General features: G+C 43.2%; 2 protein-coding genes across 2 annotated transcripts in view; both read left to right on the top strand.

The window, feature by feature from the left end:
- The first annotated feature begins 19,108 nt into the window (after nucleotides 1-19,108).
- On the top strand, nucleotides 19,109-44,801 carry LOC123992339 (transcription factor Dp-2-like). The gene is made up of 5 exons (XM_046293493.1): nucleotides 19,109-19,134; nucleotides 41,753-41,871; nucleotides 42,881-42,942; nucleotides 43,737-43,805; nucleotides 44,556-44,801. The coding sequence occupies exons 1-5, from the start codon at nucleotides 19,109-19,111 to the stop codon at nucleotides 44,799-44,801; spliced, it is 522 nt and encodes a 173-aa protein (XP_046149449.1).
- An 11,669-nt stretch (nucleotides 44,802-56,470) lies between these two features.
- Nucleotides 56,471-72,089, top strand: part of LOC123993183 (sodium/potassium-transporting ATPase subunit beta-3-like) — a 49,450-nt gene continuing 33,831 nt past the window's right edge. Inside the window, exon 1 of the mRNA XM_046295055.1 lies at nucleotides 56,471-56,798. Within this exon, the coding sequence (XP_046151011.1) occupies nucleotides 56,678-56,798 (121 nt within the window). The 5' untranslated portion in view covers nucleotides 56,471-56,677. The remainder of the gene's footprint in view (nucleotides 56,799-72,089) is intronic.

Here is a 72,089-nt window from a genome sequence, read left to right as displayed (position 1 = left end):
TACAAGGTAAGCTTCAATTTGGTATGTGTTGGAGCAATAGCTACATGGGGGGTATCAAATGAATCCTTAGGTTGGTAGGAACAAATCTAGCCTATTGTTATCTGATGATGTATGACTTAAGGCCAATCAAAAATATAAAGTTGCCTGCATTACGCACTTCAGGCATCCATTACACAGGGGATTGGCTACCTTGACAGTCTTGTTGGCAATGATAAACTTTCCAGGGATATGCAATTGACCTGGGTGGGACAAAGCAAGGCCTATAACCTTTTATGCATAATGCAAACTATTGCTAACTGGTTTAGAGATTGGAAACGTCCCGTGACCACACCTAACACCACTTATTAAAACAAGTTTTTAGGTCAGGTTTTTGCTTGTCAGAATCATGTAATTACACGTTAATAGCTGTTACTTTTGGGTATATGTATTTAGGCAGAAAACTTAACCTCTTAAATGTAATGGGAAAATCTAGTTAACGGTCTAAAATGCACTAAATGCCCTGCAGTTGTTCATTTGGTTTGTTAACTTTGTAGCTACTAAATCAAATACATTTTTATTGGTCGCGTACACACAGTATTTTGCAGTTGTTATAGCAGGTTCCTAGCTCCAAAAGTGGAGTTTGTACCACAATCTGAACGTATCTGCTTTGCTAAGCCTCTGATTGAGAATAATCTTCTCAGGGCGTTTATGAAACAGGAAGCACTTAGTGATTCAATTACTTCAATGTGTACAGCTCTTGTGCACATGCACATCACCACCCACCTTATGCTAATGACGTGTCTTCCTCTGTTGCGGGTGAGACCACCTCCCATGGGCCGAAAAAAACATCCACGCCTACGTGAAAGGTGTTGCAACCTGTAGCCGCTCAGCTGGCAGTTCTGCCATATGCTGGTGTTCTGTCTTCCCATGGACCTTCTTGCACGTGACACACTTGAAGAGATACATCTCTTAGCTCCACCCAACCAGAGTCCATCTGCTCGGATGGCAACCTCTGTGCAATATTTTCCTTGATGCTTCACGGCCTCATGGTGGTGACGCACAAGCAAGGTTGCCATGTGGTGACGATCTGCAATGATTGGGTTGCAATCATTTGTCCCTAATTTAGATTGTCCGATTAGGCCTCCAACTATGAGCAGTCCGTCACTGTCACAGACAGACTGCAGACTTCGTAGACTGCTGTCGGTAGGAAAACTGGTTTCTTCTGCATGCTCTCTTGTGCAGGCTGAGAGAAGGTCAGAGCTATGTGGATTAAGCGTGCCCTTATGAGACTGTTCTTGGAGAAACGCTTAAAGCGTTTGGAGCTTAACAGATTCTTGGAGACTTGAGTGACATGAGTAGAGTAGTGGAAATTTCCTGTATTTACCAAATCATGAGAGCAAACCACACACAAGTCAGAGTTATCATAAAGTCCATCTTTAATTATATGAGCTCCATCACAACCATGTGACTCTCAGATCAATTCAGTGTTCAGTTCTCTGAGAGTCCTTACAAAACAGTTCTTAGTATCATTTATAGCCAAGACACACCCATCTCAACTCACATGACGAATAACAGATCTTAGGGAACATTACAAAGAAAGACTTTACTTGAGAGAGGAGTATCCCATAGCCAGACAGCATTAGCTATAAATTATCATTCAGCTTTGTCTCCTAAAGTATGTTCTTATCTCGCTCTTGGTACCACTCAGGACCATAAAACAAAACCTCGCCAACAGGCATATATCAAATACACCCCTCCTGGACAAGATCACAGAGACAAAGTGACTGGCACACAGACATTGTGAAGCCAAAAGATAATTGGTTCCCCCTCAATCATCCCTTAACGTGGTTTAAAAGATACAGTGCCTTGCGAAAGCATTCGGCCCCCTAGAACTTTGCGACCTTATGCCACATTTCAGGCTTCAAACATAAAGATATAAAACTGTATTTTTTTGTGAAGAATCAACAACAAGTGGGACACAATCATGAAGTGGAACGACATTTATTGGATATTTCAAACTTTTTTAACAAATCAAAAACTGAAAGATTGGCGCCCCCTAGCCTAGAGAGGCTAGACTACGCTGTAGGGGGAGATTATCAGTGAAGAGGTTTAGAGCCTTAATTTCCTTGGCCCGGTCGTCGGGGGAAACGCATCCATCACCATAGGACTGTTGGAGGCAATTTTGTGTAGTCTGAGGTTGGATAGCGCAATCATTTCTTGTACTCGACTGACGACACTGATGGCCTCTGTTTCGATAGTGAATGATTCCAGTGCGTCATCGACATAGAACTCATGTTGAACTAACCTTCTCACATCATGGCCAAAGTCATCATTTTCTTCCTTGGCAGCCCTCCTTAGGCTGTTTATGGTGAAGGCAGGTGATGGGCTATTGCCGAAGACGTGGACATGCGTTCTGTAGTCCACAATGTCACTGCTGAGGTCATTGTTGCGGTACCACAGGAGGCGGAGAAAGTCTCTGTGATCCTCTCTTGCCAGGAAGCAGTGGAACATGTGCTGGATTTCAGCAGTGATGGCCACAGGTTCTTTCCTGAACCTCATGAGTACCCCCAGCAGGCTGTTGTTGAGATCAGGGCGGGTGGGGAGTATATCATTGAGGGAGATTCCTTCAAATGGTGCACTTGAGTCAAACACCACACAGATTTGGTCTGGCTTTTTAGGGCTAGACTCCAAACGAAGGGAGGTACCAGCATTCTTGACCTTCCTGAAGTCATGGTGCTACCTCTGCATGGTCATTGATTAGTATTTTCTGCATGAACTCTAGGAAGTGCTCCTTCATCTGAGGCCACTTTGCTAGAGTACGACGGAGTGAGGTGAGACGACTGTAAGCGTCCCTATTGTCAGGCATTTCGTCTGGGAGTCTGGAAGGGCAAGGGTGCGACACAGCTGTTAGAGCTGTCTTGGCAGACCTTGTTGTCCATGATCTGAAGGAATATCGTGTCGTAGATCAAAGGTGCAAGTTTGTGATCGCTAGTGTCACACACCGGCTCAAAGTTCGTTTTGTGGTGGATAATTACGCACTGTAACCCGCTGGCAAGGAAATAAACCACCCAGCACACTGGCAGATTCTCCCAAGCCATTGTCAGCCATGGATGTGCCCCTGAGACAACTGCTCAATCCACAGACACCACACAAAAATAACAACCAAAATAACCATGCCCAATGTATTCCAAAATTAAACAAACACACTAAGCCTAACAGGGGGGAAAGGCTATAGCTCTCGGTAGCAAGTTTTACTACCCTATCCAAATCTCCCACTGAAGTACACAGCCAATTGTACTCACCTCCTCAGACTGATGTCCCAACAGCGAGTTGAGCAAGAGTGTCCAGGCTGGGCAGGGGCCTGGAAACTAACCAATGTACTCTCTCCAACGCAGCACACAACTATCCACCGCAGTGGCAAGTTTACCAAACAAAGGCAACCAATACTGGGCCTACCAAACTCAAAAACTGTAACAAAAGCTGCAAACAAAGCACCTACAGAATTTAACATTAACTCCAAGTTCTCTCCCAAACACAACAAACATACTCCCAAATGACACTAGTATTAGTCCTTCATAATGCAACAAAGCGCTACACGCCAAAATGTCTAGGAACCAACCTTATTATCCCAGACGAGCCCCTACTTGTCACGAACCGGCTCAAAGTTCGTAACAAAAGTGAGACAACGTGGAGACAAGAAATAAATAAATATATTTATTAAATAAAGTAAACTAAATACAATTAACAATGGTGTGTGTAATCAGTAGTGTAAGTGAGTGTTTGCATGCATAAATGTGCCCAAGCAAACAAAATACCACAAAAATCTATAAAGGTGTCTGCATGGACAGTGTCTCCTCCATGAATGGGCAAATGGTGTATTTATCCTGGGACACACCCGGACCCTCCCGGCTCCGCCCACTAATAAGGAAAACAAGAGCAAAGAGAAAGAATACGGCAGACAGAGTGGGAGGGTTGTCACATTAGTGGTGCGACAGACGATTGACTGACCCAGGCTCTGTCTGGTAAATTGTCAGTGAGTTGTCTTGCAGGTTTGGCTCGTTGAGGATCTGCTGCTGTGCTCCGTAACTGAGCTTCTCTTTCACCCTAACCTGACTATTGCATGTGCTGAGGGAGGTTGGACGACCATTTTCCAAGATGTCTTGAACCAGCTCACCTGAGATGGTTTGGGGCACCTCTGAGACACACGTCCCCAATGACAACTCAACCTAGGTCTATCTTCTGGGCGAATGGAGCATCGTCTGGACCGTTTATTTGGTTCCTGACTTTATGTACTCTCAAGACGTCTCTGCCTAAGAGGAGAAGTATGTCTGGTTCAGGATCCAGAGGTGGGATCTCGATTACGATGAGTCTTAGGTGACTGTGGTGGTGAGCTGCATTTGGAGTGGGAATTTCTGAGCAGTTGTTAGGGACTTGGTTACATTCGATGAGTGTGGAAAGGCAGAGACTCATTTTTTCATCGACTGACTCCACAACGTAACCACGGGCCATCCTACCGGCTGTCTCTGAGTCAAAATCAAATCAAATTTTATTTGTCACATACACATGGTTAGCAGATGTTAATGCGAGTGTAGCGAAATGCTTGTACTTCTAGTTCCGACAATGCAGTGATAACCAACAAGTAATCTAACTAACAATTCCAAAACTACTGTCTTATACACAGTGTAAGGGGATAAGGAATATGTACATAAGGATATATGAATGAGTGATGGTACAGAGCAGCATACAGTAGATGTTATCGAGTACAGTATATACATATGAGATGAGTGTGTAGACAAAGTAAACAAAGTGGCTAGTGATACATGTATTACATAAGGATGCAGTCGATGATGTAGAGTACAGTATATACATATGCATATGAGATGAATAATGTAGGGTAAGTAACATTATATAAGGTAGCATTGTTTAAAGTGGCTAGTGATATATTTACATCATTTCCCATCAATTCCCATTATTAAAATGGCTGGAGTTGGGTCAGTGTCAATGACAGTGTGTTGGCAGCAGCCACTCAATGTTAGTGGTGGCTGTTTAACAGTCTGATGGCCTTGAGATAGAAGCTGTTTTTCAGTCTCTCGGTCCCAGCTTTGATGCACCTGTACTGACCTCGCCTTCTGGATGATAGCGGGGTGAACAGGCAGTGGTTCGGGTGGTTGATGTCCTTGATGATCTTTATGGCCTTCCTGTAACAACGGGTGGTGTAGGTGTCCTGGAGGGCAGGTAGTTTGCCCCCAGTGATGCGTTGTGCAGTCCTCACTACACTCTGGAGAGCCTTCCGGTTGAGGGCGGAGCAGTTGCCGTACCAGGCGGTGATACAGCCCGCCAGGATGCTCTCGATTGTGCATCTGTAGAAGTTTGTGAGTGCTTTTGGTGACAAGCCGAATTTCCTCCGCCTCCTGAGGTTGAATAGGCGCTGCTGCGCCTTCTTCACGACGCTGTCAGTGTGAGTGGACCAATTCAGTTTGTCTGTGATGTGTATGCCGAGGAACTTAAAACTAGCTACCCTCTCCACTACTGTTCCATCGATGTGGATAGGAGGGAGTTCCCTCTGCTGTTTCCTGAAGTCCACAATCATCTCCTTAGTTTTGTTGACGTTGAGTGTGAGGTTATTTTCCTGACACCACACTCCGAGGGCCCTCACCTCCTCCCTGTAGGCCGTCTCGTCGTTGTTGGTAATCAAGCCTACCACTGTTGTGTCGTCCGCAAACTTGATGATTGAGTTGGAGGCGTGCGTGGCCACGCAGTCGTGGGTGAACAGGGAGTACAGGAGAGGGCTCAGAACGCACCCTTGTGGGGCCCCCGTGTTGAGGATCAGCGGGGAGGAGATGTTGTTGCCTACCCTCACCACCTGGGGGCGGCCCGTCAGGAAGTCCAGTACCCAGTTGCACAGGGCGGGGTCGAGGCCCAGGGTCTCGAGCTTGATGACGAGCTTGGAGGGTACTATGGTGTTGAATGCCGAGCTGTAGTCGATGAACAGCATTCTCACATAGGTATTCCTTTTGTCCAGGTGGGTTAGGGCAGTGTGCAGTGTGGTTGAGATTGCATCGTCTGTGGACCTATTTGGGCGGTAAGCAAATTGGAGTGGGTCTAGGGTGTCAGGTAGGGTGGAGGTGATATGAACCTTGAATAGTCTCTCAAAGCACTTCATGATGACGGAAGTGAGTGCTACGGGCGGTAGTCGTTTAGCTCAGTTACCTTAGCTTTCTTGGGAACAGGAACAATGGTGGCCCTCTTGAAGCATGTGGGAACAGCAGACTGGTATAGGGATTGATTGAATATGTCCGTAAACACACCGGCCAGCTGGTCTGCGCATGCTCTGAGGGCGCGGCTGGGGATGCCGTCTGGGCCAGCAGTCTTGCGAGGGTTAACACGTTTAAATGTCTTACTCACCTCGGCTGCAGTGAAGGAGAGACCGCATGTTTTCGTTGCAGGCAGTGTCAGGGGCACTGTATTGTCCTCAAAGCGGGCAAAAAAGTTATTTAGTCTGCCTGGGAGCAAGACATCCTGGTCCGTGACTGGGCTGGGTTCCTTCTTGTCGTCCGTGATTGACTGTAGACCCTGCCACATGCCTCGTGTCTGAGCCATTGAATTGAGATTCCACTTTGTCTCTGTACTGACGCTTAGCTTGTTTATTAGCCTTGCGGAGGGAATAGCGGTATTGTTTATATTCGGACATGTTACCAGACACCTTGCCCTGATTAAAAGCAGTGGTTCGCGCTTTCAGTTTCATGCGAATGCTGCCATCAATCCACGGTTTCTGGTTTGGGAATGTTTTTATCGTTGCTATGGGAACGACATCTTCGACGCACGTTCTAATGAACTCGCAAATCAAATCAGCGTATTCGTCAATATTTCCATCTGACGCAATACGAAACATGTCCCAGTCCACGTGATGGAAGCAGTCTTGGAGTGTAGAGTCAGCTTGTTCTGACCAGCGTTGGACAGACCTCAGCGTGGGAGCCTCTTGTTTTAATTTCTGCCTGTAGGCAGGGATCAGCAAAATGGAGTCGTGGTCAGCTTTTCCGAAAGGGGGGCGGGGCAGGGCCTTATATGCGTCGCGGAAGTTAGAGTAACAATGATCCAAGGTTTTACCACCCCTGGTTGCTCAATCGATATGCTGATAAAATTTAGGGAGTCTTGTTTTCAGATTAGCTTTGTTAAAATCCGCAGCTACAATGAATGCAGCCTCCGGATAAATGGTTTCCAGTTTGCAAAGAGTTAAATAAAGTTCGTTCAGAGCCATCGATGTGTCTGCTTGGGGGGGGATATATACGGCTGTGATTATAATCGAAGAGAATTCTCTTGGAAGATAATGCGGTCTACATTTGATTGTGAGGAATTATAAATCAGGTGAACAGAAGGATTTGAGTTCCTGTATGTTTCCTTCATCACACCATGTCCCGTTAGTCATGAGGCATACGCCCCCGCCACTCTTCTTACCAGAGAGATGTATGTTTCTGTCGGCGCGATGCGTGGAGAAACCCGTTGGCTGCACCGCCCTGGATAGCGTCTTCCCAGTAAGCCATGTTTCCGTAAAGCAGAGAACGTTGCAGTCTCTGATGTCCCTCTGGAATGCCACCCTTGCTCGGATTTCATCAAACTTGTTGTCGAGAGACTGGACATTGGCAAGAAGAATGCTGGGAAGTGGTGCGCGATGTGCCCGTCTCCGGAGTCTGACCAGAACACCGTAGCGTTTCCCTCTTTTTCGGAGTCGTTCCCTTGGGTCGCTGCATGCGATCCATTCCGTTGTCCTGTTTGTAAGGCAGAACACAGGATCCGCGTCGCGGAAAACATATTCTTGGTCGTACTGATGGTGAGTTGACGCTGATCTTATATTCAGTAGTTCTTCTCGACTGTATGTAATGAAACCTAAGATGACCTGGGGTACTAATGTAAGAAATAATGTCATAAGGTGAATGCACCAATTTGTAAGTCGCTCTGGATAAGAGCGTCTGCTAAATGACTTAAATGTAAATGTAAATAACACGTAAAAAAAACAATAAACTGCATAGTTTCCTAGGAACGCGAAGCGAGGCGGCCATCTCAGTCGGCGTCCAACACATGACTTGAGTGTGTATGGTGATGAATTACCTTTGACCTTGAAGATGTCGAAGAACTCTGATCTTGTTAGAGACCGATTGCTTTGTTCATCCAGTATAGCGCACATCCTTTTGGATTAGTCACGTCGTCCATCGAGGGAACACAAAACAAGGCATATCTTGGAGCATGCTCTCGCGCTCATTCCTTCTCCACATACCTCGTGCACTTAGAAATTATCTCCTGATTAGCTGGTCCTTCTTCCTCCCCACCATGCTCTGAAGAGGAAGGGGATGAGCTTAACTTCCATGGAGCTGGGCTGGGATGGAGTGCCAGCTGCTTTCGCATCCGTTGCATTTCATCATTACCTTACAGTTCTTGGGAAGATGGTTTGTGGAATAGCAGCACCAAAAACACAGTTCTCTTTTGAGGAACTGTTTGTGGTCTTCCAGGGACTTCTCTCTGAAACCTCGACACTTCTTTAATGGATGAGGCTTGTTGTAGATGGGGCAGTGCTTATTCAAATCCACTGATTTCTTCTGATCCCTGTGTTCTCAGTTGAAGACACTTGTGTTTTGTGGACAGATAGTCTTCCCATGTCTGTCTTGCTTTTCTCTTCTGATGGGTGCCACCTGAGAGGAGAAGTTGAAGCTGGGGTCTGTCCTGACTTTGGCTTCTCTACGGATGAAGTTGGCAAACACCCAGAATGGAGGGAAGGTGAAGTTGTTTTCTTAGCTTGAATTTTGACCTGTATGATCTTCTCCTTGCTCTGATGTGGTATTACGGAAGGAGGTTTTCCAAGCCCAATAGTACTAGTGACCAACTGGCTGCGGACAAGGTTCCTGGGTAGGTGGTGGGGGTTACGCCATGGTCACCTTGAGTAGAGGCTCTGCAGGGGTTTCCATGGGAACAAGTAGGAAACTGCTGTTGACTTTCTTCTTTTATCCCGCCATTCCTCTGGTTGTTGGTCTTACTCGGGCTGGCGAGGGTCGTATGGCCTGGTGTAGGTTGTTCGTCTGTGTGTGTTTGGTTGGTGGCACAGTGAATGTTACCTGATGTAACTGTGTCGGCAGAGTCACATGGTTCTTCATCCCTAACTCTATGGAAGTGCTGACTTGAACTAAGGCTAGCGTGGTCTATCACATAGTCCAAGATGCGCTGAAGGCGTTTCTGACGTGGGACTGGGGGTGAGAACCTGCCGGCCAAACCAAGATCTACTTTGTGTAGAGCGGCCTCCATTATTTCTGCCTCAGCTAGAGCAGCATCTTTCTCTTTTTCTTCCTGCAGGGCATCCAAGGTAGCTTCGAGGTGGGCCTTCTCAACCTTAATGCCTATCTCTCTCTTCGCATAAGCTGCTCTGGCTTGGGCTGCTTCTGCTTTGGCTCTCGCTTTGGCGATGACTATACTAGCCCTTGAACTGGCTGACGACCTCGAACTGACTGATTTGTAAGAGCGAGAACTTGACTGTGCATCAAATGTTCCATGTTTCTCTTTAATGTTTTCATCCTGCTGCGTAACATTTTCCTTACTACTTTCTGCCATGAAGATGTGAGGTAAGTGTGGCACGTAGGGTGAAGACTTAAGAATGGCAATGTCGTGATGGCTTGCTCTGTGCCGAGATGACAGCCCATTAACTCTTTAATTAATCCTTGTTGATCCAGGTTTCTCTCTTATGGGTAGCTGTGCCTGTCTTTTCACTATACTGGACTCGCTAAATGTACAGTAGCCCATATCCAGCTATCCAGTTACCTAAACACTCATTCAAATAACTCTGTGGGAAGCAGGGTGCCATTTTGGAAGTTTACTTGAATCATAGTGTGAAACTGCAACAAACACAAAAGCACATGTTTTCAGTTCCAGTAGTATAGAGCACAGAATGTCTTCCACAATAATTGCATTAAATGTATAAAATAGAGCCAAATATAAAATAAAGTTACTAGAACGCAACTGTATGCTGGATATTGCTCAGCTAGGTATCCCTAGGGAGAAATAGCATTGAAGCTAATGCAAAGTAGCTAACAGCTAACTCAATTATTCATCTTTTACAGAAACATTAAAATTATGTGATTAACATTTATCTTGTGTTAATAAACAAATGTACTTACAGACATTGCATCATACAAAGCTTATAAAGTAGTATGTTGAAGGATTGTAACAACTCTGTCAAACTTGCACATCTTACACATTGCTTCACTTCTGAAACTGTCACATGACACAAGCAGGTAAATTCTAGACTGCTGAACTTAAACTGCCACTAGGGGGCGCTAAACAACTAACAGGTCCAGAAGAAATAGACTGACGAGTTTCAGAAGAAAGTTCTTTGTTTCTGTCCATTTTGAGCCTGTAATCAAACCCACAAATGCTGATGCTCCAGATACTCAACGAGTCTAAAGAAGACACGTTTTACTGCTTCTTTAAATCAGCAGTTTTCAGCCGTGCTAACATAATTGCAAAAGGGTTTTGTAATGATCAAATAGCTTTTTAAAATGACAAACTTGGATTAGTTTACACCACGTGCCATTGGAACACAGGAGTGATGGTTGCTGATAATGGGCCTCTGTACACCTATGATGATATTCCATTAAAAAATCAGAGTTTCCAGCTACAATAGTCATTTACACCATTAACAATGTCTACACTGTATTTCTGATCAATTTTATGTTATTTTAATGGACAAAAAATGTGCAGTCTACATCAGGCTATTGAGTTGCAGGCACACCTTAACTTCTGCTTTTAGTGGTTCAACCTGATTTACTATACAATCGCAGGCAAGCAGGTGTGTCTCACTTACACCAGGGGCCACATGGTGGCAGCCTAACAAAAGGCTGTGCACTGTGGGGTTGTGAAATATTCTGCATATAGGCCTGAAGTTCTGCATATCAGGCAAGTAGTTGAGTACTATATTGGAAGTAGTGTGGCATTTGAAACACAGCTTTTGTGTTTCAGTGAGTGATTCACTCAGACACGCACACACTCTCCAGGGTTGAGGGGGATGGGGGAAACGTCCAATAAGAATGCTGAATGAAAAATGTAAGACAATTTGCAACAAAAAGCTAAAATAAACATTTATTTTTGGACGTCTAGGTGGTCCCTCCCCCTCCCGGTTTTGGTCCATTTTGGTGCATTTTGTACACTCATGGTTATTAACACAAGTCAGGCTTACTGGTTGTTCAGATAGTCAGAACAAATAAAATTGTATTCATCACATGCTTCATTAACAACAGGTGTAGACTAACAGTGAAATTCTTACTTATGGGCCATTCGCAACAATACAGAGAAAGATAATAGAAAAGTAATCACACGTAATAATAAATACAGAATGAGTAATGAAAGATTGGCTATATACACACGGGGTACCAGTACCGAGTCGATATGCAGGGGTATGAGGTAATTGAGGTAGATATGTACATATATCTAGGACTAAAGTGACTAGGCAACAGGATAGATAATGAACTGTAGCAACAGCGTGTGTGATATGTCTACTATTTAGCAGCCTTATGGCTTGGGTGTATTTTATGTTTTACTTAACTAGGCAAGTCAGTTAAGTACAAATTCTTATTTTACAGTTAAGAACAAATTCTAGACCGGCCAAACCAGGACGATGCTGGGACAATCGTGCACCGCCCTATGGGGCTGTTCAGGCTCCTGTTGGTTCCAGACTTGATGCATCAGTACCGCTTGCTATGCGGTAGCAGAGCGAACAGTCTATGACTTTGATGGCTGGAGTTGTTAGGGCCTTCCTCTGTCAGCGGCTGGTATAGAGGTCCTGGATGGTAGGGAGCTCGGTCCCAGTGATGTAATGGGCTGTGCCCACTACCCTGTGTAGCGCCTTGAGTTCGCATGCCAAGCAGTTGCCATATCAAGCGGTGATGCAGCGAGTAAAGAGGCTCTCAATGGTGCAACTTTTTGAGGACTTGAGGGCCGATGCCAAATCTTTTCAGCCTCCTGAGGGGGAAGAGGCGTTGTCGTGCCCTCTTCACGACTGTGTTGTGAATCATGGTAGATCCTTAGGGATGAGGACACAGAGGTAATTGAAATCTCGACCTGCTCAAATACAGCCCTGTCAATGTTAATGGGGGTGTGCTTGGCCCTCCATTTCCTGTAGTCCACAATCAGCTCCGTTATCTCGCTGACGTTGAGAGAGAGGTTGTTGTCCTAGCAACACACTACAAGGTCTCTGACCAGTGTTTTATTCGAGACCGATTCAAGACCAGAGAAAATTGAGTCTGAGTCAAGACCAAGACCGGGAGGGGGGACAAGCGGTCAGAGACAGAGTCAAGACCGAGACCAGAAAAATGCAAGTCCAATTCAAGATCATGATTTTAATTTAGTCAAATCACCACTATAATAAGAGTTCAAAATGTCCAGTATTTCTGTGATCATATTTCAGAACATATAGATTCTTTAGACATTCAGAATAGTGGAAAAATGCATGTTGAGGGAAAATAGAGGCACGATCATTACTACAAATTATTACTAACCCAAACACAGTGGGGAACAATGGGTCTTCTACACCTTCAAAAAATGCCTAAGGATTTATATAATAATGTGTCACGCGGGACTAGGTGTGTGTGCATGAATCAGACGCAGAGAGAGATAGTAACGGAGTAAAGTGCTTTACTATTGCACACCAAACTGATAAGCCCAACACAATACAGGACACTATACCAGACAACCCAAAACCACAGGGTGTCCAGTATAGAAAATAAAATTACACCACGACCTAATATCTATACACGTAACAAAAGACAATCCCGCACAAAACAAGGGCGGGTCAAACTACTACATATGGGGAAGCTAATTAAACCAAAATACACACAGGTGAAACTAATAAGACAAAACCAACAGACAAACGAAAAAGGGATCGGTAGTGGACGGTGACGACGACCGCCGAGCACCGCCCGAACAGGCAGGGGAATGCAACATTGGCGGAAGTCATGACATAATGATAACTATATTATTATTTTAAATGATGTTCTGATTGAATCTATTCCGTTTTTTTTGGAAAGGAAAGGGTTAACACTGGTCTCTGGGGAAATAAATCTAGCTAGCTAAATCAGCCATTGGCTAGGCCATCAGAAGCTAGATAAAGGCATCTACTATTCAACTGTATTAGGGCAACATTTTGGAGTGACAGTGGAATCACACTATGATTTAATGTGGGTGGGAAACGTATGGAAATTTCTGCCTTCTTGAAGGCCAACAGGTCACTGCGCAATTGCGAGCAGTAGTTTTCCCACGTCTAGCTAGCTAGCTTTTGTTGCTAGTTTGCAGCGGCTGCAGCAGGTGTTGTCAAAGAGGGTGTTGTTGCTAATTTGTTACCGTCTCCCTTTTCAAGAATAACTTTCAACAAGAAGTTAAGTTTCAAATGATCATCATCTGGTGAGTGGAACATTTTTTTATTTATTGCAGCTCGCTTGCTGCTGTTAGCCATCTCTATGAAAATAACTTGTGTAAAAAATTGTTGCATTTAAAGTGGAACTGACAGCATTTTAGCAACATGACAACTTAAAATCTGTACCTTTTGTGACTAGGGGGCAGTATTTTCATTTTTGAAAAAAAAACGTTGCCGTAGTAAACGGGATATTTTGTCAGGACAAGATTCTAGAATATGCATATAATTGACAGCTTAGAAACACTTGGAAACACTAAAGTTTCCAAAACTGTAAAAATATTGTCCGTGAGTATAACAGAACTGATGTTGGAGGCGAAAGCCTGAGAAAAATCCAATCCGGAAGTACCTCATGTTTTGAAAGCGCTGCGTTCCAATGTGTCCCTATTGAGCAGTGAATGGGCTATCAACCAGATTACTCTTTCTACATATTTCCGAAGGTGTCTACAGCATTGTGACGTAGTTTTACGCATTTATGTTGAAGAATACACGTAGGCGGCTACATTGCGCAAGTGGTCACCTGATGCTCCCAGAGAGATTCTCGCGTAAAATACAGAGGTAGCCATTACTCCAATCGGTCCTACTGAAAAACGAATTGTCCTGATGGATATATTATCGAATGGATATTTGAAAAACACATTGAGGATGGATTATAAACAACGTTTGCCATGTTTCTGTCGATATTATGGAGCTAATTTGGAATATTTTTCACCGTTTCCGTGACTGCAATTTCCAGGCGATTTCTCAACCAAACGTGAAGAACAAACGGAGCTATTTCGCCTAGAAAAATAATACTTTTGGAAAAAAGGAACATTTGCTATCTAACTGGGAGTCTCGTGAGTGAATACATCCGAAGCTCATCAAAGGTAAACAATTTAATTTAATTGCTTTTTTGATTTCCGTGACCAGGTTACCTGCTGCTAGCTGGACAAAATGCAATGCTAGGCTATCGATAAACTGCTTGTCTAGCTTTGGCTGTAAAGCATATTTTGAAAATCTGAGATGACAGGGTGATTAACAAAGGGCTAAGCTGTGTGTAGGAATATTTTCTAGTAATATTTATGTCCGTTGCGTTATGCTAATTAGTGTCAGATGATGACAACGGTTCCGTTCACAGGATGGGGTGTCACTAGAGGTTAATGTACACCCCCAGGAAGAATATGACACAAAAAATAACACATCTGAAAAGCAACCACTTAGATATGGTCATTTTCACATTTTCATAAATTCATAGAATCATCATTCACATTGAGCCGTAATGTGTATTTACAGGTAGTTGCAACAGCTGACTTTACATCATTAGTGCACATTCGCTGAAAAGCTAGTTGCTTTTACAACTGAATGGATTTCTGCAAATATGTAAACACCACAGGAGTCCTCATACATTTGGGAACTTTACAGTCCTATTGATAAAACAACCATGAAAAGGTAGGCTCTCTTTCCCTCAGTTATGCACATCAACAACAAGTAATGCTAGCCAGAGCCTGCTGAGCTAAAATCTAATGAATTATGATTTTTTTGAAAAGAACATTTTAAACCCTCAAACTTTTTTAGCTAGTTGGCCGTCAAAATTGCAATGATAAACAATGGGGAACTGTAGCCTCCACGTCCTTCTGTAGCTTGCCTGCCAATGCATACTTGTCCCAACCAAGCACCCATGCTAACTGGATAAAGTTGGCTAGCTTGCTAGCTAGCTACTTCCAGACATAAATGAAAGAACACCTCACTCTGACCATTTTACTCAACATAGCAGAGCTGGTTAATTAAACTGTTTTAAAATGATCTAGAACGTTCTTGACTAACTTGCTTCTTTTTTTTTAAACCTACGTTTACTGACACCAATCATATTCAGTGGGTGTTGCGTGTTCATAAATTACTCAGTTCTGCACTCTGGCACACTCAGACGAGAGTGCTCTGAAATCGGAGTAGATGGCCAGAGTGAATTTGAAAACGTAAGAGATGCCAACTGTGTAGCAGTCGTTCAAGTTCTTGCTATCTAACCAAATGACACATGGATCTGTAGCTGTGTAGTCAGTCACTCACCCGCTCCTCCAATGACATGACGTTTTCTTAGCAGCTAGCTAATCTAGCTAATGTTAGGCTTTGTGTTTTTAGCTTGCTACATAAATAGATATGCTAGCCTATTAGCCCTTCTTTGTTACCTCCCTGACCAAGGCCCTTCTCCACCGATTGCTCAGTTTGGCTAGACGGCCAGGTCAAGGAAGAGTCTTGGTGATTCCAAACTTCTTCTATTTAAGAATGATGTACTCTTGGGGACATTCAATGCTGCAGAATTTTTTTGGTACCCTTCCCCAGATCTGTGGCTCGACACAATCCTGTTTCGGCGCTCTATGGACAATTGCTTCAACCTCATGGCTTGTTTTTTTTTCTCTGACATGCACTGTCAACTGTTGGACCTTATATAGACGGGGCTGTGCCTTTTCAAATCATGTCCAACAGATTGAATTTACCACAGGTGGACTCCAATCAAGTTGTAGAAACATCTCAAGGATGATGAATGGAAACAGGATGCACCTGAGCTCAGTTTCGAGTCTGAATAAGTTAAGTAAATAAGTTATTTATTTTTCATTTTTAATACATTTGCACACACAAAAAAGTTTTTTAATTTGTCATTATGGGGTATTGTGTGTAGATGGATTAAAAGTAATTTAATCTATTTTTGAATAAGACTGTGATGTAACAAAATGTGTAAAAAGTAAAGGGGTGCTGACCTGTTGCACCATCGACAATTACTGTGATTATTACTATTTGACCCTGCTGGTCATCTATGAACATTTGAACATCTTGGCCATGTTCTGTTATAATCTCCACCCGGCACAGCCAGAAGAGGACTGGCCACCCCTCATAGCCTGGTCCCTCTCTAGGTTTCTTCCTAGGTTCTGGCCTTTCTAGGGGCTTTTTCCTAGCCACCGTGTTTCTGCAACTGCATTGCTTGCTGTTTGGAGTTTTAGGCAGTGTTTCTGTACAGCACTTTGAAATAACAGCTGATGTAAGAAGGGCTTTATGAATAAATTGTATTATATTTGGTCAACACACACCAACATGGCTGTGAAGTTGGCATGACAATGCCTCTCTTCCATCACTCCGATGTGGGCAGTACTGGAGCATCATGGCTAAAACTAACACTGGCCATTAGCTTCTGCCCCCCCCTCCACACACACACACACATTCCAATGGACATTTACTGTATATATATCATCACAGTTGTAATTATGTACAGTGCCTTCAGAAAGTATTCATGCCCCTTGACTTGTTCCACATTTTGTTGTTAGACTGAATAAAAAATCAAATAAAAATGTTTCTCACCCGTCTGCACACTACCCCATAATGACAAAAATAAAAACATGTTTTTAGAAGTTTTTGCAAATTTACTGTAAATTCATTACAGGTATCTCATTTATGTAAGTATTCACACCCCTCAGTCAATACTTTTTGAAGCACCTTTGGCAACTATTACAGCTGTGGGTCTTTCTGGGTAAGCCTCTAAGATAGTGGTCACCGACTGGTCAATTGTCTAGGCTTATCTAGTTGATCAGCAAACATTTCTGTAGAAAAGAATTATGCGGTGCAACTCGAGTTTTGCCATCAGTGGGTGGACGGTGTCCCCTCACTCTGGTCAATCTTGCCGGGGGAAAGGAGAGAGCAGGGACGGGCCCTATGCTTCTATCTCCCTCCCTCCGCTGAGACTAACCATCACATGCAGGTACCAACAGTCCAGTAAAATAAAAAATGTAAGCCTATACAACATTACTGAAAACAGTAGGAATGACGTTTGCACAGTACACCTAATATGTTTATCACAGCATATTGGCTTGGCTATATGCTTGGCCTTCCAATATTGTTCTTCTCAGATCATATTATACTTCAACTCCAGCTTTGATAAAATAGATCCAGCACAGCTGAGCTAAATTGAAATATTGATATTTTTAAGTTATAAAAATAAATAATTATATATATATACAGTGGGTCAAAAAAGTACAGGCCTCTCTCATCTTTTTAAGTGGGAGAACTTGCACAATTGGTGGCTGACTAAATAGTTTTTTGCCCCACTGTGTGTATATATGTGTGTGTATGTATATATATATATATATATATATATATATATATATATATATATATATATATATATATATATATATATATATATATATATATATATATATATATATATATATATCCGAGTGGTTGATCTCTGCTTGCTTTTTGACTGTGAAAGTGATCTTGACCACTGCTCTAAGAGCTTCCCACACTTGGATTGTGCAACATTTGTCCATTATTCATAAAACAAATCTTCAAGCTCTGTCAAATTGGTTGTTGATCATGGCTAGACAACCATTTCCTGATCTTGCCATAGATTTAACAAAACTAACTCAACCACATTCACTGTTTTCTTGGTAAGCAACTCCAGTGTAGATTTGGCCTTGTGTTTTAGGTTATTGTCCTGCTGAAAGGTGACTTAATCTCCCAGGTTCTGGTGGAATGCAGACTTAAGCACAGGCAAAATCCTATAGGAAAACCTGGTTAACTCCATTCCATACATTTTTTTATCCTGAAAAACTCCCTAGTCATTAACAATTACAACATACTCATGACATGATGCACTCACTACTATACTTGAAAATATGAAGAGTGGTTCTCAGTAATGTGTTGTATTGGATTTGCTCCCAACAATGCTTTGTATTCAGGAGAAAAAATGTATTGCTTTGCCATATTTTTTGCAGTATTACTTTAGTGCCTTGTTGCAAACAGGATGCACATTTTGGAATATTTGTATTCTGTACAGGCTTCCTTCTTTTGACTCTGTCATTAAGCTTAGTATTGTGGAATACCTACAATGTTGTTGTTCCTTCATCAGTTTTCTTCTATGACAGCCAATAAACTCTATCTATTTTAAAGTCACCATTGGCCTCATGGTGAAATCCCTGAGCAGTTTCCTTCCTCTCTGGCAACTGAGTTAAGAAGGGTGCCTGTATCTTTGTAGTGATACACCATCCAACGTGTAATTAATAACTTCACCATGCTCAAACGGATATTCAATATCTGTCTTTTTTATTTTTTTATTTTACCCCCCTAACAATATGTGTCCTTCGAGGCATTGGAAAACCTCCTAGGTCTTTGTGGTTGAATCTGTGTTTAAAATTTGCTGCTCGACTGAGGGAGCTTACAAATAATTGGATGTGTGAGGTACATAGATTAGGTAGTCATGAAATATAATTTTAAACACTATTATTGCACACAGTGAGTCCATGAAACTTATTATGTGACCTGTTAATAAATATAATTATAAATATATATAATTATAATAGGGATAGCTCCCTTTTTTTCAATTTTTGCCTAAAATGACAATTCCAAATCTAACTTCATGTAACTCAGGCCCTGAAGCAAGGATATGTATATTCTTGGTACCATTTGAAAGGAAACACTTTGAAGTTTGTGGAAATACGAATTGAATGTAGGAGAATATGACACAATAGATCTGGTAGAAGAAAATACAATGAAAAAAAACATTTTTTTTCTCTTTTTTTTCTACTACCATCTTTGAAATGCAACAGAAAGGTCCCACTTTCAGCCATCACTCTGGTTCTAATTCCGATGGTGTCCACAAGATGGCAGCAGTGTATGTGCAAAGTTTCAGATGGAAAACATAAAGTATGCGCGAACGACATGACGTTTTGTGTGAACTCACCCAGGTACATTTGGGCAAATCGTGAAGGACACATTTGCATTCATATTACATTTTTCTGTAAGAATATTGTCAAATCTGTGTACTTGGACTTTGATTTTGCTTTTCCAGTATTAGTAGTCATATTATAAGTTCAACATTTGCAAAACAACCAGTTTTCATAACTCTGAATGTTCTTAGAATTTTTGTCCAAAAGGAAAAGGCATGCTGTCGAAAAAAGGTTAGCAGCTACATTTTGTGGCAGATACAGGGTTTCCGTAAAGCCCAGCTCATTGGCTGGATAGCTAGCTTTGTTTGATCCTGATTGGTGTTTATTTGACAAATTTAGAGTCGATCAAGTGAAGACTGCCCGCGTCATCGGCGTGCCATGAAGGCGTCGTTCTCTGACGAAATTTGGTGTCCCATAGGATATACTACGCCCTTAATAATATAGTGAAGTCTGGTTACGTTCTAGGATCTCCGAGCAATACATATGAATGTGATTTGACTGGTTGAAACATGGTTTAGGGTTAGATTTTCACAGATTCCTTTCTTTGCAAATTGAACGAGTGGAAATACAAAATCGATCGTGCATGCTATATGGACCTTTATAGGATTTGAAAAAGGATTTTATCTAACAAAACAACACTTCATGTTATCTCTGGGGCCCTTTTGATGATAAATCAGAGAAAGATTTCAGAATGTAAGTGCACATTGCACTTTCAGAGGTGCATTTATCAAACCTGAAAAAATGTTTTGTTGTTAGGCGCTCTCCTCAAACAATAGCATGGCATTTTTTCTCAGTAATAGCTACGATAAATTGGACAGTGCAGTTATATTAACAATAATTTAAGCTTTATAAGCAGCAGATATAAGCAGATATAAGACACTTATGTATCGACATTTGTTGTTTCTCTAAAATCTGTGATCGTGACACAAGGCGCTGCATGATTTACAACTGTCCCATTGACCGGACGCCGATCCCTAAGCACATTTTTACTCCTGAACTTATTTAGACTAGCCATAACAAAGGGGTTGAATACTTATTGACTCAACACATTTAAACTTTTAACTTTGAATTAATTTGTAAAAAATGTATAATAAAAATAAAATTCCACTTTGACACATTGTATTGTGTGTTGGTCAGTGACACAAAATCTCAATTTAATCCATTTTAAATTCCACTTGTAACACCACAAAATGTGGAAAAGGTCTAGGGGTGTGAATACATTCTGAAGACACTGCATATATTATAATTCATATTATTATTATTATTATTATTATTATTATTCATATAATTTAAATCACACCTACACTATTACAATGTAACCAATTTCACTGTACACTGCAATTACATCTGTGACCCTGTGCATGTGACTAAATAAAACTACAATCTAGACTGTTTCATCTGCTACCGCATGGCAAGACTGGAACCAACAGGACCTTGAATAGCTTCTACCACCAAGCCATAAGACTGCTAAATAGTTTAACTATCTGTATTGACCCTTTCTGCACTAACTTCTTTTATTCATCACTTGTGCTTCTGCTTCTGTTAATTATCTATCCTGTTATCGTTACTTATTATATATTTAGTATTACTTTTATTATTACGTGTTATTCATTTTCTGTTATTTCTCTCTGCATTGTTGGGAAGGACCCATAAGTAAGCATTTCACTGTTAGTCTATGCCTGTTGTTTACGAAGCATGTGACAAATAAAGTTTGATTTGATTGGAGGAAACAAGGAGTCCCCTGGACTGTGATAGGTTGATAGCAGAGGCATGGCAACACTACAGTGTGACAATTTCAATGTGTGCAATTAGCATACAAGTGTGTGATTGAGTTAAGCGCTTAGGCTAGTAAATTGGCTTGTTTCTAATCGATTGGCTATAATGTTATGTTCACAGAAATACAGCCACTGCTGCAGGTTTTTTTCTTCATGAAAGAAAGCCCTCTGTTGGGATTCTGTCAATTTTCTCAGTAGTTAAAACTTATTTCGGCTAGGGGGCGGTATTTTGACATCCGAATAAAAAGCATGCCCAAAGTAAACTGCCTGCTACTCAGGACCGGAAGCTAGGATATACATAAAATTGGTAAATTTGGATAGAAAACACTCAAGTTTCTAACACTGTTAAAATAATATCTGTGAGTATAACAGAACTGAAATGGCAGGCGAAACCCCTGAGGACAAACCATCCCAAAAGAAAGAATTCATCCTACCACTGATTTCAATGGCTGGCACTTTTGTAATAGGGTGAAATTGTGTCCGATTGCAGTTCCTAGGGCTTCCACTAGATGTCAACAGTCTTTAGAAATAGTTTCAGGAAGGTTTTTGGAAAAATGAGCCAGAAATTGTAGTTTTTCTAGGTGGCTCCCATTTTGGCTGAAGTGTTTCCAATCGTGTGAATGAAAGCGCGTTCTTTTCTATTTTTCTCCAGTAAAGACAATAACGATTCTCCATCTTACAAGTTATAATTTATTTGCGTATTAGGGTACCTAAGGTTTGATTATAAAGATGGATTGACTTGTTTTGGATAAGTTTATTGCTAACGTTTTGGATTCATTTTGTATGCATTTTGAGGAGGGAAACCGAGCGGATTATTGTAAAATAATCACCAGCTAAACTGAGTTTTTTTTATATAAAGGACATTATCGAACAAAAGGACCATTTGTAATGTAACTGGGACCTTTTGGAGTGCCAGAAAATCACAGAAAATCTTCAAAGGTAAGGCATATATTATATCGCTATTTCTGACTTTCGTGTCGCAACTCCCTGGTTGAAAATGATTTGTCATGCATTTGTGTGCTGGGCGCTGTCCTCAGATAATCACATGGTTTGCTTTCGCCGTAAAGCCTTTTTGAAATCTGACACGGCGGCTGGATTAACAAGTTAGAACCTCTGAGTGTAGGGGGCAGTATGTTTGGATGTAAATCATACCCAAATGAAACTGCCTATTTCTCAGGCCCAGAATCTAGAATATGCAAATAATTGTCAGATTAGGATAGAAAACACTCTAAAGTTTCCAAAATATTGGAACTGATATTGCAGGCAAAAACCTGAGGAAAATCAACCTGGAAGTGCTGTTTTTCCTGAAAGCTCTCTGTTCCATTGCTTGCCTTTGCTCCATTTAAAGGGATATCAACCAGATTCCTTTTCCTATGGCTTCCACATGTTGTGAACAGTCTTTAGACATAGTTTCAGGCTTTTATTTTGAAAAATGAGCGAGAAAGATCACATCGCGTCATTGTATGGCTGGGTGGCAGCAGTGTTTTATATGCGCAACAGTTTGGAGCAGACATTTTCTCTCTCTCTCCTTTTGAAGAAGGTACAGTCCAGTTGAAATATTATTGATTTATATATTGTAAAATTAACCTCAGGATTGATTACAAAAAATGTTTGACATGTTTCTACGAACATTACGGATACTATTTGGAATTTTCGTCTGCCCCGGTCGTGACCGTGCAGCCTGTGGATTTCTGAACATAACGCGCCAACCAAATGGAGGTATTTTGGATATAAAAATAAGCTTTATGGAACAAAACATTTATTGTGTAACTGGGAGTCTCGTAAGTGCAAACATCCGAAGATCATCAAAGGTAAGCAGATTCGTTTTATTGCTTTTCTGACTTTCGTGACCAATCTACTTGTTTGCTAGCTGTTTGTCTGTTTTGTCTGCTGAGAGAGATGTCCTTACATAAACGCTTGGTATATTTTCGCCGAAAAGCTTTTTTGAAATCTGACATGCCAGGTGGATTAACAACAAGCTAAGCTGTGTTTTGCTATATTGCACTTGTGATTTCATAAAAATGAAATATTTTTTGTAATTGAATTTGAATTTGGCGCTCTGCAATTCAGCGGATGTTGACCCAAATGATCACGCTAACGGGATGGGTGCATCAAGAAGTTAAGCTGTATTTTGATGTATTGCTCAGTTGAATATTTATATTCATTTTAATTTGGCGCTCTGCAATTCCACCGGAAGTTTTTGAAATGGGACGCTAGCGTCCCACTGATGCGCAAGAAGTTTTAAGAGTCAGGTTGATGATCAAAGGTGTATTCACCAGGTACCAAACAAAGTATATGCGCCGAATGTCTGAATTTGTCCAATAACAAGTTCTCGTTTTTGTTACAACATGTTTTCTGTTGCAAAGTGTTACGGTGTGTAACACTTTGCAGCATACGGTGTGTGCTAATGAATACACCCCAGATCCCCCATCCTCTTGCATCTGTGAAAGCCAGTGTTTTGTGGTGAAATGTAAAATAAGGCCTGGCTGGGAGGAGAAGGAATAGTGTGTGGCGGACTGCAGACTGACTGTAGCGTGTTATAATTAGCTGGGGGTATTATTTAGCATTCTGCAGCATCCTGCTGATCTTGTCTTTTTCTTTTTTGTTGGGCTCCAGCTTTGAGACACTTCTGCATAGTAGGCCTCTCAAATACTACACCCAACCTGATCCTGCTCAGTCACCACCCACAACTTGGCACAGAATCTGTTCTCAATGACTCACCTGGGCGGCATTCATTAGGGCGTCAATTGGAAGATGTTTTGAAATTGAAAAACAAAAATGAGCGCATCATATTGGATGAGTTCAGGTTGCCCTTCCCTTTTTTTCATTTGGGTGCCTAATGAACAGGACCCTTGATACCATTATTATTTGTATTACCTTGCACCCGTTCAATCGTGTCCGTTGCATTTTGCTACGGTGTGCCCAAATGAACACAACCCTGTGATCTGATGAATCCCTATGATGTTTCTTATTTTGTGTTTGTGTAGATCATCAGCAAGGCACAGAGTTTTGCACACAGGGAATATTCTAATAGGTAGCTCATTTACACATACGCCCACCATGGTATCCCAGGGACCCACGTAGAATGCCAACAAGTGGGCTCTAGGGTGAGCTGCTACACACACACACTTTTTTTTAAATTGCCCAAGTACACTTGTTGCTTGTTTTCTCAAGTGTGCACACACACACACACCACTGCCCTGCTTTGTTCCACATTATAATCATATTTTATGGTTGTTGTAAAGTGGTCTTGTCTTGAAGTGGTCTTGTTCTGTTTCCAGAACATGGAAAGAATTTAAGGAGGATCCATTGTATTTATTTTTTATTAGCTAACATCACGTTTTGTTTTATATTGCCAGGGCCAAGAAACGAACACATGATTTCATTGACTCGTATTTTTCTGACGGCTGGGTTGATTCTGCTATTCTGACAAGTAGTGTTGTTAATACACACACACACACACACACACACACACACACACACACACACACACACACACACACACACACACACACACACACACACACACACACACACACACACACACACACACACACACACACACACACACACACACACACACACACACACACACACACACACACAATCCAGGCAGGGATTGTTTGGACACACATACTCATTCCAGGGTTTTTATTTCTTTACACTATTTTCTACATTTTAGAAAAAATAGTGAAGACATCAAAAACTATGAAATAACACATGGAAGGAATCATGTAGTAACCAAAAAAGTGTTGAACAAATCAAAATATAAGTAGCCACTCTTTGCCTTGATGACAGCGTTGCACACTCTTTGCATCCTCTCAAACAGCTTCATGAGGAATGCTTTTCACATATGGATGCTTTTCACACAGTCATCATTCCATATGTGTTATTTCATAGTTTTGATGTCTTCACTATTATTCTGTCATGTAGAAAATAGTAAAAAAGAAGAAGATGAAACGAAGAAGAAGATGAATGAGCAGGTGTGTCCAAACTTTTGACTGGTACTGTATATAGAAGATTATAAACTGGGTGGTTTGAACCCTGAATGCTGATTGGCTGACAGCCATGGTATATCAGACTGTATACCACGGGTATGACAAAACATATGTTCTTTTTGCTAATAATAATTACGTTGGTAACCAGTTTATAATAGCAGTAAAGCACCTTGGGGGTTTGTGGTATATGACGACGCATTGCGTTGTGCCTAAGAACAGCCCTTAGCTGTGATATAGTGGCCATATGCCACACCTCCACTGGCCTTATTGCTAAATAAATAAATGAAAGGAACAATGCAGGAGGATTATCCAGTTAAACAAATCGCAGATGGAGACTGAGTGGGATAGAGGGAGAAGGAGCTTTGGCGAAAGATAAATTATTTTGGTCATTCTCTCATAGCATCTCACTGAGCTGCAGCATCTCATTATTTCCTAAGCAAACCAGTTCATTAGGCAATGGAATGGGTTGTAATCTAGGAGAACAGACTACTGACTGACACACACTTAACATAGTTTTTGAATATTGAATTCATGTTAAACAGTACACACACTGCTTCCAACTAACAATTTATCTATGTCTGTGTTGCAGGGATGGGCTGTGCTCAGAAAGACTCTTCATTCAGGTAACTACAAGACTCAGCAAAATGTAGATGGAGGTGATGTGCATGCCTGTGTCGGAAGGGCGGGGGCTGCTAAAGAGCTCAGCTGCATTCTGTGGCATTTCAGTTTTTGGTAGTCCAATTTGCATCAGTCTGACACACACAGGTCACTGCTGACTCACTACAGCAGAACACTCTCTCTCTCACCACCCTCCCACTCTATCCTGCCTCTCTCAGTATATGTATACCATATTGTTTCTTATGTGTCCCTCACCTGAGAAGGTGAGGTCTCTTTCTCTCGCAACCCAGAACTTTATTTATTTTTATTTCCCCCTCTCACTCTCTCTCTCTCTCTATCCCCCTCTCCCCCTGTGTCTTCCCCTATCTCTTTCCCATCCTCTCTCTCTTTTTGTGTTTCTTAGAGGGCAGAGTGAATGACAGCACTGGTTAGTAAGAACTGCAGTGGATTTGTAGGAGTGACCATGACTGCCTTTTCAATAGTGACTTTGCAGGTTATTTTGTATGTGTGTTCAGGTGAGCAGATTATGTAACCATCAGAAGGTGTGTGTGTGTACATGTACAGTACGTGTGTGTACATGTACTTTTGTGCGTGCGTGTACATGTGTAGTATGTACGTGTGTGTCAGGGGGAGAATGTGTTAGGGCTGCATGAGTAATCAAAATCAGATCGAAATTGCGATATTGACTTGAAATTGCGATAATATCCATTTCCCAAGAGGCTACAATGTTCTCCTTTCTTTGACACTCTGTTATTACATCAAAAACTAGAGTACGGTACCTCCTCCAATGAGATGTGCTAGACTTTGTTCATTCACTCTACATGCACAGAGGATACTGACCAATCACAAGCAGGCTTTCTCACTCTGCATGACATGCACATGCTGGTCAATAACAAGCATCCTTGCGTTGAGCGTGCAGTTAGAAGATGCTGGTGAGGAGAGAAAGGGCGGTTTAGGTTTGAGGTTTAGTATGAGGTTAAGAAATTCTGTGGCTTTACCTCAGAGTTTGAAACAGTGCTAACGAGAACATGGGTTTGGTGCCAAAGAGAGGCACATCTTCTGTGGTATGGCAGTATTTCAGCTACAGGAAAACCAATGTCAACCAAATGCAAGTGTTGTGCAAAAAGTGCCTCTGAGTTGTGGCTCCAAAAACAGGCAACACCACAAATATTTTCAATCCTTTGAAGAATAACAATCCCCTACTTTGACGATTGCATGGTAAAAAAAAGCACCGACAGCAGCAAAGCCCCTCAGCCACAACCAGCCATCAAGTGTAACGCCCTACGAAAAAACATCCCGCAGACCAGTGGAGGCTGCCAAAGGGAGGACGGCTTGTAATAATGGCTGGAACGGTGCGAATGGAATGGCATTAAACACATGGAAACCATGTTTGAGATGTATTTGATACCATTCCACTTATTCCACTTCAGCCATTACCAAGAGCCGTCCACCCCAATTCGGATGCCATCAACCTCCTGTGCCGCAGACACATAGAAATCACAGAGGCAATCACGTTTCACATAGCCAAACACGTGGTTCCTATTTACAGTCGGCAAAGACGGCTTCAAGAAGAGGATTAGCCAACTGGACAGGAGATACAAATTCCATCTTGCACATATTTCTCAGAAGTCGCCACCCCAACACTGGGTCGACAAGACGGCACTGGAGAACAAGGCTGGCGTTTTACATATTCCTAACCAATTGTGTTGATTTGTTCGTGTCTTTGCGTTGTTAGAAACTTATTTTTTAAATTATTTTGTTCATAATATTGCTGCTACCGTCTCTTATGACCGAAAATAACTTCTAGACTGCGATTACTCACCACGGACTGGCAGAATCCTTTATCCTTTTTTTTCTCCCTTTAATGAGTCTGACGTGAATGATATACTTCTTTCCCGGGAACAGGCCCATATGCCTGACATTTGAGTGAAGGCGGAGAAAAAGGAGCCAGCCGGCTTTCTGAGAATTCATAGGCGATCGAATAAATCCCCACTTCCTTCTAATCTGCTAGAAAATGTGCAATCTTTGGAAAATAAATTTGAGGACCTATGCGGAAGATTAAACTACCAACGGGACATTCAAAACTGTAATATCATAGGCTTCACAGAGTCGTGGCTGAACAACAACGTTATCAACATACAGCTGGCTGGTTAAACGCTGTATCGGCAGGATAGAACAGCGGCGTCTGGTAAAACAAGGGGCAGTGGACTATGTAATTTTGTAAATAACAGCTATCTAAGGAAGTCTCAAGGTTTTGATCGCCTGAGGTAGAGTATCACGATAAGCTGTAGACTACATTATCTATCTAGAGAGTTTTCATCTGTATTTTTCATAGTTGTCTACATACCACCCTAAACTGATGCTGGCACTAAGACCACACTCAATCAGCTGTATTCCACCATAAGCAAACAGGAAAATGGTTACCCAAAGGCGGCGCTCCTAGTAGCCGGGTACTTTAATGCAGGGAAACTTAAATCCGTCTAACCAAATTTCTGTCAGCATGTTAAATGTGCAACCAGAGGGGAAAAAACTCTGAACCACCTTTACTCCACACACAGAGACCCATACAAAGCTCTCACTCGCCCTCCATTTGGCAAATCTGGCCATAATTCTATCCTCCTGATTCCTATTTACAAGCTAAAATTAAAGTAGGAAGTACCAGTGACTCGATCAATAAAAAAGTGGTCAGACGAAGCAGATGCTAAGCTACAGGACTTTTTTGCTAGCACAGACTGGAATGTGTTCTGGGATTCCTCTGATGGCATTGAGGAGTACACCGCATCAGTCATTGGCTTCCTCAATGAGTGCATCGATGACGTTGTCCCCACAGTGACCGTACGTACATACCCCAACCAGAAGCCATGGATTACAGGTAACATCCGCACTGAGCTAAAGGCTTGAGCTGCCGCTTTCAAGGAGCGGGAAGCTAATAAGAAATTCCGCCATGCCCGCCGACAAACCATCAAACAGACAAAGCATCAATACAGGATTAAGATCGAATCATACTACACCGGCTCTGACGCTCGTCAGATGTGGCAGGGCTTGCAAACCGTTACAGACTACAAGGGTAAGCACAGCCGAGAGCTGCCCAGTGACACGAGCCTACCAGGTGAGCTAAACTACTTCTATGCTCGCTTTGAGGCAAATAACACTGAAACATGCATGAGGGCACAAGCTGTTCCGGAAGACTGTGTGATCACAACATTCACAAGGCCGCAGGGCCAGACGGATTACCAGGACGTGTACTGCGAGCCCAGGCTGACCAACTGGCATGTGTCTTCACTGATATTCTCAACATCTCCTTGTCCAAGTCTGTAAGACCAACATTTTTTAAGCAGACCACCATAGTCCCTGTGCCCAAGAACACTAAAATAACATGCCTAAATGACTGCAGATCCGTAGCACTCACGTCTGTAGCCATGAAGTGCTTTGAAAGGCTGGTCATGGCTCACATCAACACCATTATCCCATAAACCCTAGACCCACTCCAATTTTCATACTGACCTAACAGATCCACAGAGAATGCAATCTCTATTGCACTCCACACTGCCCTTTCCCACCTGGACAAAAGGAACACCTATGTGTTCAACACCATAGTGCCCTCAAAGCTAATCAATAAGCTAAGGACCCTGGGACTAAACACCTCCCTCTGCAACTGGATCCTGGACTTTCTGACGGGCCGCCCAGAGGTGGTAAGAGAAGGTAACAACACATCTGCCACGCTGATACTCAACACAGGGGCCCCTCGGGTGCGTGCTCAGTCCCCTCCTGTACTCCCTCTTCACTCATGACTGCACGGCCAGGCACGACTCCTACACCATCATTTAAGTTTGCCGATGACACAACAGTGGTAGGCATGATCACCGACAACAATGAGAGAGCCTATCGGGAGGAGGTCAGAGACCTGGCAGGGTGGTGCCAGGATAACAACCTCTCCCTCAACGTGATCAAGACAAATGAGATGATTGTGAACTACAGGAAAAAGAGGACTGAGCACATCCCCATTCTCATCGACAGGGCTGTAGTGAAGCAGGTTGAGAGCTTCAAGTTCCCTGGTGTTCACATCATCAACAAACTAACATGACTCAAGCACACCAAGACAGTTGTGAAGAGGGCATGACAAAACCTACTCCCCCTCAGGAAACTTAAAACATTTGGCATGGGTCCTCAGATCCTCAAAAGGTTCTACAGCTGCACCGTCGAGAGCATTCTGACTGGTTGCATCACTGCCTGGTATGGCAACTGCTCAGCCTCCGACTGCAAGGAACTACAGAGGGTAGTGTGTATAGCCCAGTATATCACTGGACCCAAGCTTCCTGCCATCCAGGACCTCTATACCAGGTGGTGTCAGAGGAAGGCCCTAAAAATTTTCAGCCTCCAGCCACCCTAGTCACCCTAGTTCTCTCTGCTACCACACGGCAAGCGGTACCCGACTGCCAAGTCTATATCCAAGAGGCTTCTAAAAAGCTTTTACCCCCAAGCCTTAAGACTCATCTAATCAAATGGCCACCCAGACTATTTGCATTCCCCCCCTTTGCACCGCTGCGACTCTGGTATCATCTATGCATAGCCACTTTAATAACTCTACCTACAGGTACATATTGCCTCGACAGGCCAGAGCCCCCGCGCATTGACTCTGTACCGGTACAGCCCCCTGTATATAGTCTTATCAAATTTGATTTGATAACAAAATTAAGGGAGAAGTTGAAACATCGTGTTGAATGACTGGACCAGACAATGTTTTGGACACAGGCTGCACCTTGCAATCGTCAGGCTACGTGTTACTTGTTTTTAAGGCCTGATTGGGCCAATTTCTACATAATTACACAATCATAAGCTTCCTATTCCATCTGCATCCTATGCATGCCTGAAAAAATAATTAACCTATGTTATTTAAGAACTCATAATTGTAAAATAGGAAATAGGAACTCATGTTATTAATTAATTAATAAGTGCTGCGCTTATAGCACACTATATTTTGATGATCATGTTCAAAATGTTTGTTTGTTAATACGAAGGTGTAATGTAGCCTGTAACATTGTTGGAAAATATTTGTTTCTTTTGATTTGTATTCAGTTAGCTAACTACAGAATGTGTTCATTCATATGAGCTATTTTTAGAATTGATGTCCCTGGTAGTTGTTTTAACCATGTCTCATGGAATTACCATATTTTTTACCCTAGTGTTCAAAAATTCATGATCTAAATTTCAATATCTGGCCAAAAAATGCTATGAGATATTTGGTCCAAATCGTGCAGCCCTAGAGTGTGTGTGGAAATGGTTCTTTGAGCAAGATGCACTCAAATTTTAAAGGCATGTGAGAGTCTGTGTGTTCTGCATGCCATGTTCTCAGCAGTGAATAATTAATTAATCACATAGTAAGACTTATGAGACCAAACCCTATCTCTCCCTCCCTCCATTTCTACCTCACTCCTTCTACTATTGTTTTCAAACTCACATCTCACTCCCTCTGGTACTCGATCTTTCTCACTTACACTGCGCAAGACTGAGATTTCTCTCCATGTTTGGTCTTCGTAAGCTCAGATCTCTGGTCTCTTTTCCTCTCTCTGTTCTGTCCATCTCTTCTGTCATTTATGCTTTATTCTTCCCTCTCCCCACTCACAAGCACCAGGTGTGAGGAGCTCGTCTCGGGGCCAAGCCACCCCCCTCTGCACACTCTCTGGCGGATGTGTTGGCTCTGAGATGTGCTGTTCAGTGAAAGGTCATCCCCTCCTCCCCCACTGATCCACGCTGCAGACACACTGCCAAGAAACACTCTTCAGACTCCCACTACAGCTCTGCCCTGGTGCAGAGCGGCAGCTCTGTTGCTAAGGAGAAAAAGTGCCTCTGTTGTTTCTGTGTAACTGAGTGTGTTGTTTCTTCCTCACACCGACTGATTACAATCCCTCTACCTGTTATGGCACATTCACCACCAGCCTGTTTCTCGTCTTCACTCTCTCTCTCCCCTCTAGCTGGGGTTCTGGAACTAATTTGTCCTGACAACTGGAACCCTAAGCTTCCACCACGTTGCGCCTTACCCATCCCGACTTGTTACAATCCCTCTACCTGTTATGGCACATTCACCACCAGCCTGTTTCTCGTCTTCACTCTCTCTCTCCCCTCACACACACACACACACACACACACACACACACACACACACACACACACACACACACACACACACACACACACACACACACACACACACACACACACACACACACACACACACACACACACACACACACACACACACACACACACACACACACACACACACAGTCGTCCCCTCTGCATGTGTGTGTGTGCTCCACAGAGAGCAAGTTATGTAACGAGCGGCTCTGAAGTTGTCTTCTACTCTCTACTGTACTAGGTGTTAGAGTGAACTGCGCTGTGTGGGAGAGGGTGCATATGTTTGTGTAGTGCAAGGATGGGGAATGTTTGTCAGTGGACACTTGATTGCTCACTCATTTGGCTGCATATGTGCGTCTGTCTTTACATGTCTACTTGTATATTCTCCCTGTCCACTCTGTTCTCTCGCTCTCTCGTTCTTTGTTCCTTTCTTTCACTGTTCTCTTTCTCTCACACACAAATGCACTCATGCATATTCACATTCTTTTTTCCCCCCTCTCCATGCCCCACTACCCCCCCTCTCGGTTTCTCTTGATTAGTGTAGTGTCAACAACGCAGCCACTGCCAGCTAGCCTACAAAGTCAACAACGCAGCCACTGCCAGCTAGCCTACTTCAGCAGTACTGTATCATTTTAATCATTTTAGTCAATAAGATTCTTGCTACGTAAGCTTAACTTTCTGAACATTCGAGACGTGTAGTCCACTTGTCATTCCAATCTCCTTTGCATTAGCGTAGCCTCTTCTGTAGCCTGTCAACTATGTGTCTGTCTATCCCTGTTCTCTCCTCTCTGCACAGACCATACAAACGCTCCACACCGCGTGGCCGCGGCCACCCTAATCTGGTGGTCCCAGCGCACACGACCCACGTGGAGTTGCAGGTCTCCGGTAGCCTCTGGAACTGCCGATCTGCAGCCAACAAGGCAGAGTTCATCTCAGCCTATGCCTCCCTCCAGTCCCTCGACTTCTTGGCACTGACGGAAACATGGATCACCACAGATAACACTGCTACTCCCACTGCTCTCTCTTCGTCCGCCCACGTGTTCTCGCACACCCCGAGAGCTTCTGGTCAGCGGGGTGGTGGCACCGGGATCCTCATCTCTCCCAAGTGGTCATTCTCTCTTTCTCCCCTTACCCATCTGTCTATCGCCTCCTTTGAATTCCATGCTGTCACAGTTACCAGCCCTTTCAAGCTTAACATCCTTATCATTTATCGCCCTCCAGGTTCCATCGGAGAGTTCATCAATGAGCTTGATGCCTTGATAAGCTCCTTTCCTGAGGACGGCTCACCTCTCACAGTTCTGGGCGACTTTAACCTCCCCACGTCTACCTTTGACTCATTCCTTTCTGCCTCCTTCTTTCCACTCCTCTCCTCTTTTGACCTCACCCTCTCACCTTCCCCCCCCTACTCACAAGGCAGGCAATACGCTCGACCTCATCTTTACTAGATGCTGTTCTTCCACTAACCTCATTGCAACTCCCCTCCAAGTCTCCGACCACCACCTTGTATCCTTTTCCCTCTCGCTCTCATCCAACACTTCCCACACTGCCCCTACTTGGATGGTATCGCGCCGTCCCAACCTTCGCTCTCTCTCCCCCGCTACTCTCTCCTCTTCCATCCTATCATCTCTTCCCTCTGCTCAAACCTTCTCCAACCTATCTCCTGATTCTGCCTCCTCAACCCTCCTCTCCTCCCTTTCTGCATCCTTTGACTCTCTATGTCCCCTATCCTCCAGGCCGGCTCGGTCCTCCCCTCCCGCTCCGTGGCTCGACGACTCATTGCGAGCTCACAGAACAGGGCTCCGGGCAGCCGAGCGGAAATGGAGGAAAACTCGCCTCCCTGCGGACCTGGCATCCTTTCACTCCCTCCTCTCTACATTTTCCTCCTCTGTCTCTGCTGCTAAAGCCACTTTCTACCACTCTAAATTCCAAGCATCTGCCTCTAACCCTAGGAAGCTCTTTGCCACCTTCTCCTCCCTCCTGAATCCTCCTCCCCCTCCCCCTCCTCCCTCTCTGCAGATGACTTCGTCAACCATTTTGAAAAGAAGGTCGACGACATCCGATCCTCGTTTGCTAAGTCAAACGACACCGCTGGTTCTGCTCACACTGCCCTACCCTGTGCTCTGACCTCTTTCTCCCCTCTCTCTCCAGATGAAATCTCGCGTCTTGTGACGGCCGGCCGCCCAACAACCTGCCCGCTTGACCCTATCCCCTCCTCTCTTCTCCAGACCATTTACGGAGACCTTCTCCCTTACCTCACCTCGCTCATCAACTCATCCCTGACCGCTGGCTACGTCCCTTCCGTCTTCAAGAGAGCGAGAGTTGCACCCCTTCTGAAAAAACCTACACTCGATCCCTCCGATGTCAACAACTACAGACCAGTATCCCTTCTTTCTTTTCTCTCCAAAACTCTTGAACGTGCCGTCCTTGGCCAGCTCTCCCGCTATCTCTCTCAGAATGACCTTCTTGATCCAAATCAGTCAGGTTTCAAGACTAGTCATTCAACTGAGACTGCTCTTCTCTGTATCACGGAGGTGCTCCGCACTGCTAAAGCTAACTATCTCTCCTCTGCTCTCATCCTTCTAGACCTATCGACTGCCTTCGATACTGTGAACCATCAGATCCTCCTCTCCACCCTCTCCGAGTTGGGCATCTCCGGCGCGGCCCACGCTTGGATTGCGTCCTACCTGACAGGTCGCTCCTACCAGGTGGCGTGGCGAGAATCTGTCTCCTCACCACGCGCTCTCACCACTGGTGTCCCCCAGGGTTCTGTTCTAGGCCCTCTCCTATTCTCGCTATACACCAAGTAACTTGGCTCTGTCATAACCTCACATGGTCTCTCCTATCATTGCTATGCAGACGACACACAATTAATCTTCTCCTTTCCCCCTTCTGATGACCAGGTGGCGAATCGCATCTCTGCATGTCTGGCAGACATGTCAGTGTGGATGACGGATCACCACCTCAAGCTGAACCTCGACAAGACGGAGCTGCTCTTCCTCCCGGGGAAGGACTGCCCGTTCCATGATCTCGCCATCACGGTTGACAACTCCATTGTGTCCTCTTCCCAGAGCACTAAGAACCTTGGCGTGATCCTGGACAACACCCTGTCGTTCTCAACTAACATCAAGGCGGTGGCCCGTTCCTGTAGGTTCATGCTCTACAACATCCGCAGAGTACGACCCTGCCTCACACAGGAAGCGGCGCAGGTCCTAATCCAGGCACTTGTCATCTCCCGTCTGGATTACTGCAACTCGCTGTTGGCTGGGCTCCCTGCCTGTGCCATTAAACCCCTACAACTCATCCAGAACGCCGCAGCCCGTCTGGTGTTCAACCTTCCCAAGTTCTCTCACGTCACCCCGCTCCTCCGCTCTCTCCACTGGCTTCCAGTTGAAGCTCGCATCCGCTACAAGACCATGGTGCTTGCCTACGGAGCTGTGAGGGGAACGGCACCTCAGTACCTCCAGGCTCTGATCAGGCCCTACACCCAAACAAGGGCACTGCGTTCATCCACCTCTGGCCTGCTCGCCTCCCTACCACTGAGGAAGTACAGTTCCCGCTCAGCCCAGTCAAAACTGTTCGCTGCTCTGGCCCCCCCAATGGTGGAACAAACTCCCTCACGATGCCAGGACAGCGGAGTCAATCACCATCTTCCGGAGACACCTGAAACCCCACCTCTTTAAGGAATACCTAGGATAGGATAAAGTAATCCTTCTCACCCCCCCCCCTTAAAAGATTTAGATGCACTATTGTAAAGTGGCTGCTCCACTGGATGTCATAAGGTGAATGCACCAATTTGTAAGTCGCTCTGGATAAGAGCGTCTGCTAAATGACTTAAATGTAAATGTCTTGGTGCGTAAATCACAGAGAATGAGCCCCTGAATGAGCAAGTGATTGTATTACTGCTGTGTGGGCGGCGCATCACATGTAGCCTAACGGTTCATAACAGATCATTTTCTCTTGTTTGTATTCACGTTTGCCCAAAGTTCCCTTGTTTCTGCTGATTTGATAATTAGATTGTTGTACTGTTTGTGTGTGTGTGTGATCCTCGTGAAATTATGAACAGTGCTTCAGCTACATGTTTAGGCGGTGACTCGTAATAAAAATCGAGAATCCCTCTCCTCCATTCCCCTCTCCCTGGGGGTAGCCCTACAGGGAGCTAGAGGAACCATGTCATGTTACACTGGAGCCATTGTGAGAGGAAATATGTGCCTGCAACACAGCAAATGGAAGAGGACTTGTGTGGCAGCGTGCCGTGATTTTTGTACTGTTCTGAATGGCCAGTGATCACAAATACACACTGCATTACCTCAATGGAAAGAACTAGTTAGCAGCAAGATGCGTGTTTTATTTTTATTTTATTTCACCTTTATTTAACCAGGTAGGCTAGTTGAGAACAAGTTCTCCTTTGCAACTGCGACCTGGCCAAGATAAAGCATAGCAGTGTGAATAGACAACACAGAGTTACACATGGAGTAAACATGGAGTAAACAATTAACCAGTCAATAACACAGTAGAAAAAAAGGGGAGTCTATATACAATGTGTGCAAAAGGCATGAGGAGGTAGGCGAATAATTACAATTTTGCAGATTAACACTGGAATGATAAATGATCAGATGGTCATGTACAGGTAGAGATATTGGTGTGCAAAAGAGCAGAAAAGTAAATAAATAAAAACAGTATGGGGATGAGGTAGGTGAAAATGGGTGGGCTATTTACCAGTAGACTATGTACAGCTGCAGCGATCTGTTAGCTGCTCAGATAGCTGATGTTTGAAGTTGTTGAGGGAGATAAAAGTCTCCAACTTCAGCGATTTTTGCAATTCGTTCCAGTCACAGGCAGCAGAGTACTGGAACGAAAGGTGGCCAAATGAGGTGTTGGCTTTAGGGATGATCAGTGAGATACACCTGCTGGTGGGCGTGCTACGGATGGGTGTTGCCATCGTGACCAGTGAACTGAGATAAGGCGGAGCTTTACCTACCATGGACTTGTAGATGACCTGGAGCCAGTGGGTCTGGCAATGAATATGTAGTGAGGGCCAGCCGACTAGAGCATACAAGTCGCAGTGGTGGGTGATATAAGGTGCTTTAGTGACAAAACGGATGGCACTGTGATAAACTGCATCCAGTTTGCTGAGTAGAGTGTTGGAAGCGATTTTGTAGATGACATCGCCGAAGTCGAGGATCGGTAGGATAGTCAGTTTTACTAGGGTAAGCTTGGCGGCGTGAGTGAAGGAGGCTTTGTTGCGGAATAGAAAGCCGACTCTTGATTTGATTTTGGATTGGAGATGCTTGATAAGAGTCTGGAAGGAGAGTTTGCAGTCTAGCCAGACACCTAGGTACTTATAGATGTCCACATATTCAAGGTCGGAACCATCCAGGGTGGTGATGCTAGTCGGGCATGCGGGTGCAGGCAGCGATCGGTTGAAAAGCATGCGTTTGGTTTTACTAGCGTTTAAGAGCAGTTGGAGGCCACGGAAGGAGTGTTGTATGGCATTGAAGCTCGTTTGGAGGTTAGATAGCACAGTGTCCAATGACGGGCCGAAAGTATATAGAATGGTGTCGTCTGCGTAGAGGTGGATCAGGGAATCGCCCGCAGCAAGACCAACATCATTGATATATACAGAGAAAAGAGTCGGCCCGAGAATTGAACCCTGTGGCACCCCCATAGAGACTGCCAGAGGACCGGACAGCATGCCCTCCGATTTGACACACTGAACTCTGTCTGCAAAGTAATTTGTGAACCAGGCAAGGCAGTCATCCGAAAAACCGTGGCTACTGAGTCTGCCGATAAGAATATGGTGATTGACAGAGTCAAAAGCTTTGGCAAGGTCGATGAAGACGGCTGCACAGTACTGTCTTTTATCGATGGCGGTTATGATATCGTTTAGTACCTTGAGTGTAGCTGAGGTGCACCCGTGACCGGCTCGGAAACCAGATTGCATAGGTGGAGAAGGTACGGTGGGATTCGAGATGGTCAGTGACCTGTTTGTTGACTTGGCTTTCGAAGACCTTAGATAGGCAGGGCAGGATGGATATAGGTCTGTAACAGTTTGGGTCCAGGGTGTCTCCCCCTTTGAAGAGGGGGATGACTGCGGCAGCTTTCCAATCCTTGGGGATCTCAGACGATATGAAAGAGAGGTTGAACAGGCTGGTAATAGGGGTTGCGACAATGGCGACGGATAGTTTCAGAAATAGAGGGTCCAGATTGTCAAGCCCAGCTGATTTATACGGGTCCAGGTTTTGCAGCTCTTTCAGAACATCTGTTATCTGGATTTGGGTAAAGGAGAACCTGGAGAGGCTTGGGCGAGGAGCTGCGGGGGGGCCGGAGCTGTTGGCCGAGGTAGGAGTGGCCAGGCGGAAGGCATGGCCAGCCGTTGAGAAATGCTTATTGAAGTTTTCGATAATCATGGATTTGTCGGTGGTGACCGTGTTCCCTAGCCTCAGCGCAGTGGGCAGCTGGGAGGAGGTGCTCTTGTTCTCCATGGACTTCACAGTGACCCAGAACATTTTGGAGTTGGAGCTACAGGATGCAAACTTCTGCCTGAAGAAGCTGGCCTTAGCTTTCCTGACTGACTGCGTGTATTGGTTCCTGACTTCCCTGAACAGTTGCATATCGCGGGGACTGTTCGATGCTATTGCAGTCCGCCACAGGATGTTTTTGTGCTGGTCGAGGGCAGTCAGGTCTGGAGTGAACCAAGGGCTGTATCTGTTCTTGGTTCTGCATTTTTTGAACGGAGCATGCTTATCTAAAATGGTGAGGAAGTTACTCTTAAAGAATGACCAGGCATCCTCAACTGACGGGATAAGGTCAATGTCCTTCCAGGATACCCGGGCCAGGTCGATTAGAAAGGCCTGCTCACAGAAGTGTTTTAGGGAACATTTGACAGTGATGAGGGGTGGTCGTTTGACTGCGGCACCGTAGCCGGATACAGGCAATGAGGCAATGGTCGCTGAGATCCTGGTTGAAGACAGCGGAGGTGTATTTGGAGGGCCAGTTGGTCAGGATGACGTCTATGAGGGTGTCCTTGCTTACAGAGTTAGGGTTGTACCTGGTGGGTTCCTTGATGATTTGTGTGAGATTGATGGCATCTAGCTTAGATTGTAGGACTGCCGGGGTGTTAAGCATATCCCAGTTTAGGTCACCTAACAGAACAAACTCTGAAGCTAGATGGGGGGCAATCAATTCACAAATGGTGTCCAGGGCACAGCTGGGAGCTGAGGGGGGTCGGTAGCAGGCGGCAACAGTGAGAGACTTATTTCTGGAGAGAGTAATTTTCAGAATTAGTAGTTCGAACTGTTTGGGTATGGACCTGGAAAGTATGACATTACTTTGCAGGCTATCTCTGCAGTAGACTGCAACTCCTCCCCCTTTGGCAGTTCTATCTTGACAGAATATGTTATAGTTGGGTATGGAAATCAGGGTTAGCAGAGTGTGCTAAAGCAGTGAGTAAAACAAACTTAGGGAGGAAGCTTCTGATGTTGACATGCATGAAACCAAGGCTTTTTCGATCACAGAAGTAAACAAATGAGGGTGCCTGGGGACATGCAGGGCCTGGGTTTACCACCACATCACCCGCGGAACAGAGAAGGAGTAGTATGAGGGTGCGGCTAAAGGCTATCAAAACTGGTCGCCTCGAGCGTTGGGGACAGAGAACAAGAGGAGCAGGTTTCTGGGCATGGTAGAATATATTCAGGGCATAATGCGCAGACAGGGGTATGATGGGGTGCGGGTACGGCGGAGGTAAGCTCAGGCACTGGGTGATGATGAGAGAGGTTTTATCACTGGACATGCTGGATGTAATGGGTGAGGTCACCGCATGTGTGGGAGGTGGGACAAAGGAGGTATCAGGGGTATGAAGAGTGGAACTAGGGGCTCCATTGTGAACTAAAACAATGATAACTAACCTGAATAACAGTATACAAGGCATATTGACATTTGAGAGAGACATACAGCGAGGCATACAGTAATCACAGGTGTTGAATTGGGAAAGCTAGCTAAAACAGTAGGTGAGACAACAGCTAATCAGCTAGCATAAAAACAGCACGTAAAATGGCGTTGACTAGGCAACGGGACCGACAGATAAAACAAACAAGCAGAATGGAGTACCGTGATTAATGGACAGTCCAGCGTGCATCAGCTATGTAGTCAGGAGATCAGTGTCCAGGGGGCAGCAGAGGATGGGGCAGGGAAGCTGGACTGGCGAGTGTTATCCAGGTTTAAAAAACGACTAAATAGCTTGTAGCTAGTTAGCTGGTTAGTTCTGGAGGTTCTTGAGTGTGTTCTAAAATTTAAAAATAATAGCGATTCCGTATCACATTGGGAGAGGCAGGTTTCCGGAAGGTATAAACAAATAAAAAATCGAATAGAGATAGAAAGTAAATATGGGTCCAGTGAGTGTTTGGGACGCGGTAATTCAGGCGGTTAGCAGGCCTGTGCTAACAAGCTAACAGTTCGTAGGCCGGGGGTAAACAAGGTAGCAGTTAGCGGACCGGAGCTAAACAAGCTAGCAGTTAGCAGGCCGAATTTGCAAGCAAGGAGATAGCAAGGGCTAGAGAGTTAGCCTTTGGTGGACGTCGCGATGGGGTGAGTCTGTTTATTCCTCTTCATGCAGTGACATCGATAGACCGGTCGTGGGCCCGGGTATTGTAGCCCAGGAGTATGCTACGGTGGTAGCACAGGTGATCTGGCCGGGCTAGCTTCAAGCTAAGTGGGTGGAAACTCTAGCCAGGAGTAATCATCCGGGGTTGCGGTTTAGCTAGATAGCTAGTTGTGAAGATCCAGCTGAAAAATGTTCCGTTTGCGGTGGGAATCCGGGGATGAAAAATAAATAGGTCTGTTATGCTCTGGTTAGAGTCGCGTTGTTCGAACTGGCGAGAGCTTTCAGAGCTAAAGGTTAGCTGATGACCGGTTAGCTGAAGACCGCTAGCATAGCTGGTGGTTAGCTGGCTAGCTTCAGTTGAGGGGTTCCGGTTCCGAAGTAAATATAAATACTTTAGGAAAAATACATTGGGTGTCCCTGCTGAAGAAAAGCAGGCCCAAACCATGATGCTGCCACCACCATGTTTGACAGTGGGGATGGTGTGTTCAGGGTGATGAGCTGTGTTGCTTTTACGCCAAACATAACGTTTTGCATTGTTGCCAAAAAGTTCAATTTTGGTTTCATCTGACCAGAGCACCTTCTTCCACATGTTTGGTGTGTCTCCCAGGTGGCTTGTGGCAAACATTAAACAACAATTTTTATGGATATCTTTAAGAAATGGCTTTCTTCTTGCCACTCTTCCATAAAGGCCAGATTTGTGCAATATACGACTGATTGTTGTCCTATGGACAGAGTCTCCCACCTCAGCTGTAGATCTCTGCAGTTCATCCAGAATGATCATGGGCCTCTTGGCTGCATCTCTGATCAGTCTTCTCCTTGTATGAGCTGAAAGTTTAGAGGGACGGCCAGGTCTTGGTAGATTTGCAGTGGTCTGATACTCCTTTCATTTCAATAGTATCGCTTGCACAGTGCTCCTTGGGATGTTTAAAGCTTGGGAAATCTTTTTGTATCCAAATCCGGCTTTAAACTTCTTCACAACAGTATCTCGGACCTGCCTGGTGTGTTCCTTGTTCTTCATGATGCTCTCTGCGCTTTTAACGGACCTCTGAGACTATCACAGTGCAGGTGCATTTATACGGAGACATGATTACACACAGGTTGATTGTATTTATCATCATTAGTCATTTAGGTCAACATTGGATCATTCAGAGATCCTCACTGAACTTCTGGAGAGAGTTTGCTGCACTGAAAGTAAAGGGGCTGAATAATTTTGCACGCCCAATTTTTCAGTTTTTGAATTGTTAAAAAAGTTAGAAATATCCAATAAATGTCGTTCCACTTCATGATTGTGTCCCACTTGTTGTTGATTCTTCACAAAAAAATACAGTTTTATATCTTTATGTTTGAAGCCTGAAATGTGGCAAAAGGTCGCAAAGTTCAAGGGGGCCGAATACTTTCGCAAGGCACTGTATATCCTGTGCATGTGACAAATAAACTATTATTTGATCTGTGTAACAGCTATCCCTAATTATGAATGTGTCGGTTGCTTCTTTGTGATCTCTCCACCACAGCAATCAGCTGAAGAAGGGTGATAAGAACGGGAAGGGCCTGAGTCATTTCTCCATGAAGGCGTGTGCGAAGGTGCAGAAGAAAGGCAACACTTCCTACAACGAGGTCACCGACGGACTCGGTGAGTCCGTAAATAATATGATAGTTGAGTAGACGCTTTCATCCAAAACCACTTACGGTTGACAGTGACACAGTCAGTATATGCGGCCAATGCAGGAATCAAACCAACAACCCTGGGTAGTGTTCATTAGGCACCAAACAGAAGAAAACGGAATGAAACAGGGAGGGACTACCTGGAGCAAACGGTGCTTGTCTTTCAGTTATATTTTCCATTGCATGCCCTAATTAACACAACCCTGGTGTTGCCAGCACCGTGGACCTCTAACCCATTGTGCCGGTAGAATGATAAAGTATTGTAGGGGGTTGTTGAGAGGATCTAGCCAGGTGGCCAGATTTCTGACTATACTTTAGCCAATGCCTCTAATGTCCCCTTTCATGTATAAATAAAGAACAAACCGATCTGGCCAATCTGGCCAACAGGCTACTCAACACGTGGTTCTTTTTATTCTTCTTGTTTATTTGCAATGTACATTTTTCTTCTTGTTTGTGAGAAAATTGTTGTACTCAGGACACCATTGGGAATGAGACCCTGGTCTCATTGGGCTACACTGAATAAATAAAAGTTCATACAAAATAAAATATGTCCAATTTGACAGAGCAAAACAGCGATGCATTTTTTCTGCAGCTAAATGTTAGATACATTTGTTTTGTTCAAGATAAGCAATTAACGAATGGCAGATTTGAAGTCATAGAGGATTTGGAATGTTGATTATGTTGCAAACTGTTCCCTTGCATCCCAAAGCATTGTGTTGGAGGAGGCCGACTGAAAGTTTGGCTGTTTTAATTGTGGGCAGGGGGCCAACCTCTGAATACTTTCCGGTATTAATAATGACATGGCCCCATAAAATAGCTTGGCCCCAGCCCTAATCTGCTTACTTCCTGTGGAATGTTAAAAAGTATCATTAATTAAAAACAGATTAACCATGAAGGCTAGCAGTCAGTGCACCTCTGGAGGGGTAGTGGGTAGTCCTGGCCAGGGACACACACCATGGAGCAGCGACTAATGAGGTGACCCTTGATCCGCTGGATTGGCCTGCCCACCAACTCATCCCAGGAGTGTCAAAACCTGGAGGTGATCTTACACACATACACACACATTTTAAACCAGCAGAGTTCTCTCTGGGAGCTGAAAGTGAGCCTTGACAGCTACTCCATGACATTTGTCACTGTCACCTCAGGAAAAGAGGGACGGGTGGACAGAGAGAAAGAGGTGAGGGGAGCACAGACAAAGGAAAGAAAAACGAAAGACCCTTTCAGTTCTCATCTGTATCATGTGTCAACTGCCTGCAGAATATAGATCTGTCACGATAAACACACAAACACACACAGTGACCCATTTTGGTGGAAGACCAGGCATAAGGGAGTGGGGAGATGGAGAATAGAGTACTCCTACGGCTGGCCTTTTTTGACAGCAGAGGACTTTCGCAATCCATCACTACTGGTCTGACAATACAAATAGTAATTGTCTTGCTTTAGTCTGGTCAGTTACCTAAAGAACAACACTAACTGTCTGAGTGGTGGGATATGGGTAGGGTTCTGTTGGAGCACAGCATTGAGGTGGAGTGGTTGGATGGAGGAGGGGCACAGACAGTACACTGACCAGCACCACCACTGACAATCTACATCTCGTCAATAACTTCCAGACCCTGTCATGAACTTGGCCACCCATTGGAGGCTTCAATAAGCACTCCAAAATAGCTCCATATGATGATCTAGCTACTTTTGTATGTTTCTTTTGAAATTGCTTGTTTGTTTTGCTTTACCAGCACTGAGATTTTTTATGTGATATATTACTAGACAGTAATATTAGACAGTTATTATACCAGTCCTTTCTAAAAATGCTTATTAAACTGTTTCTCTAATCAGGTGGATAAACAGAAACGCCTGAAGAGGATCAGGCAGAAGAGAACTCAACTGGATGAACTCATACTGCAGGTATGAGGCAGTCCCTTGTGTGTGTGAGTGTGTGAGGGAGAGAGGGGAAAGTCAGATGCCTTGGTCGTGAGTGATGAGCTCGGAAGCTGTCCATCTATAAATCCATTGAAAAAAAAACAGCTTATCGTTAGCATCTCAATAGCATATGAAAGGGAACTTTTGTATGACCCCTTGAAGTCCCTAAGGGGGCCAAAGGGTGTGGATGTGGGTGTGGTCAGAGTTCTCTTGATTGATTAATTCTCCCTGTGAAAAAGACTTGGCGATGACCGAAATGTATTCACAGTCTGTTTCTTGAAATGTACCGCACCACGGATAGTTGTCATTCATTGCATCTCCGATTAATGGTGTGTTGTGGCTACATTTTGCTCTGCCCTAATGAAGGATACTCACTCTAAAGCTAGTTTTAAGCTTCAGTTTAAGCTCCTATTCCTCTGAGGTTTTCCCTCAGAATAGATCTAGCCATGCTATACTAGGGCTCGTGGCCCCATGCCCATGTATGATGTAGTTCCACTCATGAACCATCAACCTTCAGAGATTGAAAATGTGTATGTGAGGACAAATGTTTTTGAAGTATGTATTGATAAGATTAGCTGTAGTTGTAGTAACAATGTATTTAAAACTGTGTGGATAGGTGTGTTCGAAAGTTTGCACTTTAGGATCAATGGAAGATTGATGGAACACCGTAGGCAGGCGAACTAAATCAAATGCACCTAAAATGGTTCTAAACATTGCTCATCTCTTCTCTAACAGAAAATCTCTTTCAAGAACCTAGTGCAGAGAAACAAAGCCAGTGAGGCTTCCTCCCTGGCCCTTCCCCCTTCCAGCTCTGTCATCCAGCTCCCCTTCATCATCTTCAACACCGACGTACGCACTGTCATCGACTGCTCCACCTCCAGCGGCAATTACGTGTCACCTCAATGTCTTCACCCTCATGCCTTTTGCAAAGACGACTCCAGATCACTTATTACTGAATCACTTATCCAAATGCCCCAGTAGTATAACACACATGCCCATTGCGCCTTTCTCATAAATATGCCAACACTTCTCCTACAGTGCTAAGAGTAAATTCAGTTAGAATCACAAGGTTTTACCGTGATTAAAATATATGCGATTTATACGGATGGCTACCACAGTAATCCCCCGACTCTCTGTAGGTAGCCAGGACAAACATACACTGCTAAAAAAAATCAAAGGAACACTAAAATAACACATCCTAGATCTGAATGAATGAAATATTCTTATTAAATACTTTTTTCTTTACATAGTTGAATGTGCTGACAATAAAATCACACAAAAATGATCAATGGAAATCAAATTTATCAACCCATGGAGGTCTGGATTTGGAGTCACACTCAAAATTAAAGTGGAAAACCACACTACAGGCTGATCCAACTTTGATGTAATGTCCTCAATTAAAAAGTCAAAATGAGGCTCAGTAGTGTGTGTGGCCTCCACGTGCCTTTATGACCTCCCTACAAAGCCAATCCAGAATCTGTGGAAAGTGAAAACTGAAAACTGAAAACTGCTGTTCACAAATGCTCTCCATTCAACCTCACTGAGCTCGAGCTGTTTTGCAAGGAGGAATGGGAAAAAATTTCAGTCTCTCGATGTGCAAAACTGATAGAGACATACCCCAAGCGACTTACAGCTGTAATCGCAGCAAAAGGTGGCGCTACAAAGTATTAACTTAAGGGGGCTGAATAATTTTGCACGCCCAATTTTTCAGTTTTTGATTTGTTAAAAAAGTTTGAAATATCCAATAAATGTCGTTCCACTTCATGATTGTGTCCCACTTGTTGTTGATTCTTTACAAAAAAATACAGTTTTATATCTTTATGTTTGAAGCCTGAAATGTGGCAAAAGGTCGCAAAATTCAAGGGGGCCGAATACTTTCGCAAGGCACTGTATCTTGTCTCATCGCTACAACTCCCGTACGGAGTTGTTACGTCCTCCAATACACAACCCAACCAAGCCGCACTGCTTCTTAACACAGCGCCATTCCAACCCGGAAGCCAACTGCACCAATGTGTTGGAGGAAACACAGCGCACCTGGCAACCTTGGTTAGCGCGCACTACGCCCGGCCTGCCACAGGAGTTGCTGGTGCGCGATGAGACAAGGATTTCCCTACCACCCAAACTCTCCCTAACCCAGACAACGCTGGGCCAATTGTGCGCCGCCCCACGGACCTCCCGGTTGCGGCCTGTAATGACAGCGCCTGGGCACGAACCCAGAGTCTCTGGTGGCGCAGCTGGTGCTGCAGTACAGCGCCCTTAACTACTGCACCACCCGGGAGGCCATGGAGTCTGTTTCTGACCGTTTGAGCAGACACATGCACATTTGTGGCCTGCTGGAGGTCATTTTGCAGGACTCTGGCAGTGCTCCTCCTGCTCCTCCTTGCACAATGGCGGAGGTAGCGGTCCTGCTGCTGGGTTGTTGCCCTCCTACGGCCTCCTCCACGTCTCCTGATGTACTGGCCTGTCTCCTGGTAGCGCCTCCATGCTCTGGACACTACGCTGAGAGACACAGCAAACCTTCTTGCCACAGCTTGCATTGATGTATCATCCTGGATGAGCTGCACTACCTGAGCCACTTGTGTGGGTTGTAGACTCCGTCTCATGCTACCACTGGAGTGAAAGCACCGCCACCATTCAAAAGTGCCCAAAACATCAGCCAGGAAGGATAGGAACTGAGAAGTGGTCTGTGGTCACCACCTGCAGAACCACTCCTTTATTGTGGGTGTCTTGCTAATTGCCTATAATTTCCACCTGTTGTCTATTCCATTTGCACAACAGCATGTGACATTTATTGTCAATCAGTGTTGTTTCCTAAGTGGACAGTTTGATTTCACAGAAGTGTGATTGACTTGGAGTTACATTGTGTTGTTTAAGTGTTCCCTTTATTTTGTTGAGCAGTGTATATTTTCACGATTTCACTAATATCATCAAAATCAATAAGTCATAGCACGTTTTTGTTCTCATTCAGTAGTTTTTATCTGATAAAGTAGAATCCTGTTGAAAAATAATATTAAAAGTACCATTTATATTCTTAAAACATAGTTTGAAAATTGCTGCTTCCTGTTGTAATAGCTTTTGATTCATGGCCAAGTGTCAAAACACTGGTTTTAGATGTCCAAATAAATAATCAACATGCTAAAATAAGTCGTTATATTTTGAAGACCAATACATAAGTTACTCCCTACACACACGTGTCACACTTGTTCACACTACTTGTATTTCACTAAATTAGTAACTTATAAAGTGACCGCTTTACCAAGCGGTACTCGACTGGAATTGATTAGCTTCGCACTCAACACGGGAAACTGTTAAGCGTGAAAAACCCAGCACCATTGCAGTTCTTGACTCAAACCGGTGCGCCTGGCACCTACAACCATACCCGTTCAAAGGGACTTAATTATTTTGTTTGGCCCATTCACTCTCTGAATGGCACGCATACACAATCCATGTCTCAATTGTTTCCTCCCCTTCATCTACACTGATTGAAGTGGATTTAACAAGTAGCATCAATAAGGGATCATAGTGCTTACCTAGTCAGTCTATGTCATGGAAAAAGCAGAAGTTCATGTTTTGTACACTGTGTATACAGTGCATTCGGACATTCGGAAAGTATTCAGACCCTTTTACTTTTTTCCACATTTTGTTACGTAACAGCCTTATTCTGAAATTGATTAAATTGTTTTTTTCCCTTCATCAATCTACACACAATACCCCATAGTGACAAAGCAAAAACTTTTGTATTAAAAATAAAACATGGAAATATCACATTTACATAAGTATTCAGCCTCGAGTCTTGGGTATGACGCTACAAGCTTGGCACACCTGTATTTGGGAAGTTTCTCCCATTGTTCTCAGCAGATCCTCTCAAGCTCTGTCATGTTGGATAGGGAGCTACTTGTCCCAAAGCCGCTCCTGCATTGTCTTGGCTTAGGGTCGTTGTTCTGTTGGAAGGTCAATCTTCGCCCCAGTCTGAGTTCCTGAGCGCTCTGGAGCAGATTTTCATCAAGTATCTCTCTGTACTTTGCTCCGTTCATCTTTCCCTCGATCCTGACTAGTCTCCCAGTCTCTACCACTGAAAAACATTCCCACAGCATGATGTTGCCACCACCATGCTTCACCGTAGAGATGGTGCAAGGTTTCCTCCAGACGTGTGGCTTGGCATTCAGGCCAAAGCTTTCAATCTTGGTTTCATCAGAGAGTCTTGTTGTCATGTGGCTTCCGTCTGGCCACTCTACCATAAAGGCCTGATTGGTGGAGTGCTGCAGAGATGGTTGTCCTTCTGGAAGGTCTACCATCTCCACAAAAGTACTCTGGAGCTCTGTCAGAGAGACCGGGGGTCCCCTCCCTGACCAAGGCCCTTCTCCTCCGATTGCTTAGTTTGGTCGGATAGCCAGCTCTAGGAAGAGTCTTGGTGGTTCCAAACTTCTTCCATTTAAGACTGATGGAGGCCACTCTGTTCTTGGGGACCTTCAATGCTGCATACATTTTTTGGTACCCATCCTTAGATCTGTGCTTCAACACAATCCTGTCTCGGAGCTCTGGGGATAAGTATTTCGACCTCAGACATGCACTTTCAACTGTGGGACCTTATATGGACGGACAGGTGTGTGCCTTTCCAAATCAATTTAATTTACTACAGGTGGAAACATCTCAAGGGTGATCAATGGAAACAGGATGCACCTGAGCAAAATATCAAGTCTCGTAGCAAAGGGTCTGAATACTTATGTAAAGAAGGTATTTCTGTTTTTTTATTTTTTAAATATTTGCTCAAATTTCAAAAACTTGTTTTCGCCTTGTCATTATGGTCTGTTTGTGTAGATTGAGGAAAACTTTTTTTTTACATTTTAGAATAAGGGTGTAACGTAACAAAATGTGGAAAAAGTCAAGGAAGGGGTCTGAATACTTTCCAATGCACTGTATCTCTGAGAAAATTATTTCGGTAGATAGCCAAGACGGAAAGGAAACAACACTTTTTTTCAGGATAATTTGAAGGAAACACCACCTCACATCGGTTTCCAAATAGCGACAGGGTTTGGCTTTCATTTTAATGATAGCGTAACCCTCAAATCCATGAATTCATTTCAGGCCAGAGACATTTATGGGAAGAGTGGCCATTTATTTATTATTTTGCATTTATTTATTATATTTATTATTTTGCATTTATTTATTATTTTGCGTCCCTCTACGGACTGACATGTATGACAAAAAACACTGATATTAATCTGTTTTAAGCAATCAATTTTGTGAGATTGTGATGACTATAAACTTTAATACGAACAATTAACCATTCTGAGGTAAAAAAGTATGTGCATTTCCTGTAATATTGTGTGGTGAAAACTTTAGTCTGTGTAATGTAGCAACATGTTCTGTCCACCATAGACAAATTAGCATAATATAACATAATGAAATATGTCAAAGTAATACAATATTTTAATATATGGTGACAGTAAATGTAGAACACTCACCCATTATTACAATGACATCTATTTCATCCTACTTTAACCAATTTAAAAACACAATTTAACCAGTCACTCTAGACTAGAGCTTCCACATGGTCTGTGCAGCAGGCTGAACATTTGAAGTCCCTACTGTCGATGCGAATTTCAACTTCAACAACACCTTTTGAGATCCCCGATGACATAGAAGCGCATGGGGTTGTGCCTGGGCCTGGAGAGTGGGAAGTGCACCACAGACAATCTCGTCCTGGCCAAGTCCCTCATTCCCAGGTCCCTGGAGATCTACATCATAGGTGAGAGTTGGAAAATGGCGTTCATTGACAAGCATTTTTGACGTGTGTGTGCATTCGTGTGGAAACAGGCCATTTCTGTCATTTCAATCTGTACTCGTCTCTCCTCCCACAGGCATGGCCAGAGGCACCACTCAAACAAGGTAGATTACCTCTCATAACTTTTCAATCAAAACTGTAATTTGAACACTATCCCCTACCAAATATTTTATTTATTTTATTTTTATTTTTTATTTCACCTTTATTTAACCAGGTAGGCTAGTTGAGAACAAGTTCTCATTTGCAACTGCGACCTGGTCAAGATAAAGCATAGCAGTGTGAACAGACAACACAGAGTTACACATGGAGTAAACAAATAACAAGTAAATAACACAGTAGAAAAAAAGGGGAGTCTATATACAATGTGTGCAAAAGGCATGAGGAGGTAGGCGAATAATTACAATATTGCAGTTTAACACTGGAGTGATAAATGATCAGATGATCATGTACAGGTAGAGATATTGGTGTGCTAAAGAGCAGAAGAGTAAATAAATAAAAACTGTGGGGATGAGGTAGGTGAAAATGGGTGGGCTATTTACCAATAGATTATGTACAGCTGCAGCGATCGGTTAGCTGCTCAGATAGCTGATGTTTGAAGTTGGTGAGGGAGATAAAAGTCTCCAACTTCAGCGATTTTTGCAATGGAGTACTGGAACGAAAGGCGGCCGAATGAGGTGTTGGCTTTAGGGATGATCAGTGAGATACACCTTCTGGAGAGCGTGCTACGGATGGCTGTTGCCATCGTGACCAGTGAACTGAGATAAGGCGGAGCTTTACCTAGCATGGCCTTGTAGATGACCTGGAGCCAGTGGGTCTGGCGACGAATATGTAGCGAGGGCCAGCCGACTAGAGCATACAAGTCGCAGTGGTGGGTGGTATAAGGTGCTTTAGTGACAATACGGATGGCACTGTGATAAATTGCATCCAGTTTGCTGAGTAGAGTGTTGGAAGCGATTTTGTAGATGACATCGCCGAAGTCGAGGATCGGTAGGATAGTCAGTTTTACTAGGGTAAGCTTGGCAGCGTGAGTGAAGGAGGCTTTGTTGCGGAATAGAAAGCCGACTCTTGATTTGATTTTCGATTGGAGATGTTTGATATGGGTCTGGAAGGAGAGTTTGCAGTTCTAGCCAGACACCTAGGTGGGACAAAGGAGGTATCAGGGGTATGAGGAGTGGGACTAGGGGCTCCATTGTGAACTAAAACAATGATAACTAACCTGAGCAACAGTATACAAGGCATATTGACATTTGAGAGAGACATACAGCGAGGCATACAGTAATCACAGGTGTTGAATTGGGAAAGCTAGCTAAAACAGTGGGTGAGACAACAGCTAATCAGCTAGCATAACAACGTCAGGTAAAATGGCATTGACTAGGCAACGGGGCCGACAGATAAATCAAACAAGCAGAATGGAGTACCGTGATTAATGGACAGTCCAGCGTGCATCAGCTATGTAGCCAAGTGATCAGAGTCCAGGGGCAGCGGTGGATGGGGCAGGGGGGCTGGACTGGCGAGTGTTATCCAGGTTAAAAAAAACTAACAATGACTAAGTAGCTTGTAGCTAGTTAGCTGGTTCGCTTCTGGAGGTTCTTGAGTGTGTTCTAAAAATTAAAAATAATAGCGATTCCGTATCACATTGGGTGAGGCAGGTTTCCAGAAGGTATAAACAAATTTTAAAAATCGGGAAGAGATAGAAAGTACATATGGGCCACTGCAATGCAGACGGTTAGCAGGCCTGTGCTAACAAGCTAACAGATTAGCAGGCACTACACATGGAACACTACACATGAAGAGTGATATTTCTATGATCCCTGTGTGGCTCTGTTCAAAAGTAGTGCACTATATAGGGTGCCATTTCGGATGTAGCCAGGAAATGATTCTGTTTATGTGTGACAAAATGTTTCGTTGCACACCTTACTGATAACCGAAAAGCTCAAGCCATATAGAAAAGCTCAAGCCAATATAAATTACTTTAGGTGGCATGATTGATTTTAATTTGAGAACTGAAGTGACTGACCAGTGGTATGGATTGTCGAGTTTCAGCTCTTTCCCAGATGACCTGGACTCTGCCTCTTTGAATGGAAGGAGGAGTTACAGCCACAGTAGCGCCACCCTCTCCGAGTCTCGAGGCCAGATGCCCAACTCCTTCAATGAGGAAGATGAGGATGATGATGACAACGAACCCTCTTCCCCAGAGTGACTGACGGACAGACAGCTAGCCAGGCATCAGTGATGCACCATTACCTCTCTCTCTGACGCAGGTCTCTCATCTCCTACTCTGTTCACATGGGGAATGGAAGTTCTCTGGGGATGTGGCCAGATATACAGGAAATGGGTTGCCAGTCATTTAGGTCTATGATATGATATTTTAGAAGCATTTATATATCTGTTTCTGTCTTAATTTCTCCCTTGTGGTTATTTTGGTCAATGTCTTCATGGTTGCTGCCCCTGTATTTCCTGCAGCGGCGAAAAGGTTCCAAATGTTTCTGCCAAGAGGCGATATCTGCGTAATCCCCCGGGAAAAAGTCTGTTGTTTTTAGATGGAGTGCAATGTTTTGTAGTCATTTTCTACTCTACATACGTGCTAGAGGAGTGTGGCTATGCATAAAAACACACACCACAGACTCGTGACGGAATATTTTTCAGGATTATTGAAGATGTATTCTTATCAATTTCCCTGTTACAATGAAACATGTCAAACGTATATGAATAGTATGTGTGTTGATGTATGCTAGTGGTTTGACTTTCTGTTCCTCCTTTAATGCAATGTTTGTCTAATCAATGGGATCCCGTCCGATCCTATTCTAAGTTTGCATTTTAATTTAAGGTCTGTTTAGGTTAATAGAAGGGGATTTCTAGGCTTCTTTGAACCACCCCAAAACATTCTGTAAAATATATATATTTTTACTCTACTTATGATACTCCTTTACTATTTTTAATGTCAGCCATTAGATGCAACTGTGTGGAAAGATGCCAGCAGTAAACTTTAACCCATGTATTAGCCCAACCTTGTCTAGAAACAAGGGTACATGAGTACATTTAGTTTAATTTTAAGTGTGAACCATTATTAGTCTGTCTATCATCAATGCCTTTTTTAATATAATCATTGTGCCGATATGTAATGGCCTATTCCGTTCAATGCGTTGTACCCTCCTGAACACAACCTCTGTGTCATCGTGACCTTTGGACACTTGAGCACGTTAGGCCCTCCACTCTGGACATTGCACTTGGGGAAATGTTTGTACTCTCTTTTAGAATGTTCTGCTTTGTGGTTGCAGATATGACTCGGTCTGTAAATATACATAAACATAATTTTGGCTAAATTAATATTTTCAAGAAGAATTTTCTCCAAGTTTAGGTATTTATCTCTTGGACACAACATTTCCTTGTGTCAGTAATCCTTCTATTTAGGACTGTGTTTCTTTGTCCTGGTCCTGGGGACACAAAGGGGTGCACATTTTTGTTTTACACACCTGATTCCACTAATCATTGATTTGATGTTGAGTTGATTAGTGGAATTGGGTGTGATGCTACTGCCTTAAATGTTTTTGCAGCCTTTGGGTCCGCAGGACCAGGATTGAGAAACACTGATTTAGAAAATGTCCACTTGGTTTAATGGGTAAGATGTTGGTTTGATTGGTGACTAAATGATTAAGTGTGTGGGTATGTAAAATGTTATGACCCGTTCTTTAATCCTTGAGCGTAACCCTTTTAGAGTAGAAATCCCCAGAGTGAAATTCTCTCTCAGCCTTGCCAAGGCCTTCTGTTTTAAAGATGTGTGCACATCAATAGTCTCAAGTAGCTTCCTCTTCATCTGCACTTTAGACTACTTGAATGTACCCATTGAAAAACTTCACACTTACATCTGGGCCTCGGCATCTGATCCAACCATAAATTTATACATACATGTTTTTCATTTGACCTTTATTTAACTAGATAAGCCAGTTAAGAACAAATTCTTATTTACAATGATGACCTACTCCGGCCAAACCTTGACGATGCTGGGCAAATTGTGCGCCGCACCCTATGGTACTCCAAATCACAGCCGGATGTGATACAGCCTGGATTGTGCCCCTGGACTGAGAGGATTCAAGTTCAATATGTAGCTAGATGTACAAGGCTAATGTTAACAAGCTAATGTTGCCCATGAGAGGAAGTTAGGTTTGTAAGCAAGCATTTTAGCCAGGTAGCCTGTGACAACAAAAAATAAAAGTGTGTACTGTATGAAAGTCATGGACTGTTTTGTCAACATGAAAGCGAGGAGGATGGCAAGTAAGGTTATTAAACATGTTTTTTCTACTTGCACGAACACACACACACAGACCCCCACACACACACACACATCAGAACCATGAACAGCCACGTCATATTTAGCTTACGTTGATTGGACTAAATAGTTTTTAGTATCTCATTTGTCACTGTGTTAGACAAAGCATAGGTGATTTGATGTTGAAATAGTGCTGGAATAGTGGAGGCAACTCCTGTTTCCTTTTCGACTTGCGGTAACTCCGTGGTTCTAAATCAACATTTGATTAGTAGTCCGAAAATGTCGGAAACATTAACTTGCTTGATCATGCTGTAGGTCATGTAACTGTTTGTTATATGCTTTTTGGACTTCACCAGACAGAGGTTGCTCCCTGGATTTGGGAATTTATTCTGCCACTGTGTGTTCTTATTGTCTCGGCCTTAGGCCTATATACTGTATCATGGCGGCAAGGCATATGAGCTAACGGGTTATAGAGCAAACAATGCAATTATCACAACACATGTTGTAATATTTATTTTTTTCTGGCTTGGCTTCCCCAGTGATTTTACCCACGCACCGCTACTGCTCTCTCGGAGTCCCAGAATACCCACATTGTGTATATCCGTTCCTAAATCCAGAGCAGTTTCATTGATTGAACTGCCTTGTAATACTGAAACACTACTTTATCCTATCTAGTGTTCTAGTGACCATTTTGTTCTAAAACTATACAATCTTTATTTTCCACCATGTCTTTAAAAAAAATAATGTTTTTACCTTTATTTAACTAGGCAAGCCAGTTAAGAACAAATTATTATTTACAATGACAGCCTACCATGGAACAGTGTTAGCAGAACGATAGATTTTTACTTTGTTAGCTCGGGGAGTCGATCCAGCAACCTTTCAGGTTACTGGCCCAACGCTCTAACCAGCTACCTGCCACCCCAGTTATTTCATAAGAGTCTGGAAGCACCTCGGTTCAGCCCAGAGCAGTGCCCCTGAGCAGGTTAGTGGTGATGTGGCTTTTTCAAGGTCACAAATGGTACAAAGGCACCTGAGATTCTGATACCAGCATCCCTCCAGTTTCAAGCTCACTCCCACTAGATATTTCCTCTGGCTAAAGAGGAACCTAATTATCAATTTTCTTGGAGAGACCCACCCAGGTAACGCATGCACACTGAGAGGTTGGAAGTACAGGATCAGCAACAGCGCAGCGTCCCTGGAGCAGTGTATGGGTTAAGTGCCTTGCTCAAAGGGCAAAACGCCAGGAGATGGCAGTGGTATCAAATTGTATTTGTCACATGCGCCGAATACAACAGGTGTAGAACTTACAGTGAAATGCTTACTTACAAGCCCTTAACCAACACTGCAGTTCAAGAAATAGAGTTATGAAAATATTTAATAAATTAACTGAAGTGATTTTATTATTTTTAAACAGTAACACACGAAAATTACATAATAACGAGGCTATATACAGGGGGTACTGGCACCGAGTCAATGTGTAGGAGTACAGGTTAATTGAGGTAATCTAGGATACTGGGGTGTAATCATTATTCCAAACAGTTGCAAAATTGTTCAATTTTGCCACTAAAATGTATTTCTATTAGACAAGTTCAGGTAGGTCCCTGCCTGTTTCGTTCTGTTTAAGAAACGTTTTACAGAATCTGTGTAATGTATACACCCCTGATTACAACCCTCCAGTTGCAGCTGGCTCCATCAGATTTTTTTCCCTTCAGACCTCTAACTCTAGGCTCCATGACGGCAGAACATATAAACACTGACAAAGTGAAGAACCAGCATCATAGATTGATATGGATGCGGCATTGCCATCATTGAATATTTATCAAATAGAGGGCTATTGATCACTAAAATAGTAGGTTAGTCATTGGCCATATGCCTACAGCCTTCTCGATCCTCACCAGAGCTATATTAAAATCAGGGATGGGCAACTCAGACCAGGGATAGGCCGGGGCCATTTTCACAAAACAACAGCCGGGGTCTCAACTTACTGTTGAGCGTTAGAATAATAGAATACACAAGGTGCAATTTCTAAATTTGGTTGTGCATTGCAATCACTCAATTAGGCCATTTCAGCAAAAATAATTACGATTGGTAAATTAGTCTAGTGGCCAGCTATCTAAACTTGTAAGCATGATTGAATTACCGACTGGGTGGGGCCAATTAATAATCAGTTATTATATTAAAAATGTCTAAATCTTCTCTCCGACCCATGGCAAAATGTATTGAATTGCAGCAAACTTGCTTTAAAACGTCAAAATGTTCTCTATGCCCCATTGGAAAATGTGCAGAATTGTAGGAAATGAACTTTAAAACATAAATTGTTTATTTTAGCTGTCATGAGGGGGGCTGCTAAAATGTTTTGCTGTCAAGGTTGGAGGTGTATGGATGTGGGTAGGCAGACACACAGCCACTGTGGCCCCTCATGACGAGTTCTGTTTTTTTTTGTGTGTCCCACCCCATCAATGTTGCCCATCCCTGATATAAATGAATCTAGCGTGCTTAAAAACAATAGGACCTTTAAGATTATAAATAACAAATCAAATGAACCAGTCCTCTGAGTTTTGAATACCGAAAGTGCGCATGCGCTGAGATGCTTCTAACACGAATTCTCCTCCAACTCAGTTGCTGCAGTACTGTAGGAGTGTGGAGAGGGTAACCGGAAGGGACTAGGCTATATTGTCTCGGAAATAACACTCGATACATTTTTTTATATATAAAACAGAGGCAATCCATCGTTTATTGACCGTTTGGGCATTATAACATTCTTAACCATCTACGGTCATCATTTTGAACAACCCAAAGCCAACCATGTCGACCAAGGAGGAGACACCCGCCGCTGACGGAGACAAGCTGCAGACGTCCTCCTGGAAAGATTCTATCTACAACCCACGAACAGGAGAGTTTATTGGCCGAACCGCTAAAAGCTGGGGTAAGAAACAGGTTTGTGACGAGATCTGATCGGGTTTGCATATTTATACAATTATATTTCCCATTGATGTGACAATTCATAGCCATACAACGTCTCATTGACCGGCTTTAATCGTTGATCAATGTGAATGCAGCCTTGGATGCAAATGTGTATATTAATTTTGAATATTCAATAAATAGCCTATGTTTTGTTAAAGTAGGCCTACATAACGGAGACGTTTGTTCGTTGTGATCTTCGCCGCAATAATGGCAACAGCCAATCAAAGTTGATGTAATGGGATCGGAATGTTTTTTTCCCCTCGGTAGGGACCTTCCCCGTTATAACCAAATATTCCTTACGGTCACTGATCTACTGAATTTATTTCACATATCAACTGCAATGGCTATAGCCTCGAATACATGGTTTCCTTATGTCCCCGGACTTAGAATATTGTAATAAGTCCATTCATATATATTTTTTTTCTCTCAATGTTTCCCACACATGGCTCGAAATAGGCTTTTTTGCCCAGTTATTTGCGAGTTATTAACTATTAGGTAACTAGTGTAGGGGATTGCACTTTTAAAACGATTTGGCATTTAAAAAAATGACAAATGACGGAGCCTAAACAGGCCGAATTTAGGCTGCATTAACCAGGTCAGTAGGCTAATATGTATCGGAATAAATCGCAATGGATTTAATTTAAATTGGGATTACAGCATACTAGATATATCCAAATAATAATCGGCCTGTAGCCTTACCAACACTTCCCCAATTTCGTCCCCCATTAAACTGTTCTTAGAATAACCTATAATGCACCTTGTATCCTCTTGAGAAGCAGTCTTGCACGAAGCTGGCAAGGGATATGGGGCATGCATACACTGTTTCATCCTGTCATATCACCCTTCTTATTTTATTCATAGTAGGTATAGGCAGATTTTGTGTGGCTTAATTCTACAATTGACTATTGGCATTGAATGACATACTTGTTCCAGGCATTGATCTCATCCAGGTTCGTTTGAAACTATGTTGCAAAAAATGTTTACATTTACATTACATTTAAGTCATTTAGCAGACGCTCTTATCCAGAGCGACTTACAAATTGGTGCATTCACCTTATGACATCCAGTGGGACAGTCACTTAACAATAGTGCATCTAAAACTTAGGGGGGGGGGTGAGAGGGATTACTTATCCTATCCTATGTTATATGGTTAGTGACACTTTGTTTCTCCAATACAGTAATAGAGCGAAGCTATTTCTCAGCCACTACTCACGTGCAGTCAGTCAAGCTATAATTTATTTATCATTTGTAGAGTTCTACCTCCTATCCTCCTAAAATCCTCAAGATCAAATCAATTCTCTCTCATTGGGCACAGCAGGCACACAATTTGTAGCCTCTGTCAATGATAAATAGTGGGGGTTTTCTCTCTACGCCGGTCTTGAGTTGCAGGGAGCATAAATCCATTTTTGATTTGAGAGAAATTCTGAGCACTTGGTTTTAAAGCAGAAGATTGTGTGTGCATGTATGTGCTGGAGGGCATCTGTGTGTGATTGTAATTGTGCAAGTTAACTGTGGCATAATTGTGCTCTGTTGATTCCTTCCCAACACATGCCCTGGAATATGGTTTATACTCTAGTAGGCTACAAACATGGGAAAATGGTAGGCTTACTGATTTATTTTTTACTAGGCAAGTCAGTTAAGAACAAATTCTTATTTTCAATGACGGCCTAGGAACAGTGGGTTAATTGCCTGTTCAGGGGCAGAACGACAGATTTGTACCTTGTCAGCTCAGAGATTCGAACTTGCAACCTTTCGGTTACTAGTCCAACGCTCTAACCACTAGGCTACCCTGCCGCCCCACTGATGCTGTGGGGGAGGTAGAGCTAGGCAACTCCTATGGTCTTATACCAGGTGTCCGGCATTGAGGTATAGAAGCAAAGACACTAGGCTTCAGTCAACACGTGTCATCCAGGACCTCTATACAAGGTGGTGTCAGAAGAAGGCCTAAAGAATTGTCAAATACTCCAGCCACCCATGCCGTAGACTGTTCTCTATGCTACCACATTGCAAACGGTATCAGTGCAACAAGCCTGGAACCCCACAGGACCCTGAACAGCTTCTACCCACAAGCCATAACACTGCAAAACAAGACTGCAATATAGCTAATCAAATTGCTACCTGGACTGCCTGCATTGATCCTTTTTTCCTCTCTTGCACTGACACACACGCGTTGTTGCTAATTTCTATTATCTATCCTGTTGCCTAGTCACTTTACCTCTATGAACATACAGTTGAAGTCAGAAGTTTACATACACCTTAGTCAACTACATTTAAACTCCGTTTTCACATTTCCCGACATTTAATCCTTGTAAAAAATCCCAGTCTTAGGGCAGTTAGGATCACCACTTTATTTTAAGAATGTGAAATATCAGAATAATAGTAAAGTGTTTTATTTGGTAGCATTGCCTTTAAATGGTTTAACTTGGGTCAAACGTTTTGGGTAGCCTTCCACAAGCTCCCCACAGCAAGTTGGGTGAATTTTGGCCCATTCCTCTTGACAGAGCTGGTGTAACTGAGTCAGGTTTTTAGGCCTCCTTGCTCGCACACGCTTTTTCAGTTCTGCCCATGTAATGGATGTGAAACAGCTAGCTTAGTTAGCAGTGGTGCGCGCTAAATAGCGTTTCAATCGGTGACGTCACTTGCTCTGAGACCTTGAAGTACTAGTTCCCCTTGCTCTGCTTTTGTGGAGCGATGGGTAACGATGCTTCGAGGGGTGACTGTTGTTGATGTGTGCAGAGGGTCCCTGGTTCGCGCCCGGGTATGGGCGAGGGGACGGTCTAAAGTTATGCTGTTACACCCACAACTTTTCTATAGGATTGAGGTCAGGGCTTTGTGATGGCCACTCCAATACCTTGACTTGTTGTCTTTAACCTCTTGCTCCTACCTGGCACGCAGGCGTCCCATCTAGAGATCTGGAAATGCAAATGCGCTACGCTAAATGCTAATAGTATTAGTTAAAACTCAAACGTTCATTAAAATACACATGCAGGGTATTGAATTAAAGCTACACTCGTTGTGAATCCAGGCAACAAGTCAGATTTTTAAAATGCTTTTCGGCGAAAGCATGAGAAGCTATTATCTGATAGCATGTAACACCCCAAAAGACCCGCAGGGGACGTAAACAAAATAATTAGTATAGTCGGCGCTACACAAACCGCACAATAAAATATAAAACATTCATTACCTTTGACCATCTTCTTTGTTGGCACTCCTAGATGTCCCATAATCACGATTGGGTCTTTTTTTTATTAAATCAGTCCATATATAGCCTAGATATCGATCTATGAAGACTGTGTGATAAACTAAAAAAAAATAGTATTTCATACTGTAACGTCATTTTTTTTAAATGAAAAAAGTCGACTATAAACTTTCACAAAACACTTCGAAATACTTTTGTAATGCAACTTTAGTTATTAGTACACGTTAATAAGCGATAAAATTAATCAGTAGGCGATGTAAATTCTATAGGTGTCCGTCTGGAAAAAATGTCAGGAGAAATCTCAACCAAAACATCCGGTCGGAGACCGGAGGGAATCGGTTCCCTTGATTCGGTTTGACCAAGAATCAAAGCCGAAGCAAATGACAAGACTCTAGACATCGTGTGGAAGCTGTAGGTACTGCAACCTCGGCCTCATTTAATTCGGTTCACCTTGAACAATTCCTGGAAGTGGCGCATGGATATTTATTTCCATTTTCAGTGATCAGATTTTCCTGCACTTTTCGATGAAACTCACGTTCTGTTATAGTCACAGCAGTGATTTAACCAGTTTTATAAACGTCTGAGTGTTTTCTATCCACACATACTAATCATATGCATATACTATATTCCTGGCATGAGCAGCAGGGCGCTGAAATGTTGCGCGATTTTTAACAGAATGTTCGAAAAAGTAGGGGGTAGGAGTGACAGGTTAAGCCATTTTGCCACAACTTTGGAAGTATGCTTGAGGTCATTGTCCATTTGGAAGACCCATTTGCGACCAAGCTTTAACTTCCTGACTGATGTCTTGAGATGTTGCTTCAATATATCTACATAATTTTCCCACCTCGTGATCCCATCTATTTATTGAAGTGCACCATTCGCTCCTGCAACAAAGCACCCCCACAACATGATGCTACCACCGCCGTGCTTCACGGTTGGGATGGTATTCTTCGGCTTGCAAGCGTTCATGTTTTTCCTCCAAACATAATGATGGTCATTATGGCCAAACCATTCTATTTTTGTTTCATGAGACCAGAGGACATTTCTCCAAAAAGTACAATCTTTGTCCCCATGTGCAGTTGCAAACCGTAGTCTGGCTTTATCATGGCAGTTTTGGAGCAGTGTCTTCTTCCTTGCTGAATGGCCTTTCAGGTTAGGTCGATATAGGGCTCGTTTTACTGTGGATATAGATACTTTTGTACCTGTTTCCTCCAGCATCTTCACAAGGTCCTTTGCTGTTGTTCTGGGATTGATTTGCACTTTTCACACCAAAGTACGTCCATCTCTAGGAGACAGAACACATCTCCTTCCTGAGCGGTATGATGACTGTATGGTCCCATGGTGTTTATGCTTGCATACTATTGTTTGTACAGATGAATGTGGTACCTTTTTTTTAGGCGTTTTGAAACAGCTCCCAGATTACCCAGACTTGTGGAGGTCTACAAAAAAAAATCTGAGGTCTTGGCTGATTTCTTTTGATTTTCCCATGATGTCAGGCAAAGAGGCACTGAGTTTGAAGATAGGCCTTGAAATACATCCACAGGTACACCTCCAATTGACTCAAATTATGTCAATTAGCCTACCAGAAGCTTCTAAAGCCATGACATAATTTTCTGGAATTTTCCAAGCTGTTTAAAAGCACAGTCAACTTAGTGTATGTAAACATCTGACCCACTGAAATTGTGATACAGTGAATTATAAGTGAAATACTCTCTGTAAACAATTGTTGGAAAAATTACTTGTGTCATGCACAAAGTAGATGTCTAAACCGACTTGCCAGAACTATAGTTTAACATGAAATTTGTGAAGTGGTTGAAAAACGAGTTTTAATGACTCCAACCTAAGTGTATGTAAACTTCTGACTTCAACTGTAAGTATCAAAAGTAAATGTAATTGCTAAAATATACTAAGTACAAGTATAAATTATTTCACATTCATTATACTAAGCAAACCAGACAGCACAATTTTTTTAAATTTAAAATTTACGGATAGCCAGGGGCACACTCCAACACTCAGACATAATTTACAAACAAAGCATTTGTGTTTAGTGAGTTTGCCAGATAAGAGGCAGTAGAGATGACCAGAGATCTTGATGTGTGTGAATTGGACCATTTTCCTGTCCTGCTAAGCATTTGAAATGTAAATGAGTACTTTTGGGTGTCAGGGAAAATGTATGGAGTAAAAAAGTACATTATTTTCTTTAGATATGTAGTGGAATAAAAGTTGTCAAATATAAATTGTAAAGTACAGATACCCCAAAAAACTACTTAAGTAGTACTTTAAAGTATTTTTACTGAAGTACTTTACACCACTGATGGGGAGAGGGATTGTTATTGAAGAGAGAAAAGGATTGGACTCAAGTTAAAGGAATACTTTGGTATTTTGTCATTGCCTTTTTATCTACTTCCCCAGAGTCAGATAAACTTGTGGATACCATTTGTATGTATCTGTGTCCAGTATTAAGTTAGAGGTAGTTTTGCGAGCCAACGCTAACTAGCATTAGCGCAGTGACGAAGTGTATGGGTATCTGCTAGCACGGTAGTAGATATCCATGAAGGAAGTTAGAGGTAATGCTAGCAGATACCCATAGACTTCCAGTCATTGCGCTAATGCTAGTTATTTTGGGATCATTGCCAAAATCCCAAAGTAGGCAATTATTATCCAGGTTTTGGCCGTCTTGTTCTCTCTCAATCTGCACAACTCTGGTTTATGTCCCTATGGATTAGGGCCTACACTCAATCCAGACCTCGGAAGATCCACGTTATAGTGCTATTGAAATGTAAAGCTAATTTCCATTTGAGCCGACATATGCAGCATCAAAGATACAGAACTCTCCATTCTAACAATGGGAATTAATTAAGATTAAGATCACTTTGTTTGTCAATTGTATACAAGGTCCAACAAAATTTCGACTTCTGCTTTAAACCAACCCCTCTGAAAGAAATGTCAGAAAAGGTGGAAGGCAGGTGGGAGGAGCCTGGAGCAGGCGAAAACATTTCAGCCAATGAGATTGCAGATATGCATGTTAACAGGATCAAGTCTAATATAAAATAATTTGTCTCAGTGTGTCCACTTAATATCAGTACATGCGCAACAATCTAAGCATTACGAAACTTCTATTCGCCCAAATAGGTTTTACGTAGCAAATTAGCCATTGATTTTTATGTTGACCGCCATACGACATATCCATACAACAAACCTCGCTTTCCCCAGCCTTTGCGGGGACAAGACATTGCCTTTTAAAACGTGCATAGCGGACAAAAGGCAATGGGACTAAATCGAGCCCTATAGGCCAGCCTTGGGTTGGTAAATTGGCTGCTAATTGTTACTTCTTTTCTCCAGCTATCCATCATGCTTATCACTGACAAACACACACATGCACACTCTACACAACAAAAGTATTTATTTAAATTCTTATTTTCTGTGTATTTCAGTATTTGTCCAAATATTTGGAACTATTTTCAAAATACTTATTTCCAAATGTATTATTTCAAATAAACCTAGGACCAAACAGACAATGCATTGAGTAAATATTTGTTGTTGAAAAATACATTCAAATACATGCCAAATACATGCCAATTCCAAATACATTCCAATATTCTCCTGTTTGTATTTTCAAAGACGAAATATCCAAATAGTTACTTTGAAATGTCTTGAAAGTTATTTTTAAATACCCTAAATCGTATTTGAACACAGGTCTGAGACACACACCTTAAACACACACAATTGGTCAATAGAAACATATATGCTGAGGCCAGTGTGTCTGGATACCTCAAAGGGCCATACTGTGACATTGACAAATGCCATGTGCATAAATGAGTGCGCCGGCAAAGGGGTCCCTCAGAAAATAATTGAGAGATTTCAGTACGAACTGAGTATGGCCATGTTCAAAAGTTGTGCACTACATAGGGAATAGGGTGCCATTTGGAACGGAAGTTAGTGGGAATAAAAATGATGTTTTTCTCTCAATAGGAGCAGCCATGTGGCAGTGATGCCGCTCTTTCACGTAGCCAACAATGACCAAGTTCTGGGGCTTTATCAATGAAATACGCTGTTCCTTTTATGCTTTGGTGAGTTAAAGGCATAAAATGCCCCTTGCAGGTCTTTGCCTTGTGCTTCCCTATAAACAAATATGACGGCATTATCTTAGCATGCTTTTAGAGACCAGGCTGTTTCCAGATGGTAGATTGGTCAGGTTTAGGTGCTCACTTGGAGGAAGATCGATAGGTTGTGCCTTAAATGACACCCTATTCCCTCTACAGTTTATTAGGTACACCACCACTTTCATGAGAATGGTTAGCTCCTACCGACAGTGAGTCACGTGGGCGTGGCTTGCTATATAAAGCAAGCAGACAGGCATTGAGGCATTCAGCAATTGTTCAATTGAACGTTAAAATGGGCAAAATGAGTGACTTAAGCGACTTTGAGCGTGATATGATTGTCGGTACCAGGCATCAAATCTATGAGTTTGACACCTCTGATTAAATTTTTTTTTAAAACATCTGTCCCAGTGATCATTGGAGTCTTAGAGAGAGATGCGCTTTCCATGTCAATATTAAGGTTTTGCGAGGGAGCTAGAGGAGACATGGGGACATCTCGATGGTCTAAAGTGACTTACCTGCCTTGTCTCCTCTCCTATATCTACACCAGTGGAGACTGGTGACTTTAACATTTTTGGGAGACCCACGGTATAGGTGCGAACCACAAAGACGTCAAAGTGCTTTAAAAAAACGTCAAACAAATTATTTTAAACAAAAACATTTAGTAAAAATATTATGGTGATTGGGAATGAGAGGGCTACTTAGTGTTGGAAAGGGATCACAGCAGTGATTTGAATTAGGGTATGACTTGAGGTGTTCAGAGGCTTGACTTCATGTTCAGTTTTATATCACACATTTTAGATGTGTAAATCTTTTGGACATCAGAGCAATCTTGAGGGATTTCTATTAGAGTCAGAAAAGGATATTCATATGAAAGGTTAGCTATACAAAACATTGCAGAGAGCCTATCCAACTGACAAAATATAAACTATTGGAACCAATACTTAAAGAACTGATATTGGCATAAGATGGAGGAAATATTGGAATATAGCATGTACGCTTAATCCCTTATAAACTAATGAATAGAATGTATTATACAAGAGACAAAATTCCCAAATTCTACAGCACAGCAGCAGTCATGTCTTAAGTGTAAAACTAACAATGACTCAATAATCCATGCCTTCTGGAAATGTTATAAAGTCCAAAATGTATGGTTAATCAAATTATATTTGAGATTCTTCAAAGTAGCCAACCGTTGCACACTCTTGGCATTCTCTCAACCAGCTTCACCTGGAATGCTTTTCCAGTAGTCTTGAACGAGTTCCCACATATGCTGAGCACTTGTTGGGAAGAACACATGTGGAGCTCATCCATTCACCTACTCTTTTGTGTCTCACAAATAAAAAACGGCAGTTGGAACCAAAAAGATAAAATTTGGACTCATCAGACCAAAGGACAGATTTCCACGGGTCTAATGTCCATTGCTCGTGTTTCTTGGCCCAAGCAAGTCTTTTCTTCTTATTGGTATCCTTTAATAGTGGTTTATTATTATTATTATGTTGAGATGTTTCTGTTACTTGAACTCTGAAGCATTTATTTGGGCTGCAATTTCTGAGGCTGGTAACTCTTGTCAGGACCCGGTTACGAACCCGGGTCTCCGGAGTGAGAAACAGTCACTTAACCAACTGAGCCACGAATAGTCGGCAGAACCCAGAAGATGAGGCAGACACAGCAGTACTTGAGACGGTGTATTTAATGAAGTAAAAAGTGAAGTCCTTCAGGAAAACATGAAACTCCACAACCTCAAAAGGAATTCCACAAGAACAAAGGTAATCCTCCAAGACAAAAAGGTAAATCCACAAGGTGGTAGGTATAGCATAAAAAGCCTCAAAAGATACTCAAAAATAAATAAACAAGAACAAAAAAAAGAATTCCACAAGAGAGTCCACCGGGATCAACAAGAGTTCACAGAATACTAGGGCTGGGTGCTAACATACAAACACAGAGCAAAGAACTGAGGAAAACTAAGGGTTTAAATACAATCAGGGGAAACGAGGCACAGGTGCAAATAATAATGGGGATCAAGGGAAAACAAAAGGTCAAAAAGCACAATGGGGGCATCTAGTGACCAAAAACCGGAACAACCCTGGCCAAATCCTGACAACTCTAATGAACTTTATCCTCTACAGCAGGGGTAAATCTGGTGCTTCCTTTCCTGTGGAGGTCTGAATGAGAGCCAGTTTCATCATAGTGCTTCATGATTTTTGCGGCTGCACTTGAAGAAACTTACAAAGTTCTTAAGGTTCCGTGTTGACTGACCTTAATGCCTTAAAGTAATGATGGACTGTCATTTCTCTTTGCTTATTTGAGCTGTTCTTGCCAAAATATGGACTTGGTCTGTTACCAAATAGGTCTATCTTTGGTATACCACCCCTTTTGTATTTATTTCACCTTTATTTAACCAGGTAGGCTAGTTGAGAACAAGTTCTCCTTTGCAACTGCGACCTGGCCAAGATTAAAGCAAAGCAGTGTGACACAAACAACAACAGAGTTACACATGGAGTAAACAATAAACAAGCCAATAACACAATAAACAAATCAATGACACAGTAGAAAAAAGAAAGTCTATATACAGTGTGTGCAAAAGGCATGAGGTAGGCAATAATAGGCCATAGGAGCGAATAGTTAGTGGGGCAAAAAAGTATTTAGTCAGCCACAAATTGTGCAAGTTCTCCCACTTAAAAAGATGAGTGGGGCCTGTAATTTTCATCATAGGTACACTTCAACTATGACAGACAAAATGAGGAATCCAGAAAATCACATTGTAGCATTTAATGAATTTATTTGCAAATGATGGTGGAAAATAAACTTTTGTTATTGACCAAATACTTCTCAATACTTTGTCATTGCCAACAAAGGGTATATAACAAAGGTCAAATGTTGTCTAAGTCTTCAAGGTTTTCACACACTGTTGCTGGTATTTTGGCCCATTCTTCCATGCAGATCTCCTCTAGAGCAGTGATGTTTTGGGGCTGTTGCTGGGCAACACGGACTTTCAAATGCCTCCAAAGAGGGGTTGAGATCTGGAGACTGGCTAGGCAACTCCAGGACCTTGAAATGCTTCTTGAGAAGCCACTCCTTCGTTGCCTGGGCGGTGTGTTTGGGATCATTGTTATGCTGAAAGACCCAGCCACCTTTAATCTTCAATGCCCTTGCTGATCTCACAATACATGGCCCCATTAATTCTTTCCTTTACACGGATCAGTCGTCCTGGTCCCTTTGCAGAAAAACAGCCCCAAAGCATGATGTTTCCACCCCCATGCTTCACAGTAGGTATGGTGTTCTTTGGAGGCAACTCAGCATTCTTTGTCCTCCAAACACGACGAGTTGTGTTTTTACCAAAAAGTTATATTTTGGTTTCATCTGACCATATGCCATTCTCCCAATCTTCTTCTGGGTCATCCAAATGCTCTCTAGCAAACTTCAGACGGGCCTGGACATGTACTGGCTTTAGCAGGGGGACACTTCTGGCACTGCAGGATTTGAGTCCCTGGCGGGGTAGTGTGTTACTGATGGTAGGCTTTGTTACTTTGGTCCCAGCTCTCTGCAGGTCATTCACTAGGTCCCCCGTGTGGTTCTGGGATTTTTGCTCACCGTTCTTGTGATCATTTTGACCCCACAGGGTGAGATCTTGCGTGGAGCCCCAGATCGAGGGAGATTATCAGTGGTCTTGTATGTCTTCCATTTCCTAATAATTGCTCCCCACCGTTGATTTCGTCAAACCAAGCTGCTTACCTATTGCAGATTGTCTTCCCAGCCTGGTGCAGGTCTACAATTTTGTTTCTGGTGTCCTTTGACAGCTCTTTGGTCTTGGCCATAATGGAGTTTGGAGTGTTTGAGGTTGTGGACAGATGTCTTTTATCCTGATAACAAGTTCAAATAGGTGCCATTAATACAGGTAATGAGTGGAGGACAGAGGAGCCTCTAAAGAAGAAGTTACAGGTCTGTGAGAGACAGAAATCTTGCTTGTTTGTAGGTGACCAAATACTTACTTTTTTTCTAATTTTGTCTGTCATAGCTGAAGTGTACCTATGATGCAAATGACAGGCCTCTCATCTTTTTAAGTGGGAGAACTTGCACAATTGGTGGCTGACTAAATACTTTTTTGCCCCACTGTACAATTAAGCAGATTAACACTGGAGTGATAAATGAGCAGATGATGATGTGCAAGTAGAGATACTGGTGTGCAAAAGAGCAGAAAAGTAAATAAAATAAAAACAGTATGGGGATGAGGTAGATTGGGTGGGCTATTTATAGATGGACTATGTACAGCTGCAGCGATCGGTTAGCTGCTCAGATAGATGTTTAAAGTTGGTGAGGGTTGATCGGTAGGATAGTCAGCTTTACTAGGGTAAGTTGGCGGCGTGAGTGAAGGAGGCTTTGTTGCGAAATAGAAAGCTGATTCTAGATTTGATTTTTGATTGGAGATGTTTAATATGAGTCCTAGAGGAGAGTTTACAGTCTAGCCAGACACCTAGGTATTTATAGTTGTCCACATATTCTAGGTCGGAACCGTCCAGAGTGGTGATGCTAGTTGGGCGGGCGGGTGCGGGCAGCGAACGGTTGAAAAGCTTGAATTTGGTTTTACTAACGTTTAAGAGCAGTTGAAGGCCATGGAAGGAGTGTTGTATGGCTTTGAAGCTCGTTTGGAGGTTAGTTAGCACAGTGTCCAAGGAAGGGCCAGAAGTATACAGAATGGTGTCGTCTGCGTAGAGGTGCATCAGGGAATCGCCCGCAGCAAGAGCGACATCATTGATATATACAGAGAAGAGTCGGCCCGAGAATTGAACCCTGTGGTATCCCCATAGAGACTGCCAGAGGTCCGGACAACATGCCCTCCGATTTGACACACTGAACTGTCTGCAAAGTAGTTGGTGAACCTGGCGAGACAGTCATTAGAAAAAGCAAGGCTATTGAGTCTTCCGATAAGAATACGGTGATTGACAGAGTGGAAAGCCTTAGCCAGGTCGATGAAGACTGCTGTCTTTTAATCGATGGCGGTTATGATATCTTTTAGTACCTTGAGTGTGGCTGAGGTGCACCCGTGACCGGCTCGGAAGCAGAATTGCACAGCGGAGAAGGTACGGTGGGATTCGAAATGGACAGTGATCTGTTTATTAACTTGGCTTTCAAACATTTTAGATAGGCAGGGCAGGATGGATTATAGGTCTAACAATTTGGGTCTAGGGTTTGAAGAGGGGGATGACCGCGGCAGCTTTCCAATCTTTAGTGATCTCGGACGATACGAAAGAGAGGTTGAACAGGCTGGTAATAGGGGTTGCAACAATGGCGGCGGATAGTTTCAGAGAGAGAGGGTCCAGATTGTTTAGCCCAGCTGATTTGTACGGGTCCAGGTTTTGCAGCTCTTTCGGGACATCTGCTGTCTGGATTTGGGTGAAGGAGAAGCTGGGGAGGCTTGGGTGAGTAGATGCGGGAGGGGGGAGCTGTTGGCTGGGGTTGGAGGAGCCAGGAGGAAGGCATGGCCAGCCATTTAGAAATGCTTATTGAAATTTTCGATTAACATGGATTTATCAGTGGTGACCGTGTTACATAGCCTCAGTGCAGTGGCCAGCTGGGAGGAGGTGCCCTTGTTCTTCATGGACTCTACAGTGTCCCAACACGTTTTGTAGTTAGAGCTACAGGATGCGAATTTCTGCTTGAAAAAGCTAGCCTTTGCTTTCCTGACTGACTGCGTTCGTGACTTCCCTGAACAGTTGCATATCGTGGGTACTATTCGATGCTATTGCAGTCCGCCACAGGATGTTTTTGTGCTGGTCAAGAGCAGTCAGGTCTGGAGTGAACCAAGGGCTATATCTGTTCTTAGTTCTGCATTTTTTTAACCGCTCATGCTTATCTAAGATGGTGAGGAAATTACTTTTAAAGAATGACCAGGCATCCTCGACTGAAGAGATGAGGTGAATATTCTTCCAGGATACCCGGGCCAGGTCGACTAGAAAGGCCTGCTCGCAGAAGTGTTTTAGGGAGAGTTTGACAGTGATGAGTGTTTGACCGCGGATACAGGCAATGAGGCGGTGATCGCTGAGATCCTGAATGAAAACATCGGAGGTGTATTTGGAGGGCAAGTTGGTCGGGATAATGTCTGAGGGTGCCCATGTTAACATATTTAGGGTTGTACCTAGTGGGTTCCTTGGTGATTTGTGTGAGATTGAGGGCATCTAGCTTAGATTGTAGGACTGCCGGGGTGTTAAGCATATCCCAGTTTAAGGTCACCTAACAGAACGAACTCTGACGCTAGATAGGGGGCGATCAATTCACAAATGGTGTCCAGGGCACAGCTGGGAGCGGAGGGGTTCAATAGCAGGCGGCAACAGTGAGAGACTTATTTCTGGAGATTCATTTTTAAAATGATAAGTTCAAACTGTTTGGGTATAGACCTGGAAAGTATGACAGAACTTTGCAGGCTTCCTCCCCCTTTGGCAGTTCTATCTTGATGGAAAATGTTGTAGCTGGGTATGGAAATCTCAGAATTGTTGGTGGACTTCCTAAACCAGGATTCTGAAACGGCAAGGACATCAGGATTGGCGACGTGTGCTAAAGCAGTGAGTTAAACTTATGAGGCTTCTGATGTTGACATGCATGAAACCAAGTCTTTTTCTATCACCGAAGTCAACAAATGAGGGTGCCTGGGTTTACTGCCACATCACCCGAGGAACAGAGGAGGAGTAGGATGAGGGTACGGCTAAAGGCTATCAAAACTGGTCGCCTAGAGCACTGTGGACAAAGAATAAAAGGAGCAGATTTCTGTGCGTGGTAGAATAGATTCAGGGCATAATGTGCAGACAGGGGTATGGTGGGGTGCGGGTACAGTGGAGGTAAGCCCAGGCACTGAGTGATGATAAGAGAGGTTGTATCTCTGGCTAAGCTGGTTATAATGGGTGAGGTCACCGCATGTGTGGGAGGTGGGTCAAAGGAGGTATCAGAGGTATAACGAGTGGAACTAGGGGCTCCGCAGTAAACAAAAACAATGATAACTAACCTAAGCAGTAAACAAGGCATATTGACATATGAGAGAGACATACAGCGAGGCATAAAGTAATCACAGGTGTTGATTTGGAGAGCTATCTAAGACAACAACGGGTGAGACAACAACAGCTAATCAGCTAAAACAACAACAGGTAAAATGGCGATGACTGGGCAGAGAGGGTTGGTTAACTACATACAGAGCTTGAGTTTGCGGCTGGGGACGACAGAAAAAAATAATAAACAAAACGAAAAAATAAATAAACAGAATTGAGTACCGTGATTAATGGACAGTCCAGCGGGCATCAGCTATGTAGCCAAGTGATCATAGAGTCCAGGGGACAGCAATATATGGGACAGGGAAGCCGCGGAGTAGTCGCTACCATGCTATCATGCGGGCGACGCGGCATTTAAAGTTGGTAGCCCGGGGCTAGTAGAAGCGTCTGCTCTGATGTCCGGTGAAGGCCGGTTGAAGGCACAGTGGATGGAGTATTCGTCGGCAGACCTGTCGTGGTGGTGTGGCAGGGTGCCGGGGCGACTATGGATCCAAGCCAGATGGCAAAAGAGGTATTGTAGTTGTAGTAATTTAGTTCTCTCCGGGAGATGCGCCTGGCTCACGGCTAACTGGTGCTAGCTTCGGGGCAGGGGCGTTAGCCACTATAGCTACTCTGTAGCATCGGTGATCCAGTGCCAAGGTCCAGAGCTTACGGCAAGGATCCGGTGGAGTAGTGTGTTCTAGCCGTGTTTGGGTGGAGTCCGGGTGAACAACTGAGTAGGCTGGGAGGTGGGCCTCAGGGATAGTTTCAAGACTGGGTAACTTGGTGGGTGTTAGCTAGCTGTGAAGATCAGGAGAATGGTCCAGGGATTACAGCAGGAATCCAGCGTTGTAGTTGAGAAACAGTCCGTCACTGGTATGCTGGCGAGAAATATCCAAGCTAAAAAAGGGCTGGTACCTGTGCAGAAGGTAAAGGCT

Source organism: Oncorhynchus gorbuscha, linkage group LG13, assembly GCF_021184085.1.
Source record: "Oncorhynchus gorbuscha isolate QuinsamMale2020 ecotype Even-year linkage group LG13, OgorEven_v1.0, whole genome shotgun sequence".
NCBI lineage: Eukaryota > Metazoa > Chordata > Actinopteri > Salmoniformes > Salmonidae > Oncorhynchus > Oncorhynchus gorbuscha.
The sequence above is the reverse complement of the archived record's forward strand: the minus strand, read 5'-3'. Positions and strand labels throughout refer to the sequence as shown.

What these genes read in the sequence shown, in the direction of transcription:
- LOC123992339 (XM_046293493.1), top strand. Translation starts at nt 19,109, where the DNA reads ATGACGTTTTGTGTGAACTCACCCAG. An exon ending in CGAGGTCACCGACGGACTCG is followed by an intron (nt 41,872 to 42,880) that starts GTGAGTCCGTAA and finishes GACTAATGAGGT; the next exon opens with GACCCTTGATCCGCTGGATT. An exon ending in AGGAGTGTCAAAACCTGGAG is followed by an intron (nt 42,943 to 43,736) that starts GTGATCTTACAC and finishes TTCTCTAATCAG; the next exon opens with GTGGATAAACAGAAACGCCT.